Source organism: Lampetra planeri, chromosome 49 (genome assembly GCF_965212315.1).
Source record: "Lampetra planeri chromosome 49, kcLamPlan1.2.h2, whole genome shotgun sequence".
Taxonomy (NCBI): Eukaryota; Metazoa; Chordata; class Hyperoartia; order Petromyzontiformes; family Petromyzontidae; genus Lampetra; species Lampetra planeri.
In genome coordinates this window covers 2,668,411-2,730,170 of record NC_136155.1, presented here as the reverse complement: position 1 = coordinate 2,730,170, position 61,760 = coordinate 2,668,411, and the positions used below count along the sequence as shown (strand labels likewise).

At 48.4% G+C, this 61,760-nt stretch overlaps 3 protein-coding genes across 3 annotated transcripts; 1 reads left to right on the top strand and 2 right to left on the bottom strand.

Annotated features, from left to right (window-relative positions):
- The first annotated feature begins 1,170 nt into the window (after positions 1–1,170).
- Positions 1,171–11,248, top strand: LOC144734033 (uncharacterized). Its single transcript, XM_078616070.1, has 10 exons — positions 1,171–1,305; positions 1,950–1,977; positions 2,612–2,867; positions 3,265–3,415; positions 4,259–4,316; positions 5,398–5,545; positions 5,963–6,059; positions 6,674–6,804; positions 7,600–7,695; positions 8,899–11,248. Exons 1-10 carry the CDS (start codon positions 1,287–1,289, stop codon positions 9,571–9,573), a joined length of 1,659 nt encoding a protein of 552 aa, XP_078472196.1. The 5' UTR covers positions 1,171–1,286; the 3' UTR covers positions 9,574–11,248.
- A 3,700-nt stretch (positions 11,249–14,948) lies between these two features.
- Positions 14,949–26,680, bottom strand: LOC144734031 (uncharacterized). Its single transcript, XM_078616068.1, has 12 exons — positions 26,566–26,680; positions 24,695–24,841; positions 22,572–22,670; positions 22,112–22,145; positions 20,149–20,851; positions 19,171–19,282; positions 18,813–18,858; positions 17,435–17,582; positions 16,981–17,077; positions 16,205–16,335; positions 15,828–15,923; positions 14,949–15,296 (listed from the first exon to the last, which is right to left on the bottom strand). The coding sequence occupies exons 1-12, from the start codon at positions 26,582–26,584 to the stop codon at positions 14,949–14,951; spliced, it is 1,980 nt and encodes a 659-aa protein (XP_078472194.1). The 5' UTR covers positions 26,585–26,680.
- A 5,359-nt stretch (positions 26,681–32,039) lies between these two features.
- Positions 32,040–37,088, bottom strand: LOC144733919 (transmembrane emp24 domain-containing protein 1-like). Its single transcript, XM_078615932.1, has 4 exons — positions 36,761–37,088; positions 35,959–36,056; positions 33,806–33,989; positions 32,040–32,479 (listed from the first exon to the last, which is right to left on the bottom strand). The coding sequence occupies exons 1-4, from the start codon at positions 36,959–36,961 to the stop codon at positions 32,261–32,263; spliced, it is 702 nt and encodes a 233-aa protein (XP_078472058.1). The 5' UTR covers positions 36,962–37,088; the 3' UTR covers positions 32,040–32,260.
- Positions 37,089–61,760: the final 24,672 nt, after the last annotated feature.

Here is a 61,760-nt window from a genome sequence, read left to right as displayed (position 1 = left end):
TTGCAGCAGCACCATTGAAGAGCTGTCTTTAAAGGATGCGTTGTTGTTGTTGTTGATGGTGGTGAGCTCAACTTGAATAACAAGTGATCACTAAATTTCGATTTAAAGCTTTCGTGACTGCAGAGATTCATCTTCTTGGTTCTTTCGGTAAAGTCACGTAGAAGGGAAGTAATAAAATAATAAAAATAAGACAGACCTGGTTTTCACCTGAGGACGGCTGCTTGCGTTGTGGCCGAAACGTCGTGAGAATTATTTTATTATGTTTATTTTTATTATTTTATTACTTCCCTTCTACGTGACTTTACCGAAAGAACTAAGAAGAAGTGATCACTACACTTAGGTATACCTACGTGACTTTACCGAAAGAACCAAAGAGTATGGATTCATGCAGTCACGAAAGCTTCAAATCTAGTGATCACTCTCATCCGTCCACAGCGGGATGAAGACCACCCAAATGTAGCAGTCCACTTGGCACGGACCTGCAACGTAACCACGCAGACGCAGGCAGCTCTCGCGATACGAATTCGGGTTTGTGCCGCGTTTCGTTCGGCAGGACCAATACTTCTGCCGTGGCTGATCATTATTTTAATGCGGCTGGCTCACACGAAATGTACAGGGTGTTTAAAAAAGATGGACCCGATTTCAAAGCAGTATATTTCACGATGGCAACATGTCACAATTACACAAAAAGTTACAAACGGTTTAATGAGTTATCAAGTTTTACTAACCATTTTATAAATGCTCTACGTGCCCTCCACCTGCTGTATGGACAACATCGAGACGATAGTTGAATTCGTCCCAAACGCCTCTCAAAGTGTCGTCTTCTTCCACTGAAGTCACCGCTGCCGTGATTCTGTTTTTGAGGTCATCCAGATTAGTGACGTCACGCGCGGGACACACAGACATTTTTGGCTCATTATTGTAGTAAATGGGGGCCGAGGGGGGGGGCGATTGGGGGCGGTTGAGCTGTGGGGGCGGGGGGCGGTGGGGGCGGCGGTGGGGGCTGCGGTAGGGGCGGCGGGGGTGGGGGCGGGGCGTACGGCGGCGGGGGCGGGACGTAGGGCGACGGGGGCGGGGCGTACGGCTGCGGGGGCGGGGCGTACGGCGGCGGGGGGCGGGGCGTACGGCGGCGGGGGGCGGGGCGTACGGCGGCGGGGGGCGGGGCGTGCGGCGCTCCTCCATTTCCTGTTCGTCCGCAGCCATTTGTCTCCTGGTGTGCGGAACTTCGCTATCGACTCGTAGGCGGCAATACTCATCGCGTCGAGAGTCGTGCGCTATCCGGAGCGATGTCTCAGGGCCCACGAGGTGGGTGTTGCAAGTGCCCTGCTGTTTGCAGCGGTTGATTCGCGCGGGACTGCAGAGCGTGGAATCGCCGCTCTACCGGACTGGTGCAAGGCCTGTTTGACTAGGCCGCAAACTACAATTGTATTCCCCATTGAATTGAATGCCGCCCCCACCTCTCCATCGACTGTTCATCGGCATTACTTTTGTATCAATACGTTTGCGCTCACATAGGAATACAGCGCGTGTTCTGTTGTGAGTGCCGCTGTTGACAATATGGTGCTGGGCGGCGTTGCTGTTTGTGATGTCAAGCCATGCCTGCTTAGAACAACACTCATGAATGCATTGTTGGTCAATGATACCCGCGTGGCCTTACACGCAGAGAACAGTCAGCCTGGCGGAAGTTTTCACGGTTCGATGGATGAGAAGTGCTCTTTAAAGCTACTCCTTTTGAGAGGGTCGCTTCCTTCGGCCAAGTAAAACATTGTGCGCGTTACAAATTAGCATTATAGCCGTGGCGAGCGCTGCTAAATCGTTCACAGTACACTGTTGAGTTTGTTGGTACGGTGTTTGAAATGGTTTAATATGCTCTTGTTTGCATGCATTCATGGACTTCGACATGTGTGTAATATTCTCTCGTGTGCGTGCGTGTGCGTTTATTATGCAAGGTAACGCAAGGGGTCGGCCACAGAGAGGGTGAGTAACTTGATGAAGTTACTGATGCACGTCTTACATTGCATGTGTAGTGAGTGAGTGGTGAGTAAGCGTGTGGAGTGAGGGAGTGATTGAGTGAGTGTGGAGTGAGTGTGTGTGTCGGGGCTATGTTTGGGAGTTGGCATTCGGGACCGTTACAGAAGACTGATTGCATTTCCATTGCTTTGCAAGGAGAGTAGTCTTGACCCCGTATTTAATCATGTGCTAGGCTTTGTGAGTCTGTCAGAGCCAAGGAAGTGAGACGCTGAACTACAAATAAAACATTTTTTCAATGTCTACAATGTTTTTTTTTCAAAAACAAAGCACCACGTGCCATCAGCTGGTAAAGCATACTGGGTGCTTCACACGTAACACTATCAGTCTATCCATATCTAGCCCTGGAGTGTGTCAACTGTGTGTGGTTTATCTTCTTGGTTCTTTCGGTAAAGTCACGTAGAATGGAAATAATAAAATAATAAAAATAAAACATAATAAAATAATTCTCACGACGTTTCGGCCACAACGCAAGCAGCCGTCCTCAGGTGAAGAACAGGTCTGTCGAGAAAACCAAGAAGATGAATCCCTGCAGTCACGAAAGCTTTAAATCGAAATGTGTGTGGTTTCTCTTCGTCCTCAGAGGCCCCATGAAGGGTTTTCGGAACCAGTCCGGGGAGCGCTTTCACGGGGGCCCTCTGGACAACCAGGGGGGTGGCCACAGGGGGGCACGGGGAGGCCGAGGCGAACCGTACTTCCAGGGTCGCCAGGGAGATGATCGTGGCTACGGTGGTGGTGGCGTAGGGGGGTACGGGCGGCGGAACGACGGCGATGGAGGACCTCCACGCGGATCGTACGGCAGAGGCCGCGGCGGATACAGCCGTGGTCCTTCTTATCCGGTGAGGGAGATGAAAACATATCCCTGTGATGTTCTGTGGGCCGTGGGCCCCAGACACCTGCGTTGTGTGTGTGTAGGGGGGGGGGGCCTAGCCAGAGGTCGCAACCGGGTACCCGATACCCGTATCCTACCCGATACCCGGCTACCCGTACCCGGCCAGGTACGGGTACGGGTACCTGTTTGCGACCCTGGTGCGGCCGGGTACGGGTAGGCCGTGAGTCACTGGTGAGTAACCGTTTGTCACTCATTTCGGGTAGGGTACGGGTAGGGAACGGGTACCCGTACCCAGCCGGGTACGGGTACCCATTTGCGACCCTGGTGCGGCCGGGTACGGGTAAGGAATCAAAACCCGTTTGCGACCTCTGGGCCTGGCTCCTTCTTACTTACGTTGTGTTTAGTCGGGGCCGCAGGGCGGGCGACGTCCGGATGGCTCTGAGTATCAGCAGGACGAGTGGCAGGAGTGGAAGCGCCCGTACCCCAACAAGCGGCGAGGCGACGAATTCGCAGGAGGTCCGCAGAGCAAGGTGCCTCGCTTTGACTACGGGAAAGGTGAGGAAGGGGCTCGGTCGCCGCCGCCGTCGCCCAACGTCACTGATTGCCGCCGTCTTGTTTGGTGCCCGGCCGATACCTCCTGAAGGCCTCGAGTTAACGGAAGATGCAGCTCAAGAAGTGAAAAGCCCCTATTTTGTTTTGTGTCGAAAAAACATTCACAAGTGGGCATGAATGGGCGCTTATGGATTTTTTAAATCAAATCATCCAGAATGTGCCCAATCTCTTTGACTTGGCTGGTAATGTTGTCACCACTGGCTCAGGAATGACCACGCAGTTATGTATGTATGTTGAACTTCATTGCCACCGTACATAGACAGCCGTGTTAATCGGAGGTGAGCATTAGCCTATGCTCGTTATCTAATTTAACAATTCTATGTTATGCTGCATTTAGGCAAATGTATAACCAAATCTCCCGAAATGTGACCATTTTCATCTGATCTTGGAAGCTAAGCAGTTGAGCCTGGGTAATGCTTGTTAGGTGACTACAATGTATAACACATTTTAGTTTGCTGCAGGGCTACACGATTGTCAGCAGAGGGCAATGCGGAAACATCTATTGTTGCTTTGTACTCCCCGCCTTCACCAACCCACATTGACCATCGTGGTGAAGTATGTTTGGTTAAGTCCCATGACATGCCCGGCACGGGGAGGCCGTCATCCAACAGTGGATTGACAAAAATGGTTGCACGTGTCCGTAGCACAAACCCCCCTCCACCTGACATCTCCATGTGAAACCAAGTCCTTAACTTTGTTTGCTTGAGCTCACACACATTTGTTTTGGCTGTGTATTTCAGAGCTTGAATAGCCACTTTGTCAATGTGTGTTTTCTGCTTAACGCAGGAGCTTGGGCCCAGATGAACAGGGACATCATGCCTCAGTATCAGCACAAAGCGAACCGGTAAGGCTCGTGCTGGATGGTTGAGAGTAGCAAAAAGTGCAAATGGGTGGTGGCAAAGCGTTATTTACGGGGGAGGTGGGGGGACCACGAAAGATGGTGACAACATTTTGATTTAAAGCTTTCGTGACTGCAGGGATTCATATTCTTGGTTCTTTCAGTAAAGTCACGTAGAAGGGAAACAAAAAAATAAAACAATAAAATTCTCACGACATTTCGATTGCAACACAAGCAATCATCAGGTGTGAAAACCACAGCAATAAAATGTAAAATTTTCTTGCTGTGGTTTTCCCTTGACGCTACTGATTACACGGTTTTGGTTTTGTAAGTCAGATCCTTTACACTCTGGGTTGCAGCTCGTCTGCGCACAGCAACGCGTCCATTCACTAGTTTGCACACAGCAATGTAGGTCTGCTCTTCAGTGGTCATCTCTGCTCTTGTCTCTCTCCCAAATGGTTTGTGACCACCCCAATATACTGTTGTGTGCTCTCTTGGTTAGGGTAGCAATTGCTGCTCAAGCCAGAACCAGCTGGAGCCAGTCTTAATTAAAAACATGTGCAGATTGGCCTAGATTTGAAGTTTTCGTGACTGCAATGATCCATACTCTTTGCTTCTTTCGGTAAAGTCACGTAGGTAAAAATAAAAATCAAAAATAATTAAATTAAATCGCGATGTTTCGGAGGTAACACAAGCTTCCGTCATCAGTTGGGACAACCACAGCAAAAAAACTAAATTGCTGTAGTGGTTGTCCCACCTGATGACGGAAGCTTGTGTTGCCTCCGAAACGTCGTGATTTAATTTAGTTATTTTTTAATTTAGTTATTTTTTATTTTCACCTACGTGACTTTGCCGAAAGAACCAAAGAGTGCAGATTGGCCTATCGACCAATGAGAGCACTATCAATGTAAATACCCGTACAAGATGCTGTCTCATGCCCAATCAGAGCCCAGCAGCGTGACTTAGAATTCTGGGAGGCTCTGATTGGTGAGCTGCAAGTGGGCCTTCAATTGTGCACTGGCTGTCTCGGAGTAGGTTCTGGAATCTTATAGGAAATACCGTCTGACGCTCCGTCCACTCCACGCAGGTATCTGCAGTTCTGCTCCCTGTGCACGTTCAACACCAACGACGACAAAGAGATGGACGCGCACATGGAGAGCCGCGAGCACAAGGCGTCGCTCAAGATGATCGACAAGGGCTTCCCGCAGGAGAAGAAGCTCTCACTCTATCTGCACGTGCGGTTCACACGGGAGGGGGGCTGCCCGCTATTAACGCGATCGGTGACATGGAGCGGTAGTGGATACACATTTGTTGGGAGGCGGTTGGCAGAGCTCGGTTGTGATGTTGACATCAGCCGCTGTCGCGTTGGACGTGGCTTGTCGGGAGATTTCCTGCCTTGGGAGGGGGAGGATGTGGGGGTTGGCTGCCATATTTATAGGGAACCGAGTCGTCAATCACTACAAAAGCAGTCGATAGAAGTTCTTACATTTTTATTGACTTCATAGAATAATCATCGCAGCTTTAGTTTGGCGATATTAAGAGTAGCTATTCCGTTTCAGAACGTTGAGAGTTGCTGGGACGTGCTTGGGACGACCGAGCGATCGTGGTGACCGAGTCTGTGCTCTTCTGCTGGGCATGTTGTGCTTCACCAGGAGAAGATTAAGGTGCTGAACAAGAAAATCGTCATGAAAAAGGAGCAATGGGGGAAGGAGGCGGGGCACGCCTACACGCCTATCGATCCTCTCAAAGGTTTGTCCTAATTCAGTGATTTTTCAGGTAATTTTATTTTCGCGTACAGATGCTTGGACAATACCAGCTACCTGTGTATGGGTTATTTTTTTAGCTACGGGAGGAAAATCGGAGAATTCAGGGGGGAGAAACCCTTGCAGAACAGTGATGCGCCCGAGTCGGGGATCATACCCAGGTCCTTCTCTCTGTGAGGCCACAAGCGTTACCACTGCCGCCACCCTGACCTCCCGCTCCGCTTTGTCGCTGACCACCCCCCCCCCCCAGAGGTCGCAATCGGGTACCCGGCTACCCGTACCCGTCCGGGTACGGGTACCCATTTGCGACCCTGGTGCGGCCGGGTACGGGTAGGCCGTGAGTTACTGGTGAGTAACCGTTTGTCACTCATTTCCCAACGTCTCGTCTCTTCTCACTTTTCAAGTTCCTTGAATCAACCCACCCGCGCCTGCAACATGGCTTCATCCCAGAGGTCGCAATCGGGTACCCGTACCCTACCCGATACCCGGCCGGGTACGGGTAGCCGGGTATCGGGTACGGGTACCCATTTGCGACCCTGGTGCGGCCGGGTACGGGTAAGGAATCAAAACCCGTTTGCGACCTCTGCCCCCCCCCCCCAGGCTTCTGGTTTCCGGACTGCATGCTGAGCATGAAAGTGTTGCGCTGCCCGTCGTGCCGCACTTACATCCCTGCCTTCGAGAAGGAGCTGCGCTCTCACCTCGAGTCCGCGCGTCACATCGCCAACGTCAAGGTAAGGGTGGGTGGGGTGGTTGGGGTGGGTGCCATGATAGCGGGTGCAGCGCCTCCCTTCGAGACAAACTACTCGGAGGGCCGTGTTTTATTGGTGACAGAGCTGCTCGGCCGCTTCGAAAGACACCACCGTGGAACCCCACGGTGGCTAGATGTTCACGACCTCGCCTGGTATGCAGGAGGTCGCCTGTATATTTTCAGTTTGCGTGTCTCTCTGCCTATGCTCGCGTGGATTTTTCTCTGGGTCCTGACTAAATTGTGTCGGATCTCGGATGCCAAGCGGTGTTTGAGCCTGGAGAAGTGCCTCGATAGGAAGACGACTGTGTATGACGGGCCCTATAAGGCTGCTGCAGTGCAACGTGGTTGGTAACAGATTGGGTGGGGACAGTAGAGGCCGGTCTCCACTCACTGAATTCCCAAGACGAAATTTCCTGCGAAGGCGCCTGATATCGTCCGATCTCTCAATCTTAAGCATCGTGGGCTGTAACACATTGGTCATAGGCCACAGCGCAACTAGGATGGAATCGGTTTTCACAAGAAACGAAACGTTGATAAGGAAATGCATGACTTACCATCACGTGTAAAGCTCTTGTAATTGAAAATTCAATATATTTACGCACGTTACTCAAATCCTTTGCCACAAAATGCCTGCTCTGTTCTAGTAAGTGCAGTTTTATCTTTAAAGTGTAACTACGGTTTCATTTTAATAAACAAAAAAAGTTGGCACCTGTGTACGTGGCTGATCCACACGTCGTGGGGTTGTGTGTGTCGTTTCCCCTCCAAAACTCACAATCAGGCATCTCTGGAGATGAAACTGAACAAAGTCAAGTACATTGCCAAGTGCGTGCTGACAAAACCCAACGACTTCAAGCGGTACGAAAAGTATTTGAAGGTAAGCGTGCCTCCATCCCCTGACTGCCGCGTGGTGCTTCGAGCCTTACTGCATGGCAGGCACGGTAGAACCATTACATGTTCACATTTATTTTTCATCTTATTTTTTTTTCACTCAGGAAAGCCTAAAGACTCCTTTTTTTCGGGACAGGGTCCTGCTAATATTGCATAAAGGGCGATGTTGTGAGTAATCTGCAGGTAATTTTGTCAGCATTGGGATGTTTGGCCAATAGCGGTTTCACCGCGTGTGTTTATACTTAGCTTATGAGAGGGAAGCAGAGAACCCGGAGGGAGCCCAGCGTAGAACAGGGGGAGAACGTAAACTCCACACAGAAACGCGACCCAGGTTGGTAATCAAACTCAGGTGCAGCGTGCTGTGAGGCACAAGCGTTCCCACTGCGCCACCCTGCAGCCCAAAGCAGTCCTGTCCTCGTTGGTGTCTCCCAGGTTTTAAGAAATCCTTCGATCAATTTGACTTTAATAATAGCGTGTCCCTAATAGACAACTTGAAGCTAACCGTTAATTTATAATTGCATAATCTTTACAAGAGTTAACGCGATGCCCCCGCCATAGACACAGTCGGAAAGAGCTCGTACAGTGACGCTTTCAATGATGTGGAAAAGCGTTACGGAAAGAATCGGTCCGTGATCTCCAAATGGGGGATGGTCCGTTTTCCAAAAGTCTTGAAGCTCAGTGGGACTCCCAAGTCAGAGTTGTACAATGGTCCAGTTGTAGTTTTTCATTTTGACACGCTTTCTATTAAATCACTCTGTTGTTGTTGTCGTCGTATCCTCAAATCTTGTAACTCAGTTTTAACCCACTTCCCAATGTGGTATCGACTGCAAACTTGGTATACTTATGTCATACTGATGACAATATTATATTCTATCATAAAAAGACGTAAAAAATATTTCTAAATCTTTTTTATATGTTATGTTTCGGCTTGGGTCTAATTGTCCACGCTCAACTGACGTTGGCTGTAAATCACCACGGTTCCTTACGTTATGGCAAGCTTCGGGGCCACTTCCTGGAGTCGTGGAGTTCTTCCATTACTAGTAGGGTACATTTCATTAAAGCGTGTTTTTAAAAAAGTAAAAAAAATTATTACTTATTTAATGACCGCACGCTTTTGTTGCGTGGAACTCTGCGCATTCTGACAAGTCTCGCCTCCTCCCCCCCGCCTCTCTCCGCCACTGGGACGCAGGGGGAAGATGCTTTCTTGGATAACGATGATGAGGAGGGACTGGGCAAGGAGGTGGCATCCGAGACATGGGGCGGTGGGGCCAAGTCGGAAGGCATGAAGAAGTCGCAGGGTCCGTCGAAGAAATCGCAGGGCGCGTCCAAAGCGCAGGTCGCGTCCAAGGCGCAGGGTGCTTCCAAAGCGCAGGGTTCGCAGAAGACAGAGGGCAAGTCGGACAAAGAGAGCAGTGCCACTGCCACCTCCTCCTCCGCTACGACCACGACGACGACAAAGAGCAGGCCGCAGGCGGTAAAGAAGGAGGCGGATGTCAAGAGCAGGCCGCAGGCGGTGAAGAAGGAGGCGGATGTCAAGAAGCAGAAGTCGGACGTGGGCGAGCAGGAGAAAGAACAGCACGTGGAGAAAGAGGAGAACGAACAGAAAGACGAGCAGGGGGATGTGGAGGAGCAGCGGGAAGGAGGAGAGGGAGAGGGAGATGAGCACGAGGAAGAAGAGGAGCAGGGGGAGGAAGAAGAGGACGAGGAGGAGGAGGGTGAAGACGAAGAGGAGGGGGATCACGGGGAGAAGGATCAGGAAGATGAACAAGAGGAGGAGCAGATGGAGGAAGAAGCGGAGGGTGAGGAAGACGATTTAGAGGATTTGGAGGAGGTTGAGGAAGATGCAGCACAGGATGAGGCTTAGGGCCGAGAATCCCGTTGCTCGTGAGGCTCACCGTGGCCACGCCTCGTGCCGCTTCCAAGCGTGGAACAAAACACGGAGGCTCTGTTGAGTTGCATGGGCCGGTGATCTGCCGGACCGTTTGGCCACCAAGGACGATGCGGGGTCAGAGGTCAACCGTGGCTGCTGACCCAAGAATCTATTTTTTATTTGACCAGGTAAGGCCCCCACTGAGCTGTGGGGCTCTTTTTCAGAAGCGACCTGGCCACAAATGATGGCTCAAGAAAGGAGCTTATCTTGTGGAAATTTATAGCAGCCCAATGCTCGAAAACACGTGCCTCCTAAACAGCGGCTGTGAACGATTTGGTTTGTGTTTCTCGTTAGTTTGGTCTCAAGTTCGGCTGCCGGCCCGGATATTATCGAGTACTTTGCTGAAGCATCCTAAAGGTGGATTTTTTTTTAGCGAATGTCAATAAATGTATTTTGTTAAATTGTCATGATTGGCGCACCTCGGTATTATATATACATACGTTTTGGTTGCGTTCTTTTAACGCTGAACGAAAAATGAAATGCATTTTCCCGTAATGGCCCGTAATATCACCTAAGAAATTATTTTATGACCTAAAACTTTCTAAACACTTTTGAACACGACTTAAGATTTTCATGCTTAAATATGGATAACCACAACTGGACAGGTATTTAAAAACGAACGGCGTACACTATAATTTACTAAACCAGAAGCTTGGCTCAAGCCGTGCAAGCTGATTGGTGTGGTCAGGGTGGTTACTGGGAGGGTAAGGACGGGGAATTCGGAGCGCACAGTCCAGAGCGTGGTGGAATGAACAGCTTGAAGTACCATGAGGTTTTTTGTTTAGGTTGTGTAAATATAAATGTTAAACCCGCCACCACCCGACAGCCAATTAGTAAGGTTTGTCACGTAAACAGAACGTGACCAATTCGTTACTAGTACAGCACACCGGTGTATTGGAGATTAAACCCACATTTGAAATTGTAGTACGATGTTTCGCCAGTAATTCCGACAAGCATCATCAGGCGACAGAATTGTGGAGAAATCTTGTTTCGTTAAATATTTAAATTATGCTATTGGTCGCGAAAGCCTGCGTGTCCAGCTTGAACTACGCTTGTAAACAAGTGATAATGAAACGTCTTTCGGTAAAGTCACGTAGATAGAAAAAGAATAAAAAAAATCATGACGTTTTATTATTTTTCTACCTCCGTAACTTTACCGAAAGACCCAAAGAGAATAAATTATTGCAGTCACGAAAGCTTTAAGTCAAGATGTAGGTATTGTTCCCCCCCCCCCCCCCCATCAAAAAATATTTAGAAATGTTTACCGTAGATGTTGGGTCCAGCCGCGTACAAGAATAAGTAAATTGAGGACTGAACGCCATCGCCGCCCGCTCGACAATTGACAACCGGACGCCACAGATCGAAAGCAATGGAGGTGTTGGTCTGGCCAATATTTACATTGACCTTGAGAGTCAGTCCCGCTCTCATCCTCGGACATGGTAAGGTGGACAAGCCGAGCACTGGCTATGCCCCGAACAACCTTGTGGCCTGTTCTGCTGTGGTCTGAATTCAAAGGGAGTTGGGAGAATGACATCACATCCCTGAGAGGGCTGTGTGATTGGTGAATCCGGGGTTTCATCACTAAATGCATAATAAACGATGTAAAACATTGGCGTGCAGTGTACGATTTCTGCATGTACGTGTGATGCCAAAATTGCCTTGTTAGTGTAAGGGAATTCTCATGTGTGCCATTGAGGTCTACATACATTTAATCATTCAAACGATGTGATGCGGTAAATTAATGTAGGCATGCTGATAATTTGAGCGTGTGCCTTGGATATATCCCGATTGGTGTGTCCGCAAAAGTGTCTAAAATCATATATAACCGTGTACAATGGATTAACCAATTATGATTACATTTGCGGGTATAACATGTTGCAGCGGGAAAAAACGTGAATTTTACGACGAACGTGATAACGAACGGATCAAAAAGGAATTCATATAGCCCCTTAACCAATAATTAATAATGGTACATGAATGTAATGGGTGGAATCGTAAATTGAATTAACGTATTGGGGTACAGCCTGCAACTTTTATATTGAGCAGTTGGTTATAATCAGCACAAACTTCAAGTTGGCCTTGTTTATAAGAGAGTTCAGCGTGTTAATTCGCAGTGTAAACTGTGGCTTTGGTGCAGATGGAGTTTTACCAAGTTTATTTGACCCGAGAGCCACTGACTCACTATAATGGCGAAGGGAAGTGATTTGGGACTTTGTAACTCGGGGAGGGGGGGGGCCCCTATGACGAGATTTAGGGAAGCCTTTAATCTAAAGGTGGTCATCAAAATAAGAGCATGCACGTTCACAGGCAGAATGAGCAGGTGGGTGGTGCTCACGGAAACAGGGAGGCCCTCTAGTTTGAAGGGATGAGGTCTTCGAGTTGAGGCGCAAATGAATGGGACAGGGTGTGGTGCTTAGGATCAGGTGAAAAGGGCGGACCCGTCTCTCTTATCCTACGCTGACCCCGTCAGAATGACGGACTCTTTACGGCAAATAGCAGGCACAGGCACACTTGGAAGTCGAGTGAGCAAGCGCCTACAGTCGGCTCCCGAGAGAGCTGGGTATGTGGGAGATCACTTGTCCAGATGAGGTCATCTCCATGCTGGGTGGTTCTCTTCAACTTCACAGCTGAAGCGCCGTGGAGTTTCTCATTGGTGTCCATCGCAGCTTCTCCGTGCAGGGTTTAGCGCGCTGCATGGGGACACGACACGGCCCGCACGTTTGACCTGAGCAGCCGTGCGGGGGAAACGAACATTGAGTGCCACCACAAATCAGAGCTTGAAAACTCATCGTATTCCTCCAGTTTTCCATTTTCTGATTTACGGTTGGCTACGTAGAGTGCGAAAGAAGTTAAACATACGTATTGTATGCAGTGCAAGAGCGCCACCTCGTGGCTACTGCTCCAAGTTCAAGGGGAGAGGCACTGCACAGGGCTGACGATGCCAGCACTTCAACCCCACGAGGGCCAACAGCACCACAGGTGTAGCTTGCACCAGTGAGGAGCCCCGCAGAGGATACGCGAGTGTAAGCCCTCAGTCTTCGACTGCCACTCCATTCGTTTCAACCACTGGCCATTAACCCCTTCTACCTTAAATCTTTCGTGACTGCAGGAATTCATATTCTTTGGGTCTTTCGGTAAAGTCACGTAGATGGGTTCAAAGAAAATAACAAAACTACGTTTCAATCGCAACACAAGCGGTCGCCATCAGGAACAGCCTCTTAAGTGGCTGTGTTGGTGTGAGAAATTTAACCGAAAATAACATCAGAAGGTAGCAGGATGGGAACATCACAGCCAGGTATGACTTAAACTGGTTAATGACGAAAATAACAACTAAGGTCGGAAGGTCCTCACCAAGCCTGCTTATTTTGATCGGATCCTGTCTTTAAACTCTTAGTGGAATTCCAAGTGTGCATCAATTCCATGCTTGCGAACTTTTCAGTTTCATATTTAGTTCCTTAAAGTCCACATACATGACCCTTGTCATAGGACTAAGCATTAACTAATCAAGTTCATTAAAGTGGCTGAAAAAGTATACTTCACAGGGATTAGATTTTTCAGTTTTTATTGTTATTTTAACCTTGGGATGGGAAATCTGCAAAAACTAAACACAGTTAATCATCAGACATTTACAAATTCATTTAAAACTACCACGTGACACTTGCAATTAAAACGGCAAATGGGGGGGGGGGGGCAGGGGGGGTAAAGCCAGGTAAATATGGCAGTCTCCGCAAAAACACCAGGCAAATAACGACTGTCGCCTCTCCGCTGTGTATATGAATTACATTTTATTTCGGACAATTCGACCTCCCCCATTTCAGGCTCAGTTGGGAGTGGAAGCATTTGTTTAAGCGTGGTGTGAAAAGCTAAAAAAAATGTACTAATAAAAAAAACTTCATAATTCCCAGCAAACAAAAAATAACCCTTTTGGGCGAAACTTAAAATTGTACAAAGTGACTCGGACCCAGCACACACCGAATGAAAAGTCAAATGGAAAATGGTAAATGCTTTTATATTAAAAAAATGCAATCATATCTATCAAGAGTTGAATGAAAAGTAACAACAGGGGAAAACAGCCCTCGGTTGGAACAGCTGCACAATCAAGGGCGCTTAATTCACACACTTGCGTTTAAAAATGGCTCTCTAAGCAACGGCCTCAGACCAAGTAACAAAAAACCTTGTCCTTTTTAATAAACCTTCCTTTGGGTGGCATTACATCCTCCGTCACTTAAATATTTTAAAAGATGGACTTTACGAACGTCAATCAAAAGGTTTCACTTTCTACGCCTTTTCCCAATTTTCACAAAAAAACTGACGGCGATCACACATCGCCACGGACACGTGCGTTGCGCGTAAATGATGCTGCACAATCTCCCATCACGGGGTCCTTCGGGTTATCACGAGAAACATGAAAAACAAAGAAGCTAGCCGGCCGTACACCTGCAATACACGGCGATAGAAACACCTACGTTTTCTCAGACGAGAGAGCCCCACTGAAAATAGGTGGAATTCAAACAGCCGCCGCTGCTGTTGCCCGAAAGCTTTACTTGCCAAAAACACCAACAACCACATTGTGAGAACTGCACGGGGAGGAAGGACGGGGCGGACGCTTGCGGCCGGAGGGCAGCACACACACACACGGCTGGCACGTGCTGCGGAGGAAACGGCGTCGCCACGGTTGTGACCGTACAACGCTTATTCATGGAGCTCCTCCCCCCCCACCCCCCACGCTTTGAAGCTTAAATACGAGGGGCGAGGGAAGATTCGTCGGCACCACGTGCGCCCACTAAACATCGAGACATAGTTGACAGACTGCCTGACATAACTGCCGCTTTCCGAGGCGATCGCTAAACGAGAAATGGTCCAACGCAACGAACGTACGCACGCACGCCCTCCCCCTCACGACTGCCACAACTGCACTCGGTCACTCGGCCACAGACGTACTCTTTTAAAGTATACAAGCCTTCTGGACAAGGCCACGTGTTGCCCATCTCCTCTCTCGAGCTTTACACCACCGCGCCACTACTGTGGGCATCGCCAGGAGTTGAAGTAACTTCACCACTTTTAACGCCCGCGGCGGCGACGAAAGCTCGCGAGAACAAACGCTCGGCACGCGGCCGACCCCGGGAACGCCACGCCAGTGTTAACAAAGTGGCGAGGCAAAAAAAACCTGCACGCTCGGTTTATTCTTGTAAAGTTTCAACCAACTCTGTGCAACACCCCCCCCCCAACCCCCAACTACTTGTGGGCAGCTCCCAGCACCCCCCCCCCCCGCGAGCGCGCCCCGCCCCCCCCTCCCACTCTCCCCTTACTCATTCCCCTCGTCCTGCCCCTCCATGGCGCTGGCCCCCTCCGCTCCGTTCTCCCCTGGGTCCCCCTCGGTAAAGCCCTCGAGGGCAAAGCCTTCCGCCACCTCCTCGTCGTCGTCGCCGCCGGGCCCCTCCACCTTCTCCCCCGCTTCTTCCTCGTTCGCGCCTCCTTGCTGGTGTTCGCCGGGCTCCCCCGCAGCGGCGCCATCCTCCTCGGTGGCCGCCCCCCCCCTCCTCCTCCTCGCCGCCCTCCTCCATGTGGCTCTCGTCGCCCTCGTCGCCGTGCCCGGCCTCTGCCTCGTCGTCGTCGTCATCCTTGCTCACGTCTTCGTCCACGAAGGGGTCTTCGCCCTGGTCGAGCGGAACGCCGGGAGAAACCGGAGGACGCACGGAATCGAGTTGCGTCAACGAACGGAATATCACACATCTTAAGTTCCCTGCAAGCAGGGCGAACCCCAAACCTTTCCCGCCCACCTTGCTAAAGTAACATGCGACGCTAGAATTTAAACTAATTAAGCACAGCGTCAAATTGTACGCGATCAAATATTATCGCGACGTCAAACTTATGCCGATCAACTCGCTCCCACTACGAGGTTTTAGCTGCAGGTGGGCGAGACCTGGAATCGAACAAAGGATCTCAGCGGCAGCGGCTCAGCAGTGACCCAAGCCACCTGGCAACCTCAAGGCTAATGCTACTTTAAAAGAATCGTTACAATCCTGATAAAAGTGTGGTACAGAACATCTTGTAGTGGGGCGAGCTGAATGTCAAATGCCCCTTGTCGGCTTGCGGGAGGGCCTTTTGCTCATAATGGCCCGTGGGCCGCACACACAGACTGGGGTTTAGAGAGGGGGAGGCAGGTACTGGCGTATTTTGGATCTCACCTTCTTGAAGCGCTCGTAGTAGATGGCGTTCTTCTGGCTCGTGACGACGGAGCGCGCAACGTGCACCATGTGCCGCTCGCTCACCTCGGTGTAGCCCTGCCACGGGGGAGGGACGTGGTTTAAATAAGAGTGGGCCAATGCGTGCTCGCATCTCGGGCCAAATTTTCCGAGTAAAAAAAAATGTACACTGCAAATATTTCTAAACTGGCATCACACGTGGCAACATCACCCCCGAGAGAGTGTGAAACTACTGCAGAAACACAGCACCTTCGCGATCGCCTCGTGCTACAAGAACGGCACGAATAAGAAACGTACCAAATGACGACGACGAAAAGCGTGAGACAAGACGCGTGGATGCGTTCGTGCGCGCCCGTTACCTGCTCCGCCTCGATGTGCATCATGGACTGCATGTGGCTTATGACGGGGCCCCGAGCCAGAGGGATGAACATCTTGCAGGCCAAGCATTGCACCACGGTGGCCTTGCGCATGCAGTCAGTCAGCTCGATCCCTGGGCAGGGGGGAGTAACAGCAAGCAAAGACGTGTACGTTTAGAATAGGGGTGAGGAACACTTTTTCCTTACCGGGGGGGTGGGGCAAACAGCACCTGGCCACGCACAGAGAGCCACCTGGTCACCTCTCATGACCCAACGCTCATTGGAGAAACGCAGGTGGCTGCCGTTAGCGGACTGCACTGCGAGCGGCATCCCGAGTTTGATTTCCAGCCACGGCTAACGTTGGTGACGAGCGATGTCTGAACCAACAGAGACACCCCCCCCTCACCCCTCCTTTCCCTAACCCACACCAATTGTTTGACCATACCTTCTCACGCTGGTGAATATGGGTTGGTGACAGTGGGGATGTTGTTTGACAAAGGTCAGCGTGGCACTGGCCTTCACAACCAGCAGTGGACTGACAAGGGGCCGTACACGTAGAGCGATCGACTTCGCAACCTTGCGGCTGAGAGTTCAAATCCTGGTCGAAGGTTGACTAATCATCAACCCTCGGGGATCGATAAAATGAGCAGCACTTTGTGCGGAGAAGTGAAGGAGAAACTCGCCCTCCAGTCTAGCCACAGGACAATGAGAGGCGTCGCGAAGCCACAGTCTGAAACGAGCGTATGGCAAAGCGTTCCAGTGTGCATGTGCAGTCCTACCATCCAAGGGATCCTTGAAATTGAATGGAGCGCTGTTGGCCTCCTCCCAGGCCTTCCTGCCAGCGGTAGTTTTCTTCACCTTTCTGAACAAATTCGCCTGGGGAGCAGAGCAACGCAGCCGACTTAAAAGCCGCGGGCAGAGCGCACCGACACGACACCGGAATGTTATTATTTTATTATTTATTTATTATTTTATCTTTAGACGTGACTTAACCGAAAGAAACAAATAATAACCGGAATGTTTGTCATCCAGCAATCGGCAGAGAAACGCAGCGCCCCACATCGGGGTTTGCGCTTTACACGTGTTGAACTTCTTTCGCACCGTATGTCGCCAACCGTGCTAATCGGAGGTGCGGGAAACCAGCGAAGCAATCGCGCAGTGGAAGGGCTGCTACCTTTATCTTTAATTTGACACCACCGCACCAATCGAAACTACGCGCGCGGGGAAACTCGCCTGCAGGAACGGCGCCACGAACTTGTCGTCGGGGAAGTGCTTCTGGACGATGGCGAGCACCTTCTCGTGCTCCTCACCCTCCAGATGCTTGGTGATCTCCTCCTCGTTGCTGCTTGAGTACTTGCACAGCGAGCAGTAGTACTTGAGTCTGCAAGGAGATCGTGGCGCCGCACGTTAGCGCTGTCCACATTAGCAGCGGGCGGCGTCTACCCGCACGCGAAATTAAAATTATTTTTATTTTACCAGGTAAGGCCCACAGAGCTTTATAGCTCTTATTCAGAAATGACCTAGCCACAAACGATAGCTCAACCAAGTGGCTTACTCTAAACGCGTGTTTCTAAGTGTGAAGGAAAAAACTAGAGGACTCGCAGAAAAACCCCCGTGACCACACACGGCAAACTCCAAATATACAGGCGTCAGGATTGGGATCGAACCCACGACCTCCTGTATACCAGACAAGGCAGTTAAGATCTCGCCACCACAAATTAACGCAAAAAAGCTCTCGGCAAAACGTTGAACACCGTGCCGAACACCACACACTGCGGGCCGATAAAACATCACGGACCCTGACAGCACGACCACAAAAACCAATGTACTGAAAGCCTCGGTTGTCAGAGGCAATATTATAATACATGATTTATATTTTGTTTAGGCTACGTAGTGGATCTGGCAAATTATTTTGCGCCAGAGTTTGTACGCATCACAAGTTAATCCGTCTGGATAATGCTCAACGCTCTCTTGAGCTTTGAGCATTATCAAGTCCCAAAAACTATCAAGGCACCAAAGTGTCAGGTTCTTTGAATTTTTGCTAACTTTGGTGTGTGTGTATATATATGCACCATGTGCACTAGCCCATTTAGATAACAATCTTGATTTTAAATGTAATTCTGAAACTATAATCACTATTTATGCCCAATGATGCCACTATTTCCATTGCGGTACATTTCTGGTAACATATCCTAGTTAATATAAATGAAACATTTTTATACAGACATAATAGGAACCCAGAAGACTGATGCTCACTTTGTAAAAAAATAATCAAGATACATCTTTAAAATAACTTTAGTGAAATATACTTATTTATTTAACAATTTAGAGTTAACAATGAGGCTAAAGATCAAGACCATCGCCCGTCACATTCCTTTACAACAAACGCCGACTGCAGGTAATGGAGGTAGTCCTTGGAAAAACGCTCAAAAGGCACCACCCACCGAGACGATTTTCTGCACTAAATCTTCGCACACGTTGGGCTTAGCACTAACAAAGCGGCCACCTGAACGGCAAAGCTCTATGCGGTACAGCCACCGCCGATGGAAGCCGTGTGTGTGTGTGTTAGAGCAGGGCACCTGCCTGGCTTTTTAATAAACCGGTGACTCACCTCTTGCTTGTTTTCTCCATCATTTTGACCTTGCTGTCTTTTTTCTCTTCATTAGGAAAGCAAAAAAAACACTATTTAGGACAGTGTACTTACACGAGCTGAGATTGTAAACATTACAAACTATGAACCTCAGGAAACATGAAAAAGTAAAATCTGAAAAATGTTTTTACAATCAATGTGCGTTGGCTATATATATTGTTCACCAGTGTTTAATACACGGTCATATTGAAACTCGCTCTACGTTGATTGATCGCAGATGATGATTGTGGTTAAACAACAACACTGCAGGTGATATTTTATAACCAACTGGAACTCAAGGAATTGAACGTGATAATACAAATCTGGGTGCAGGTCTCACTTGTCTTGTCCTTATCGTGCTTAGCCGCCTTCTTCTTGGTGCCGCCTTGGTTGAAGTTCTTCCTCTTCAATGCTGGATTCATCATCCAGGGCATGCCTCCCCTCTGTGGAAACTAAATTCAGCAACACGTGCCTCAGAACGCGGCGACCAAAATGCACGGCAGCTCCACGCACGAAACACTTCACAAGCGTACCGCGCGCATTTGGTCGGGCGGAAGCCACGCGGGCCTCTAAAAAAACCACGCGGGCCTCTAAAAAAACCACGCAACAAAATGCATACCGTGCATTTTCCATGACTAAACGCAAATATAAAAAATGTTTTAGCAGGTAAGGTCCAATGAGCTCTACAGATCTTTTTCAGAAGTGACCTGGCCACAAATGATGGCTCAACAAAGTGGCTTATCACATGGAAATGTATAGGAACAAATATAGTCCCCAAAAGCATGTTTCTAAATGTGGGGAGAAAAACTGGAGAAAAATCCACGTGATCAAGGGTCATGATCGAACCCATGACTTTCCGTATACCAGGCGAGGTAGTTAGCATCTCGCCACAATGGCCCAGTGGTTTATAATGCATGGTCAAGTGGTTCGAGGGGACAAAGTTGTATACGAATCATCAGGTGATCAATTAAAGTGGCTCTGTACGCTCGTGAAGTGTTTGAATACAGTGTACAATTCTGTACATATTTTCAGTTAAATCCTTTGAACAAAAAACAGTGAAGGCCTGTCGAACTGAAATGCAGGGCCTTTTTACACTCACCACCATTTGCACTCATCGTTTTCCATTTTACACAGTGTGCATGATCGCATTCCTCGTGCATTCACACACGCGCGCACGGATAGGTTATCTGTGTATGTGAAATATGCACAATGGTATAAGTTATCAGAGAGAGCGAGAGTCCCGCAATTAACTCATTAAAAGGCGGCTGAAGCTCAAAGCTGGCAGTGCTGCCAGTGAGCCTGGGCTGGTGGTACTTACGGGACGGCCCGGGAAGGGGTTAAATCCGAACCCTCTCCCCCCGCGGGGGTTTAACATCCCGGGAGGCGGGGGCCACATCCCGCGAGGGCCGCCACGGAAAGGGGGGCCTGGCGGCGTCGGCGGCCCCCCGCGCCTGCCAGGGTGGAACCCCCGGCCGTAGGGACCTTGCCACCCCCCCTGGCAGGGCGGGCCCCCCCACCATCCACCTCCTCCTCCGCCACCCTGGCCCGGCCACTCGGGACCTTCGTTGGCCCAGCCGCCCTGGCCGCCCGGTGGGCCCCACCAGCCAGACTTGCCTCTGCCGGGGCCGCCTCGGCCGCCCGCACCCCGGCCGGACCCCCCTCCTCGACCGCCCACCCCAACGCGGCCTCCTCCACTGCCACCGTTGCCCCCGGTCATCCCGCGGATGGCACCTCGGCCACCTCTGCTGGGGCTCTCGCGATCGCTGGGGCCAGACGAGAAGCTTGAAGCCCCATAATCCTGCTGCTGCTGCACTTGCTGCTGCACCTGCTGCTGAGACTGCTGCGATTGGCCAAAACTGCTCTGCTGCTGGCCATACTGGCCCTGCTGTGTCCCATACTGGCCAGATTGTGTAAACTGCTCCTGTTGTTGCGGCTGTTGCTGCTGCGTTCCGTACTGGCCGTACTGCTCCGTCTGCCCATACTGGCTGGTCTGCCCATACCCGTAGTTAGAGGAATCAGCCCTGTGGAATGAGAGGAAGAAACAAGTGGAATTACACGACTTTTTAGAGCGATTGTGAAAATGCCAATCACAGTGCATTGCCAACAAATCCACTGACGTTCATTTCGATGTACATTTAACACTTGCATTAGGTTTAAAGGTTAGTGAACTGTGAACACATATGACCAAATCATCCAAAAGCAGGTAATTAAAATCCATCTTGAGAATTTAAGATTCCTCAATGTTTTGTTGAGCCATGACATGAATTACGAGGAAATGCATTACACGGCCTAACACACAAAAAACCTATGTGTAAAGTAAAAAATTAATGTTTGTAAAGTACCACGTTGTTTTAATTTTTAAGTCCGCATTGGTGGAGGTATATATGGGTCTTTACTCCTGTACACGTGTTTGCAATAAAATGTCACTGACAATTTTGAAATTACATAACACGGCGCCAAATAAATCATAACAAACATTTTGTCTAGAAAAGCATGCTTAAGTGCCCGAAAAAAAGGCTGCCAGGGTCAATAGCACAAGTAAATTTTGTTTTAGTGCTCAACCTAAATCGCAAACCAATTTACTCATCAGAAAGGGTGCTACATAAATTCGGAATAGAATATTTATACTTGAATCTGATGAGCTATACAGCTCTTTCACAGATGTCCAGTAAAGGCAGGTTAGAACGTTACGACAATAAACATGGCCAAAGGCAAGATAGTAAAGTTATGGACTGTTTCCAAGTGGATGTTTAGTGCCACGATTGAGCCTGTTCTGAACCAAAGTCTAAGGGCGCCGTTAATGTAAAATGTCGGCTGTGGCAAGCATACGTGAATATTGATGCCATCGGTGACCGGGGGGAGGCGAGGGGTGTTGCAATGTAATTTCAGCATGATGGGCATGGTTAAGCAAGGTGCCGAGATTTAGGTATGCTCCCTTATAGGGCAAAAGTGGAGTGATCCAAAATCAGTGTCGTTGAACGGCATGACCAAACGCGCGAGTCTCGAAGGCCTACGTTTTCTTTCCTTATAGCCTCATGTCAATTGACGGCTGGATGAGGCCTCGCCATGTGTTGTCAGTCGGGGAAGTTGTTTGACCGTACTTCAACATGGCGGTTGGTAAGCGTGAGTCCCAGGACCAGGAATTAAACTCAATTTGGCATGTTCAGTGCGACGTGCTAATCACTGCACCACCACTTCACCCCCCCGTTCAAATATACTTGATATTTAATCATTTGTCGACAGACTACAACAGACATGTAGTAGTTATCATGGTCACTTACCCGGTGTGCTGGGTGGGGTAGGCAGAGGTGGCAGCTAGAAAAACAAACAGGTTTGTTAGGCCCCTGCCAATAACTGCAACAACAAAAATGTGTATTTGCAATTGCCAAAGACGCGTTTTAAGACGGAGTTACCATTACGAGTCAAATGATCTGCATGGAAGAACTGCTTCAAAGATGTCAATCAAGTCTTATGAAAAACATTTTAGCCGCTGGTAAAAAAACAATGTAAACAATGCAACTAACAGGCACTGCACATCTGGTGGCATGCATGAGGGGCTGGTAAGAAAGAACACTGCACTAAGCCCATCATGTTATCAAACTGGTCTCTGCAAATACAGCAAGTTCAAAGGTGAGGCGACGGTCTAGAAATTGGTCATTGACATGCAGCCATCCCAAACGCAGCAAAGTAAATCGTTCTGAGGAGTAAATTAGCCCATGGAATGGAAAGGAAATTGCATACACTGATCGGCTGGTGTCCCATCAGACTTCAGCATGTTGACCACCTGCATTAAGAGGTTGGCTGCAGTTGAGCTGTTTTGTGCACCTGAACCTGCAGGGCCTTGAGACCCAAACATGAGAAGGGGGCGAAGAAAGAAGAGAGGCTATACTCATCGTAAATAAAATGCGCTGCCTCGGTGAATTGCTGGTTATATATGAAATGAACAAGTAATTCAGTGGTGTGTTTCACTACGGAGATGAAAACACTAATGCACTGACTGGCTCTTGCCCTGAACATCAGGATGCCAAGTAGAATTTTTAACAGGCCACACTCTGCTATGGAGACTTCGTGACACAAAAGCCAATCCAGTGTTCGCCTGGTTATACGGAATGCCACTGGGATACATTTATTCATAAGGTTCGTTGGGCAATAGATAATCTGAATATGCTAATGAAATTCACCAATAATTGTTTGACTTCTTATATCTGCATTTGTTTTCCCACGGTGCAAATGGAGTTAAAAGGCTTCATGGAAAAACCTGGCCCTGTGATATTGTAATTTTTTTAGATGCAATGAAACCCTCTACAATTAAAGATCTGCACAAAACAGAAGCTGCCAACTTTTACTGGAGTAAAAGATCTCCCCTGTAAAAAAAGAACTCTGATCTCAATGGGCTACATCTGGTCATACATACGCAAACCCTATATCTACAAAATTAACATGCATATTCTACAGTTGCAAGCATGAGACTACACATTAATATGCTATTAAATGGTGCGTATTTAACTGCACTGCCAACATATCCACAACTCCCGCAATATAACACATTACACCCCAGGGCTAGCAATGATGGAAGACAATTCCCAATTCTCTTTGAAAACAAACCTTCACAAAGCTATGTTTGCATCATATTTAATGACAAAAAATACGCAAACTCGAGGTCTTGTTGGGCAAACAGTCGTGTTAATATCTAGAGCATTTATGTATACTCTCGGGTCTTTACAAAGCCATCTCTTGACATAACGCTTGCATGCGTGTTGGCTCGTAATGCTATTGTCGTAGGTATGGATGTCGCTAACAATTGGGTCAGGTTCACATTCCCTGCACCTGCTGGATGTGTCCACATGGCAATGAGCCAGCACTTCTGGGAGCAGCAATCCTTGCATGTTATTGATTCGGATGAATGCATCTCGAGTGCAACCAATGTGACCAACTCCATCCACCGCGTCGGTCAATAAACGGAGTAAAAACAAACTATTCTGAAAATCCACTTTAGCTTTTCCAATGTCAAAATGTGTTCTAAATCTATAGTCAAATGGTTAAACTTAGTTGCAAAAAATAAATGTTTGCCGACCAACTTCTTGTGTTACTTCGTACATCAGTGAAGGCGATAGTTCGGACGTAACTTTGTTCAGAATCGTTAACAAAAAGTGTGTTGCACGTGCAGTATTGCAGTGATTGGCTGAACGTGGCACCACTGGGGACATCATGGCAATGCAATGAACATTCATTCTACATGGAATTTTTTTTTACTTTACGTGTGATGGCATGAGTATGTTTAACAACAGAAAAATGGACATCTACATTTGTAAAGGAAAATGAAACTAACCTTGATTATTTTACTGTTTATTCTATTTGTATCTTATTTAGTGATGTACAACTGCTCAAAGTGTTTGGTTTCTTTGGCAGGCTAAAGGTTCAAGGCCTTGTCTAGATACCTCCTGAGTGAGGCGAGCCGGGCGTCCACGAAAGGGGGTGAATGGGGGAGGGAAGAGAGCCTTCCTAGCCCGTACTCTAAGAATGAATCAAGACGTGCACTGACACTACACCGACTTGGTATTAAAATGTAACTTATGAATCAGATCCAATGGAAGTTGTAGCGTTAAACATGAGCTGTTGCACACAGTGCTGAAAGTTAAAAATGTTAAAACTTCGGCTAGTTTAAATTCTACGGACCAATTTTTCTTCTTCTAATTCAATCCCTTCCAAACCACCTAAGCCACAATTCCGGCAGCTACGACAACTTTAATGTTACTCGATGCATTGCGACCGATGTCGTGAGGATCATTAATATAGAGACGGCTGCAGAGACTGCATCTTACACACGGCGGTGTATTTGCGCTTTTTACATTTACCCATGGCACCTGTGTTTGCAGAGGCGTTATCTGCTTGTCCATAACCGTATCCGGCGGTGTTGTAATTGTAACCATCCGTAGGCCTCTCCGAAGAGTAAGCGGGCGCCGCTTGTCTTGAGTCGCCAGAGAACTGGTTATTACTTGTGTTAAATGAATCTAAGGTAGAGGCCGCACCATACAACGAGAGGAATATGTAAATCGTATATATTAGCCATGCAGATAATACTGAAATACACACCTATAAATACAGATAAGATAGAGAGCCGAAACTACTGTCCCCGCATAATTGTGGCAAGAAAAGCAGTCTTAAGTACTTTTCCTAACCGCTCAACCCTAAGCGTAGACTATATAATTGGCGTTAATACTTTTAACTGAAAACTTGATACAGTAATTTTGCTGTGACGGTTCCACCTGAAGACGGAAGCTTGTGTTGCCTCCGAAAAGTCGTGATATAATGTATTATTTACCTACGTGACTTTACCGAAAAAACCAAAGAGTATGAATCCTTGCAGTTACGAAAACTTCAAATCGAGAATTATGGAAGGTCTTTGGACAAAAATCTGCTTTACGATTGGCCAAAAAAAATCCATGAGCACCGGTAGCGTTCATATTCCGTTGCTTTTCCCGCATTTGCGGGCACAGTAGGCAACTTCCTAAACTCTGCACATTACATAAGTACTAATACAGGATAAATATACACACACACGTTTCTCAGAGGTGTTTTCAATCCTATCTTTCAACACGTTTCCTGCTCTGCCGTGTGGCGCGCCTAGCACTCGCCGCTCTCCTCCGAACATAACCTCAACTAGAATCCCTTTCCAAGCTGTCCAAGATGCGTGTCCCCCCCCTCCCCTTTGTCACACGGTATTCTATTTACCATTTATACATCGTGGCCCGATGGAATTGAAGCTTACCGGTAGACATTTGAAAGCACCGCTTGCGATTTAGCATTTAAAATGCGTTAAATTCACACTTTGGCAAACGTTAGGCCTCGCGCAAGGAGAATGATGCGACTTCAGCAATGAGATGTGAAATAATAAAACAATGGAACAACAGCAGTGTACTGCGTTTGGAAACGAATGATAAAAAAGATATACAGTTCAAGCAATCGCTTCTTAATCGCCCCATCCCAGATGCATTGTTAACGTGACGACCGGATGCTCAAATAACGCGGGCTGGGGGGTATTCAAATTCGGGACCAACATCTTGCTTGTCAACAACAATGAGACGCATCTCATTGGAAAGCTTTTAAACGTCTGGAGCAGATGTATCAAATTACTTCAGAGCTTGTTTTATTGTTTAACACATCTGCGCGGTCAAAAAAAACATTGGTTTCCCATTGATTGTAACCCGGCGGCCTAGGCACCATCTTAAACACACAAGCACCGATGCAATTAATAAACCACCACCACCACACGATCAATGTTGTATTATAATGCACTTTGATCGTGTGATTTTGTACTATTCGGTTCAAAGTCCAAGGTAATCGCCGATACCAAGGGCGGCCCTGCTGTAGGCCATGACCCCGCGCGGCTGTTTAATCGACGTAAAAGTCGCGTTCGTTTCCCTCACAACTCTCTTTACACGCTTCGCTAGCCCGCTCGCAGAGGCAACATTGTCGCTGTAAAGTAGCGAAACGTGCATCATTAACGTCGTTCTAAAATACGCAATTAAAGGGACGCAACGCGCGCAGCCTGAACCAGGCCCAGGCCTCGCATCACCGCGCTCAAACCGACGACATTCACCACGAACGGCGCATAAAAGCGACCAATTTTTTTTTTTACTCTACCGGCATTTAAAAACACTCGTTCTTGCTGAAGGCCGATCGGCTTGAACGACAGTGAATGCGTGGTAGATATATTGTTTGTGTGCGTTTGTACCCTGGTAAGAAAACGACATGATTCGTGCTTTGCCTCGTCCACCCCCGCGAGCAGGAAACGCGCGCGAGACGCCGCTCAAACGCCAGCAAAAGCGAGATCCCGAAACTCAAAACGCCCCCAGGGCAGCGCCGCCACGTGGGCTGGACGATGGTTGCGAGGCGTTGTCCTATGTAAAAGCGCCCCCAATGCGTTTTGCTTTTACATTGAGTCCACGCTCAATCGCCCCTGGTCGGGATCAACGTGCGTGACTGTGAATCCCATGCGCGTGCCAATTCAGAGATGTAACCTCTAGATGTAATTTCGTAGCACGCATAGGTGCCTAATGCTTTAACAAAAAATGAAATTACATAATTAATGCTGTACCTGGAAATGTAACCCCGATTTGCCAGGTGTTGCCTTGCTCACTTAAAGTTATACTTCGATTCATTCCATCCAATAACCGTCAGTGTTTTTGTCATTATAAGACGAATTGATTTTCCGAATCAATGGGGCTCTGAACTTACACGTGGGGGACCTCTATTTGTCAACGCGCTGCCGGGTAGAGAGGGCTCTCAACACGTCTTGACGAGTGGTGGTGACCATACTTCACCGCGCCGGTCACTAGCGAGTTGGTGAAGGCGGGGAGGCAGAGCTGGGGCAGCATGAGAGTGTTGTCAAAATGTAATTGTCGTCGATGCATATGTCTGCATTATATAATGATGAAAATAAATCTAATCACAGAAGCTGTGGTTCGTGTAGACAATCCGAGGCTGCCTTCAATTTCACCGACTCTCATCTGGACGCGGTCCTACTAAACCAATGCCATTGCCTAAACACCTAAAGTAACCATTTGTTTTCCCTCTTAAGATAAATCAATTGTTGGTTTGCACAGTCGCGTTCCCCAGCTTCGGCAACCCACGCTGCCACGGCGTGGTGAAGTATGGTCAAATGTCCACGCGGCGTGGAAAGGGCACCTTGTCCAGCGGTAGATTGACGCGGTGTTTGTGCACTCGGTGGTGAAAGCTCAACGGAGGAAATCTCGGAAGTATGTTGGGAAAGTGGCCAAGTGGCAGTGACTTGCTGCCTTCATTTTACGTTGGGGAGACGGGGCTTAATGCAGTGGCATGATGAAGAAAGTTTAAGATTGGGCAGGATGGAGGAAGTTTAAAACACATTCCTGCGGAGGGAGCTGGTAGGAACGTTGGGTTGCTCGGTCAATGGCCAGGGTCAACGGCGGCGTGGTGTATTCCGCAAATGTGCCCGACAGTGAGGGCGGGTGAGTCGGTTAAACGTTGAGTTTTATAAGGGCACCACGGGGTGACCAGCCCCTTCCCACCCAGCCCCACCCTCCCTACCCAGCCCCTCCCCACCCAGGCCCTCCCCACCCAGCCCCTCCCTGCACGACGGACACAATAATCCCCTGTGGGCTGGTGTAACCAGGAGGTTCCTACCAGTACCAAGGGCCTACCATTTTGGAGTTGGCCAAACCTCCAAATATAGGGCCACAGAGCTCGGGCAATTGTTGGCACTGGTTTTGGCCGACTTTACACTCATCTTTGGTTTTCTACATATTGACTTATTCTGCGCGTTAACGAAAAACTTGCACGCATGAACACGTTCCTTCGGAGTGGGCAGGTAGGAACTTGGTTGGACAGCGCTGCGTTCAGGCGGGGGGGGGGCAGTTTGGATGAGTGGGCGTGTTTACCCTTCCCCCCCACCCTCCCCGACATCGTCAACCAATCGCGGCGTATCTCGGTGTTCGGTGGGGAGGTGCATGGGTGGGCGGAATTCCGGATATGCACGACAGACAAATAATCCCTGGTGGGCAGTGTGGAACCTGTTGTTCCTACCTGTATAACATGTGTGTATTGTGTAGAGGATGAGGGTATAATTTACTGGCTCTCGGCTGCCGAAAATCATCGGGTTCAACGGAACGCTCATGAAACTCAAGTTTAAAGTTGATTTTGTTTAACCAGGTGATTAGCACCTCACATGAGCACGGTTGGCTATGTACGGTGCGAAAGAAGCTCAACTTACAGAACTAAAAAGAGCAATTTATCTGGAAGAGTGAATTGGGTCACCAGAATGACAAACACAATTGTTTTTCTTTAAAGAATAATTGAAAGGGCCACTGGTGACAAATTGGAAATTTTAATACAGCGAAGAAGCACCTCTTTATTCGCCCGATTCCACAGACACACACTTAATTTTGACATGTCTTACCAAGTTATTAGCCTCTGACCAAATTATGCCAAATGCACCCGATCAGGTATCAGATGCTCAGCAGCGCTGAGTCTGGATAGTGCTTGGATAGGCAGCCCACTATGCATAATGGGTGTTACAGGCTGCTGGGCCAAGTGATGGCCACGTTATTAGGTACAGACCCTGTTTTGCACTATTCTAAATGAGCAAGGAATACACTTGGCGTTTTATGCAAGCCCATTTTTTTTTATTTTATTAGGCAACACTTTCAAATGTCATTTTGTCCACGGAATCCACATTAATGTAACAGTTCCGTAACGTGCATACAAAACAGGTTTTGCAATTCAAGACTTGGAAGGCAAACACCTCTTTCAAAAGAGTGCAACGTTTTGTCCAGTAATTTAACCCTAGGTTAACAAAACCTTAAACTGACCTCACAACATGATATCCAATAGTTCCGTACTTGTATAAAATTAAAACAGCACACTAGAATATTTTCGCAAATAAGATAGATCTATCAAAGATCGGTTAAATTAATTCAATGGCTTATCTTAGCTTAATTCCTTAACTAGCAACTTCACATTTTGAGGCAAGTATAATTTATCTCTTGTTCAAGGCGAACCGATTTATACGTGACGTATTGTTTTTATTGGCTATGTGCGGTACTGCAGATCAGTGACAGACAAAACGCACCGCTGATGAGCACGGGTGGCTATGTACGGTACGAAAGAAGTTCAACGGACATACTTAGCAAATGTAGGTTTACACAATGGCTGTGCAGTACATCAACTCCAGATTGTGAATTTAATACGTTTCTAAACATGTAATTTAAACACACACCTTGAGCATTCAAATGACTAAATGTTCCCCATTCACCAAAATAGGCCAAGTAAGCATCATTGCATTGGTAGACCATTTGTGCTTCATCAATGGAACATGTGAACCTTTCTTAATAAAATTTGAGTGACAGATTAGTGCAAGAAAGGCGTTACGTTTGCAAGCAAATATATAAATTGACGGCGGAGTAGCAAATTGCTCGCTGCTCTGTGAATCCAGTGGTCCGAGCCTGTTTCCCAACCAAGGCTAAAATCAGCGGCGGCCGATATCTGAACTGCTCCTGAGCAAACCCCTTCACCCATCCGCACTGACCAGATTGGTGAAGAATGGTCAAATTACCTCTGTGCTAGACATGGTGTGAAAAGGTCATGTTCATCCAGCAGTGCAACGGTAAAAGGGCTGTAATGTTATTATGCTTGTTTACCCAGAAAGCCTAACCGAGCCTCATGACTCCTTTTTCCAGGAGGGTCCTGACAAGTTTCAGAGTAGGGGGTGATGATTGCTATGTAGATTCCAATTTAGTAATTTGTGGGTTATTTTTCATATTTGTGAATTCTGGACTATGACGCCGGCAAACATTGGCCTACTCTTTCAAATGACGTAACGGGATCTTTAAACGTTTACTGTGAAAGAAGACACGTATTTTACGGTTAATGTACCCGCAGTATTATTCAGGGCAAACGTGCTACCGGTTGGCCACTCCCTGTAAATACTGTCCACCTAATGGCATAGCTACATGAAGCATCGTCCGTTGCACAACTTACAATGCAAACACAGTTACCTGGCTTTTTGTGCATCTGTTTAAGCAAAAAAACATTCTGGTGTGAACAATTTACAACTATTGTTCATCCAAACAGTAGCAAATCCCAACTTATCTAGAAGCAGTCCTTCATAAATATACCATTTAACCCTGCAAAACCACAACAGACATGTAAAAACAAGTGGCACACAATCCTACTCCTGCATCAAAAGCACGTGTAATGACGTGCCGTCACCAATTACAAGCGTTGTAGTATTTACACGTTCTTGGAAAATGGTCAGTCGACACTGGTGTATTGCTCGACTCATTTAGCAGCCACGTAGCTCTTACATGGAATTACAAAAAAAACACACGGGGTCTTGCTGTATGACCCTGTGTCGAATGACCCTGTGTCACCGTCACTATCAGACGTGAGCTCTCGTGTTTTGTCTTGTTACTCAAATCTCTCCTTTCAATTGTACCCACTATTTTCGAATAAATAACTTCCCCAACACAACTATGGTTTATGCAGAAGAATCTCCATTGCGAATAAAATGCATTAATCTCAATGGGCTTTTAGTGGATATTCTCATAAGAAAAGTCTGAATTCTACGTGTTGGAATTGAAACTAGACATTATCAGTGTGACATTGAAAGGCTTCCTACCGTTTTTTTAGAGACCAGAAAGAAAGAAAATGTACCAAAACTACGAATAACCCCATCAGCTCTCAATTTGATTTATAACCTGTTATAAAATTCCACAATCCCCTAAATTCTCACACATTTAGACCCATGTTTGGCAATACATGATTAGCGGCAAGTGTTGTAATAATAAGGGAGCCAAGCAAAGTGACTGCACTTAGTGGTGGCAGGCAGAGTAAATTCATGATCGGGAAAATGACCAAGGTTAAGCCGATTATAATGGGTGTTCGTGAAGTCAATCAACACCTAAAAATCATCTGCTACAGCATTACGAACATCCTCTATTTTTCATGTGCGCTGGCAGTGGTAAGCAAGCCCAAATAACAAAAACGAATTAAATTCGTCAATAACCCAGTGCTTAAAGGAAACATTTAATATACAAGCTGACTTTTGAAAGGACTTGAAGAAGGGCCCCTTGCCCAAAACGTCGTTCCTAAACCATATATTTATATTTCCTTTTAGGGCAGTCTTATTAAGAATTGTGTACCTGCATGAACAACAACCGCAGGGATTGGAAACTCCAAGCATTAAGGTCCCAGGCGAAGTCAAACGGCACCCTTGCCGACCACTCAACAGAGCGAGAGAGATAATGGTCCTCTTTCAACTGTACTACTACTGTGTGTAGGCTGCGAGCTCTTGCGATCACTACCAAACGCCAAAACCCATAACGCTGTCACGTACAGTTAACTCTCAATTATCTGTGGGTGGAATATCCGGGATGCGGGTCAAGTGCTTGCAAAAAAACCCATACATGAGATATCTTTACACACGCCGGTTCGATTAATTATGAGTCGTTCCCTCACTCGTCGAGGGTCAGTGACCCGGTGCCCACAAACAGGTTGGCAAGTAAACGGGCAACATGTTCGATATCTTCACCCCCATCCTACGTAGTAAGACAAACCATTTGCATAGCCTCCCTTAGCAATTTTTTTGCATTATTCGTTTTTTAGTTTTATCCTGGGCACCCCTCCAAAAATTAACCTGGATAATCAAACGTTGACTGCAGAGATCAAAGTAAAATGCGGTGATTATTTTAATCAAGCTGCACCAAAGTAAAAGTTGATTTCCTTACCTTTCACAGACCTCGCTCGTTGAACAATAACAATCATCGTATTAAATAGACCTATATAAAAGCGAACGTTGGATGCCGTTACGGGAGCGTTCGAGCGCGGTTATAGCGCAGGACGCGACCGCCGCGAACAGGCAAAACCTGCGCGGGGCGCCCGCTGTTGCCGCGCTACGTGTGCACCCGCTGCCTGGCTTCGAAGAGGCTGCGCACGAGGTAGACCTGCAGCGCCGAGACTCCCATGAGCGCCAGCACGCTGGCCGCCGACCACAGGTTCACGCGCGACAGGTTACTCTCCTGCAGATTGCGGTCGCGCGCCTCGAACGCACGCAGCACCGTCTGGATCTGGTGGCTCCGCGAGAGTCGGGCCTTCACGCTGTTCAGAGATTCCTGCGGAGGGAACGCGGGGCGAGCCGTTAGTGGCGGTGCTGGGCAACACAAGCGACCGTTAGTTTGCCGTCCTTCCCACGCACCTCCAATAAGCACGGTTGGCTACGTACGGCGCAAAATGAGTTCAGCAAACATATGTACATACGTAGTACGTCGATACTGGCATCCAGGTCGTATTATGTGTTTATGGAACGACCATGAAGGATGTCAGTGTAGAGTCGTGGGTCTTGTTGGATGCATTGAAAATACACTCCCCCCCCATGCCCGATGGCGCATGTACCTTCTCCCTAGTTTGGTTATTCTCAGGCTATAGGGAAATGTGAGGTACTGGGTGCAGCTTCATGGTAGGCCTCCCCTTGCATGAACTTTCTTGATAAATCCTACCCCTTTTAAATTGTTTTATTAAATAGATTCCTTGTCGAGGTGTCTGACACCCAAATGGGCTAACAAGTACAATAAAGGTTTCCATGACCCACTCAATGTTACAAAATCTCTCTTTAGCAAGGCGACTTTCCTCCCTGGTCCTCCATGATCACCGCATTTCTTCATAAAGTATGTGTGTTGAGGGTCGAGCCGCTCAGCTGTGAGACTTTTCTGATGCCGATGACCCTAAACCGACGCGATCCCTGCTCTGAGATGAAAAGCGTTCCTGGTGTCGTCGTCGCCTCAATGGGTGGTCGCACTCGAGGATTTTTTTACGTCAAGGTACCGCAACACCACGATGACGTCGCTTAAAGGTATCTCTGTGATATCTGCTTCTGTGGGCCATTCTATATAGCACAATCGGGACAAAATTGGGGAAAAATTACAAAAAAACCAACTCCGAGATGTTGGTTCGTGGATGTCATACTTTCACAGGAACGTAAACGATGGGAGATATTTCGATTCAAAGCTTTCGTGACTGCAGGGATTCGTCTTCTTGGTTCTTTCGGTAAAGTCACGTAGAAGGGAAGTAATAAAATAATAAAACATAATAAAATAATTCTCACGACGTTTCGGCCACAACGCAAGCAGCCGTCCTCAGGTGAAGAACAGGTCTGTCGAGAAGACAGAGTCTGAATGACAACCCCAGGCTTGGAGCGTCTTCACCTGAGGACGGCTGCTTGCGTTGTGGCCGAAACGTCGTGAGAATTATTTTATTATGTTTTATTTTTATTATTTTATTACTTCCCTTCTACGTGACTTTACCGAAAGAACCAATAAGATGGGAGATATTTTTAAGATCTCCAACAGCTCTTGATTTCATCATTATCACCACCATGTCTTCCGCAGCCAGAGTGACTTGTACGTGTACAGAACGTTGAGAGCTGCCCTGCCCGGTCGCACCTGCAGGTCCTCCAGCTTCATGCCGATGAGGTGGTCGGCTGAGATGGCATCCATCCACTCGGGCCGTTCCTCCTCGGGTTGCATGTGGTCGAGCAGGATCTCGAAGAAGATCAGCTTCTCCGAGATGTGGCTGAAGCTGTTGTCGAAGCAAATCTCATAGTCTCCCTCCTCCTTGACGTCTACGCTGTCAACGGGAGAAAAACAAAACAGAATTATCATTCGCGAGCATGGATTCGGTAACGCTTTCCAACATGCGTTTGTCGTCAAGTATTTAATTCGCAGTAGTAACGACAGCTTCCGAGCCGCACAATGAGCTGACGTCACATGCGATCATCGGGAAGGGAGGCAAAGCATTGTGACGTTATCGCCTTGGTCGACCCCTTAAGCGATTGTTTTACTCCCCAAGTCAGGACTAACCTTTTGATAAATTTGGCCGGTTTAATCTTGGGCAGGTTCCTAATAACACAACTTTTTACTGAAATTATATTTTCTACCCAATCATCTTTACAATAATTACTGGTACTCTCTGTTACGAACAGAAAGAGCATATAGATAATGCATTATCGATTTACAGCTTATTTGGAAAGCGTACAAAATGTGGTATTCCCATTTTGTGCACTTGGCTCAGCACAATTTGAGTGACTGGTTGGTTTGAAGTCTGTTTAAACTATAATTCAACCAACTGTGGACTGTGGGTGATAAAAGGTTTAACAACACGAATAAAAAGCGCACGCTGCTCTAGCAACCCAAGTCATCTTGGTAACCCAGCTCACTTACTAAGACAATCCTGTTGCCTTGAATTTTCAACTGGTTAAAAAAAGAAACGTGAAACTTGAAACTAAAAGTCTTCTTGACCAATGTTTTCCAACAGTATTTGTTCAAACAGGCTTAAAATAAACTCCTATTTGTTTAAACAGGCGCTTAAACAAATACTAATGGATTAAAGTAATGTTAATATTAAGCCGTGAAACAGACGCTTGTCCATTTATTACAATGTACAACTTATCATGGGTCTGTAAATCTTCCAATCACTGTCTCTTTGTTTCAATAGCCTCCATGGTATAATTGGATAAGTACTATCAGTGGCTTTCTATGGAATGGCACTCACCACACTGCTTTTGCCCAAGTACTGGAGGCTCACAATGATTAGCCCAATGAGATCCCCAATTAGCATGCACAGATCTATGCAGATTCACTTTAATGAGCCACTCATTATGAGACTGGTTAACATTATCAACTTTAACAGCATACACACCGTGAGCAAAGGCAGGGCAGGGTATTAAGCCTAATATTTGATTTATAAGGCACTAAATGCTAATAAAAACTCTTCCTCCAAGAATAACATTTTTCATGAACACTTTCAGGAGTGAGGTGGAGCGATAATAAATAATAAAAATGCAGTGGCGTAGCTATCGAGTGTGCAGGCTGTGTCACTGCACTGGGGCCCTTACATCAGAAGGGCCCAAGTTCCAAGTTTTCCTTCAAATTTAGAATCAACGTGCGTTTACAGTATTCGGCCACTTCGCTGAGCTATCATTTGTGGCCAGGTCGCTTCTGAAAAAGAGCTACGTAGCGCAGTGGGCCTTATCCGGTAAGAAAAACTATCAGGGAGAAAATTGGGACGGGTTGATCTCATTTAAAACACATTCCTGCGGAGGGAGCTGGTAGGAACGTTGGGTTGCTCGGTCAATGGCCAGGGTCAACGGCGGCGTGGTGTATTCCGCAAATATGCCCGACTGTGAGGGCGGGCACAAGCCGTCGTGAGTAGGTTAAACGTTGAGTTTTATAAGGGCACCTCGGGGTGACCAGCACCTCCCCACCCAGCCCCTCCCCACCCAGCCCCCCCCCACCCAGCCCCACCCTCCCCACCCAGCCCCTCCCCACCCTCCTCTCTGACCCAGCCCCTCCCTCCCCACCCAGCCCCTCCCTGCACGACGGACACAATAATCCCCTGTGGGCTGGTGTAACCAGGAGGTTACTACCAGTATAATTATCCTGGGGCCCATGGCCAACGACGCGAACAACCGCTGAGAAAAAAAAACAACGCTCTTCGTGTAGCCTTTAGAAATGTTGACCGTGTTCAATGACCTCTTAAGAAGAGATGGACGCAGAATATACAACTTGATCAAAAGCAAACATTTTAAAAAGGACACCTGTGGACCCCGTCTCCCTGCCGGTGGTCGGCCAAGAGAACGGTCCCGGAGGGCGCCGTGACCGTGAAGTCCACGTCAAGCTCCCCGCCATCGATCACCTGTTCATACCACGGCAGCGAGAACATCGCCAGAGGGGACAGGGTGGGGGGGGGGTCATCAGCATGGCAGGTGTCCAATGTGAAGACGAAAGGTGGACAGAAATTTAACAAAGTTAAGTCACGATTGGAAGAAATTGATGCATTATTCAAAGAATGTACTGTATAAGGAACTTCCTTCGCACCGTACGTAGCCAACATTCTGACTCAATGTTGACGATGTTCAAGCGACCTTTTAAACCTGGGCCAGTGTTCAAAATATGTATCAAAGTTGAGACCAAAGTTGTTCAAAGTCATCCTAAATCTGGCCCAACCTCCATAACATGAGCAAAACACCAAAGCTGATGACAATTTGAACCTCCACCTGGGGGCCAATGTTCGAAATACAGTCCACAAGTTGAGACCAAAGTTATCCTCAATCTTACCCCCCAAATTGGGACCAATATTCAAACATGAAACAGACCACAATCTAGCCCAATGTTAATTTTTTTTTACCAAAGGTTGATCCGAAAACTGTTTAACAATGTTCAAAACTTCAGAAAGAGACCAAAGTTGCACAGAATTTCACTCCAACATTGAATTCCCACGTAAGCACAAAATATCTCGCCAAAAGTTGCCCTCAATTTGGTTCGTTGAGTTGGCCCATGACTTGACCGTGGTGTGACCCAAAGGTGCCCTCATGCCACGCCGCGTCCCCTCGGGGTCACCTGGTACTCAATCTCCACCACGGCCCCGGGTTTCACGGGCTGGTAGAAGCACTCTCGATGCCCGGGGGCCAGCGAGAAAGTGAGGTCCGACTCGGGCGCTTGCGGAATCGCTTGGGCTGCCGACAACAGCACCACCACCACCGCTACCAGCAGCAGCGGCGGCGACAGCTGCCAGTGAGCCTGCCATGACCCCACCGCCATGGCGAGCCACAATCAACGTCGGCTCCCCTCTCTCTCGATCGTGGGACGGAGCCGACGAAAGAGACGGACGAATCCGCGAAACGCCACGGGTTTTAATTCTCTAGCGCGCTTAAGCCGCCGCGCCTATGCTTGTCCGTTGAAGGAAATTCAACCGAGCGATGTGAGGAGTCACGTGGCGGTTTGGATGATTGCGCAACCGGCACCCCCCCCCACCCATACACACCCCTACAACGTGGATTGGTTGAGTTGATCGGTGTGACGTAAATGACCCCCCCATCGCCTCTGCATCCCCCCCCCCCCATTCATTATTATCAGTTACATGACGTCATATCAACTGTCACGAGGCGCGCGCGCGACACGTGGGAGGAAAGGGATTTGTGGCTTGACCAATCGCGGTTGCGCGCCTATTTCTAGTCACATGACGTCGACAGAAGACGCGCAACAGAGACGTTAAATGACGTCACGGTACAGTATTTAAATATGGCCTCAGCCAATCAAATGTGAGGTCGGGCGCATCACGTGATCGCAACGGACCTATAAAAGGAGGCAGCAACAAGGCGCCCATTGTTAAAATTGGCGGCAGGTGAGTTGATTGGTGTTGTTACAGGGCAGCGACATTACATTTTCTTTGTTTAAAAAACAATTACAACCGCGTACTAGAGTTTTTCTTACAACTACGATCCTCGCGAAGTAGTTTTTTTTTTAAAGCCGTATAAATAACTGCATGCGTAACATTGTGGACCGCATGTGTTACGGTGGTGCACGTTACATTTGGTACAGCGGATCGGTGCAGGCCTTTTACACCGACGGCCTGGCCATGTGTTCGCTGTGAGCCGTGGTCAATCCACTGCTGGATGAAGGCCTTTCCCACACCCATCCACCCCCGTCCGCCGTGTAATCTCCGAGCGCAGCTGCGGCTCCATAGCCGCATGCGGATCTATGGCTTCCCCCCCCTCCTCCTTGCGGGGCAGACGCTTAAATATAAATTAACTTTAATGTAATTGATTAAATGTCGGGGAATAGGTCACTACGGAATGTCTTGGTGACACTGTGTTTGTCATCTTCTGTGTTTCTGCTGCTGTGTACGTATACCCAGTAGCTCAGCGCGCGTGCGTGTCTGTGATGCGGCTCTTTAACTATTTTGATCAAAAGATGGAAATAAACTTAAAAGTTTTATAAAAGCAACGGTTTTATAAACAACTTCGTTTAACTCGCGGTCCAAAAGTTCGTCAATGGCGCCTGAGACACGCGGTGCCTGCGTTCTGTGCGAGCCGATTCCACAGTTTAGGGACCGCGGCGTTTTTGACCTACACACAAATATATGATTAATAAGGCGTCCATACAAAAATTGTACTTGCTTGAAAGGAGGCAATTACAGTAATTGATGAATTGATTCCGATTTTTATACAGGCATGCATTGTAAACGGATCTGAGTACGTGTGCAATTTTTTTTAATTGACATCAGGAAGTAGACTACATTTTTTATTACAAGATTTTACCACTACAAATACGTGAAGTTGAATAAACTCCTTTAAATTTTTTTTAAAGCAACGGTTCTATTTAAAAGTGTTGTAAAAAGTAAATAACTCGATTGGAGAACGGGAAGTGGACAACTTAATTACAAGAGACACGCGGTGCCTGCTTTCTGTGCGAGCCGATTCCACAGTTTAGGGACCGCGGCGTTTTTGACCTACACACAAATATAATATGCCGTCCATGAAAATATTGTAATTGCTTGAAAGGAGGCAATTAATTGATTATTTGATGTCGACTTTAATACAGGCATGCCTTGTCACCGGATCTGAGTACGTGTGCAAAATTAGGGATTAATTGGACAACGCCAAGTGGACGAAATGTAGATTACAAGATTTGACCACAACACTAGTCAAGTTAAGTTAAACCTTTGAATAAAAACCGTTTAATTTTTTTTTGGAATTGACTGGTCAACAGGAAGTAGACTAACTTTTGATTACAAGATTAGACCACGACAAACACGAATGAAGTTAAATAAAACCATTGGAACCTCATTTTCCAGTAAAAAATATGAAAATTTATTTTTTACCCTTCTATCTGGCAACAAAACTGACACCTTTTTTTTTACAAGGGGTCATGTTTGCATAGACCACAATACCTGCAGCCATAATGCAAACAAAAAACATAACTCTAATATATGCACTGTCCTTGAAATTGATTGTTCCACACCCGAGACAGCTTTCCTTAGAGACTAGTCTCACATGGGTTGGACCAGATGACGCCAAAAGGCGCACAACTAGAGACTAGGCTGTAAGGAAAGCTGTCTCGGGTGTGGACCAATCAACTTGAAGGACAGTGCATACATTATCAGAGTTATGTTTTTTGTTTGCATTATGACTGCAGGTATTGTGGTCTATGCAAACATGACTCCTTGTAAAAAAGTGTCAGTTTTGTTGCCAGATAGAAGGGTAAAAAACCAATTATCTTAACCGTTGAAAAAAACCCAACGAAGTGGGTCTCTGCTCTCTTCTTGGAAAGGTTGCCAAGGCCCTGGTGTCAACTAGCGACCACAAGCGACCTTCCTCCCCCACCATTGCTCCATCTCCGCGGCCGAAGTGCCCTGCATTTGTCCCTTAAGAGCCCACATTAGACAACCAAGGAGGGCCTCCCACGCGTCAACATCGTGCACCATTCCTTTCTCTCACAGATTAGTTTACGGCCCATGTTGACGGCGTTCCCCTCTCTCTTCCTTTGGCTTGCCCGATCGATCCATGGTTGTCAGTCTCGACCCATCTTGACGCGGCCCGCACAAGCCCCCCGACTCTCAACATGTGATGGTGCCATCAAAGCCAATGTCAAGCGGAGCCGTCTCTGTGAGCGTTTTTTTGGCAACGCTGGTTTTCTATTTTTCCTCGAGTGCCCATTGTAGTGACCCTCACGATGTCTCTGCTGGTTAGTCTCGTTCGTGCAGAACGTCTGATACATTACTTTGTTCTAGATTTGAAGCGTTTGTGACTGCAATGATCATACTGTTTTTTTCGGTAAAGTCACGTAGGTTAAAAAAAAACACAGAGCTCTCTTCACTTGATATAGTAATTTTGCTGTGACGGTTCCATCTTAAGACGGATACTTGTGTTGCCTCAAACGTCGTGATTTAATTAATTTGTTTTCTTTTTTAACCTACGTGACTTTACCGAAAACACCAAAGAGTACGTTACTTTGTATTGTTTGTTGCACTGATTAAAACGTGCCCGGAGATATTCGCTAGGTGGCGTTCGTGTACCGCATTTTGTCGGAGCCGTTCTAGTTCAATCCAAGATGAGCACTCACGTCAGAGGTCGCAACCGGGTACCCGATACCCTACCCGGTACAGGTACCCGTTTGCGACCCTGGTGCGGCCGGGTACGGGTAGACCGTGAGACACTGGTGAGTAACCGTTTGTCACTCATTTCCCAACGTCTTGTCTCTTCTCACAATTCAAGTTCCTAGAATCAACTCACCCGCGCCTGCAACATGGCTTCATCCCAGAGGTCGCAATCAGGTACCCGATATCCGTACCCTACCCGTACCCTGCCGGGTACGGGCAGGGTACGGGTACGGCCAGGTACGGGTACCCGTTTGCGACCCTGGTGCGGCCGGGTACGGAATCAAAACCCGTTTGCGACCTCTGACCCACATACGACCACGTGCGCGCACACAAAGTATATTTTACACATCCCATCAGCCTTGCATCTTCCTGGGAAGTGCTTCTTAGTAGCCGTGTTGGATTCAATGCAAGGTCACTTCTTGGTGACCCTGATCACTTGCCATTGAGATTTTCCCGGCTTATTGGGTCCTCGCTTGGTTAAACAAAATTAACTTAAACTCATGCCCGGGTTTTTACTTTCAATGTCTAATGTGCAGTTAGGGTTGTTAAACAAATGAGGCTGGATGCTGTTAAATTAAAAAGCCATCCTTAAAAAGGGGTCGTACTTTTTCCCCCTCCATCCAATTTTTTAGATTATTTTGGTGAACCAGATCGCATTTGCAAGCGTGACCTGGATCCGTGTGATTGTGAGCTTAAATCGATGTGAATTTGTGAATCTGAACTCCCTTGATGCGTGTGATTTATCCCTATCGGATCTTTTTACTGCACGTCTTTAGGCGGTCTCGTTTGCTCCGTTAGTTTAAAAACTAAGCATATAATTTGCACGATTAAACGTGTTTCTCTTGAGCGTAGAGAATGGATTTGGATGAAGAAATCAATTGCACGTCTCTTGCTAATTATTGAGGGAGCCTCGCTTTGCACTATTGAAATGAATTGATGTTATGCGAGCTTATTGTGTTAGTAACGTGCTCGTGGTGATTAATTTAACATGCTTATTATTTGGTTCTTTCGGTTAAGTCACGTCTAAAGATAAAATAATAAATTAAATTAAATAATAGAATACGACGTTTCGATTGCAACACAAGCAATCATCATCAGGTATAATTGTGTTGCTTGTGTTGCAATCGAAACGTCGTATTCTATTATTTAATTTAATTTATTATTTTATCTTTAGACGTGACTTAACCGAAAGAACCAAATAATAATTCCTGCAGTCACGAAAGTTCTAAAATTAAAATTTAACATGCTTTTTTTGGATTTAATAAAGTGCCAAACGATGTCGCGTCTTGTTTCAATGCGTGTAATTTTAACATTGTATGATGGTTTAAGCAATGTCTGTAATGTTCTTGGGTATGAACAACGAGGGCGCAAACGTGTTCTTTTCTAGGCGAATACGTTTATACGTTTTAATTAACAGTACTTGACATCAGCTACTCAGAAAGTCAACTCGTTTATTAAGGCTTAATTACAAACAACACTGTTATGCAGTAGTTGCGACTTTTTATACAAAAAATCCTCTACGGTTCCTTGATAATAATGCCAATTATTTACCAAAGAAATCTTCACTGAGACTTGAAGGGTCCATGACATTAATTAGTGTTTGGTCTCTTGCGTTTGAAGAACAGGAGAACGCGGATAAAACCCACACGTGTGAGGGGTTAATGGTCCTGTCATCTGGCGGGTTTGTATTAAAACGCCTACAGTACCAAGCCTCGTGGTCACCCATCAAAGTAGTAAATAACCCAAGCTGAAGCCTGATTTGCTTCAGGGGGAACAAAACTGACCAGTGATTTTTTTGTCACGGGCAAAAATGAAACTATAAAGATCCTAAAACCACCAAAGATGGAATCAGGAAATTGCACAACCGTAATTGTAAGTGTGGTTATTTGCCTTGCTTGGGCCAGGCATTTTGTTGTTTGGCTACATTTTCCTTGTCCACTGAGCAAATAAGGTTCCCCGTAATAGCGAGTCAAATTGTATTTCCAATACACTGCTGGTGTGTTTGCCGACGTACAGCATGAATTGGAGGTCTGTTATGGCGACAACTTAGAGCAAACCAGAATTGCAAAGGGAGAAAACACGCGATGAATCATAAATTGCATATGCGCATCATTGTTGGCCGCATCAACACTGATCAGTGGATTTTGACGCGACATTGCAAGCAGCTGGGACTGGACGACGCTTGAAAGAGACTGCAGATCGTGAATGGTGGAGAGTGTCGCGCGTGCACATCAACCCTCCGATATTTTGGGATGGGGCCCCTTCTGATTGCGATGATTGTGGGGGTGCCCGCTATTGGGAGTTACCGCTTCTGCACAGAGAATTGGCCGGCGCTCTTCTCCCATGAGCCGGACCGCACTGCGTGCAGATAGAGCAGCTCCGCTTTGTGCGGGGGAGAATGGGCCGAGGCTTGGCTGCCAGAGTATGGCAGATAGGTGCAATACCCTTCTCACAACGTTCACCTTGGCAGCCAGCAGAATATTCTTCGGAAGCAGAAACCGGCCCAGATGTATAACACAAAGCGCACTTGTTTTTTTTATTCGGGGAGTTCATAATTCGGCTTGTTTAAGGTGAGATGTTGGCGCACGGGTTTCCATTGTTGGTTTATCTGTAAGCGAGTTTAATCGTGAGCGTGTGGCTGTAGTTTGTGCTTCCGCAGATTTCTTGCGGCCGCTTGAACTCCTGCCCAGACGGGAGCCAGGGTTGGTGACCCGCGGATGAATGCCGTGCGTGTGCACCGTTTGTACCCTGAGCTTATCAGAGCGCAGGACACAGCAACGTTACAGGGGGTGTATATTGTGTGGAGAAACACAGTTTTGTTCTCCCAGATACTGACCCCATACAAGCCAGTGCTGTTACAATCCACATGGAGCCTCACATGGTCGCTTTATTTTCGAACATTTGTGCACTCTTAGATTTATTTATGGACCGAGTTATGTAGATAACTCGTTCCACAATTCGGCGGGTCAAAGTTGTGCACCAGGATATAAGAGACTTGTGAATGTGATGATGGTGCATTCCGAGTGGTTGGGTCCTGGGATTTCCCAAAGAGGCTATAGTGCACGCTCTGTTTTTCATGCAATTTCTGTCATTGGTGAGACCCAACACACATGTTACCAGTGTAGTGCTGCTCAACAGTGGCACGGAACCATGAAGGGGCAATTCACATGAATGTGGACAATGGAATAAATCTTCCCCTAACACTGCCTCAATGGTTTAGTGTTGCGAGATGGCGAAACGACGCCGCTCACAAGCGCCGTATTGTTTCTGCGCATGGCGATGTCGCGTATCCGTTGAGAGTTCACTCGAGACGCTGCGATTTTATGCCCATCGTGCGTATCCCGGGGCATGTGTTTGGTCCAATAACCGATTTATTACGATAACACTGGTCAACACACTTTTTCTGGCATAAGGTATTCCAACGGTTTTAATGTAATTTTGGGGTGCTGATTCCAAATCTGGCATCAGTTTTTGTCTATCACATCAGGTTTTTGAGATATCAAATATTGCATTTTCAATAAAAACTGCAGAAGAAAAATATTAAATAAATGTGGATATCTACATAAAATGATATAAACACACTATCATAAAAATACAGCACCATATTTTAACACTAAAGCAGTCACTGACTCGCAACAATTTGCAATCATAAATGACCGAGTTAATTTCGGGTAAAATCAATGAAAATGGGGTATGCCGATAGCATAAAAATGAGATGTGATAGAGCAAATCTGAGATCAGATTTGGAATCGGCACCCTGAAATTAGTCTAACACAGCTGCAAAAGTCCAGGCCAGAATTTTTTTTTGTTGACCAGTGTAATGGCTGTTTGCGTGCTTGGTACACAACGCATGCTGTGTATCGGCACAGAAGGCCACTTAATGTTTCATACAAATGAAAGAGTTTCTCTATTTTATACAAAGTCGAACTGCAGTGTGGGCCTTCACGAGGGTGCCCCTATAAATAAGTCCAGGAGTAAGCTTAACAGATGCACTGTCAGGTTAACAAAATCCAAACCATGCAATGCAATTTATGCAGGAACTTCGTTTATTTATGCAGGAGAGTAAAGTCTAATGTAAAATAAACTTTAGATGAAAGTAATAGTGTGTTTGTCTGAACATCATTCTTTATTAAGCTTTTTTTTTGGTGAGCAAAGCTGACTCTCCCCCCTTCTCTCCCCGCTATCTCGCAACCCTACGGCAATAAAACATTTAACCGTGTAATGTGCACACGGACAACTCCAGTTTGCCAAGCCACTGCTGGATGGGGGCCCGCTGCAGACTTTCTCGGTGGCGGCGGTGTTTTGACCATACCTCACTGGTTCGGTGCAGAGTAGCGAATGCACGGACAAGAAGTGAGGGCGTGGAAGTGCAATGCAGCGATAGATTGTGCCGCTACATGCCGCGCCTGCCACGTAGCCCGATCGCAACCTGTTAGCGCACAGCGATCGCCCACCCCAAGCGCTGCATACTTGAAGCCTGCGGTCCGGTGTTGGGTGCGTTGTACGTACTTTGGACAATCCGCGATTCAACGGAATGCATGTACAAAATAGTTTGTGACATGAGCTAAGGAGCATAGGCTACTGCGTCTCTCCGTCGTCCTCCGATTAGCACGGTTGGCAAAGTGTTCGGTGCAAAAGAAGTTACAACAGTGTCGCTCCTGATTCCGGTGGTGATGACATTACCAGGGCAACAACCCAGTCTAAAAAAAAATTAACCCGTAAAATCAAAGTTTTTCACTATAAATCCTTTATATGCGTGGCATCGGTTTTATTTTATTATTCATTTCTGTTTTTCTTGAGTAAGGGTTTCATTTTTATCACATTGGTATTTTAAATTAAATATGAAAAAAAATGTTCCCTAAAAAGTGGAAATTTTTTTTCACGAAAATAAATTGTCACGCACAACGAGTGTGTGTGCAAAATGTCAGCTCGATTGGATCACGGGAAGTGGGTTAAAAAACGACCGAAAGATTTGGACGGTTGTAAGCGCGCAAGCAAGCAAGCGAACTTAATATAAAGGATGTAAAAATACAGCAACTGTTGACTTTGCGCTTCGGGTGAGTTGAGCAAGCGACACGTTTCTGTCGAGCTTGGTGGGCGAGAGCAGTGGACGGCTTCACGAGTAGCTTCGTGAATACCTGAATGATCTACTTGATTTTTATTTAAAGCTTTCGTGACTGCAGGGATTCATCTTCTTGGTTCTTTCGGTAAAGTCACGTAGAAGGGAAGTAATAAAATAATAAAAATAAAACAATAAAATAATTCTCACGACGTTTCGGCCACAACGCAAACAGCCGTCCTCAGGTGAAAACCAGGTCCGTCGAGGCGACAGAGTCAGACTCTATCGCCTCGGCCGAAACGTCGTGAGAATTATTTTATTGTTATATTTTTATTATTTTATTACTTCCCTTCTACGTGACTTTACCGAAAGAACCAAGAAGATCTACTTGAGTGCAGTGGCGTTTCGTCGTCGTCCATGCGTTGACATGTATTGAGTCATGCGGGGGGGGGGGGCTTCAGACTCGTGTGCACTCTGGGCTCTTGTCTAGCGCTGTACCAGATGGTCAGCCGCATCTGCCGTGCGATGTTCCTCTCGTGCGACTCGGTACAGACCATTGTTTACGGTGTCACTCAGTTTGACTGACATACCCCCTCCCTCTCTCCCTCCACCTTCCATAAAGAAACAATGAGCTGAATTGACAGGCATTTGAAACTCGCTCATCGCGTGTGCTCGCCTATTCTGGCTGTTGAATTTTAAATAAACAAGATCCTCGTGACCATCCCGACAACGATCGAGGAGGAGGGGTCCCTTTGTGGACCACTTGAGGCCATGCAGTTGTTTGCACATTCACTGTGGAAAACGCCCTTCAAGACTCTACTCACGATAATTGTTTTTTTACCCTTCTAGCTGGCAACAAAACTGACACCTTTTTTTACAAGGAGTCATGTTTGCATAGACCACAATACCTGCAGTCATAATGCAAACAAAAAAGGTGTCAGTTTTGTTGCCAGCTAGAAGGGTAAAAAAACCAATTATATTTTTTACTGGCAAATGAGGTTCCAATGGTGATTCTACTCGCGTTGCGCAGCTGGGTTCACAGAGGTGTGGGGACTGAGACGCCCACGGTTTCAATTTCCATGCCGGGACGATCGACTAAAATCAAACCAGCGATCAACCGAGATTTCAAGACACAGGCGTGCGTGTCGTTCATGACAGTGGTGCGCGGTACGAGGTTTGAAAAGCACAGCTCGGGAGACAAGGCGGCGGGGTTGACACGTGGCGACAACGTTCAAATACATATGTAATGAATTAACCAAACATTACTCGGTGCAGATAACGTGGCATTTGAGTGCACTGCTAATGTTGCATTATCACACCGGGTAGACGTGCGTTGCAGAGACACTGGGCAGATAAGTGGAAATGTCACGGGGTGTTTTGACAGATGGGGCCCAGTCCCACTGAACGTCGCTTTGTCTGGCAGTGCTTTATTTAATGTTTAAAAAGTCAAGAAATTGATATTAGATGTGTTTCTTTTTTTTACAGATGAAAATAAATAAATTCAGATTTCACAAAGTTGTTTTTCTTTCAAGACTTGCGTGTCATGCTTAATGGTGGTTTTGGAATGCAATAATTTACATTTATTGTTCTTTATTACAGAGTGGGTGGATGTCAAATCCAATTTGTGTTACTTCCTACAGCGAAGATGTAAAGATAATAGTCCCTGCTTTATTATTCCTGTTCAAAAGTTTGCTTTGTCAAATGGGGTATCTATTTTACAAAAATACACGGGGAATGTCAACTCGTTTCCTGCCTCGTTGAACAAAGTCCGTCATTGTCTGCTCGAGTCAAATGAGCGCAGAGCACGTGGTGGCCACTCCACATTCCCATGGTGAGTTCTGGTCTACATTGTGCAACCTAGTGCAATTGTGGGATGGTGTCGGGTAGGCATCTTAGATAAGTCCCCTCCCATATTAATCCGCATCGAGTGTTAATGTTGACGTTAAGCATGGCTGCTGGAGGTATGAATGTTGAACTTCTTTTGCACCGTGATAATCACGTGCGGGGGTGGAGGGACGACAAGCTAAACACACAAAGCAGTTCCAAAGAAATGCGTTTTCAGTCCAGATGTAGAAATGCATCATAGCTCCAATGGCTTCCTAATATCGGGAGGAAGAGCGTTCCAGACGGCCGCAGGAGCGCATCTGAAAGCGCCGTGCGATGCGGGGGCCACCGCCTTTGTTCGAAGTCTGCAGCCAAAAGCCGCCGCCGCTGTTTCCGCTGTTGCTGCTGCTGCTTCGAGGATGAGTGATGCTCGAGAGAGAACCACTCATGAGCAGCGGGGAACCGCGGAGGACGGACAACAACACGCTTCTGTAACCGTGTGGACCGAGAGGCAGAGTGCGACGCATCTTGTGCAGATGTTTTTTGAGAATAAAACGGAACCCCATGGCGGTGTGCGTGGCCGCTCCCCGGGTTCACTGCATGGCTCACGATCTTTTGAAACGATGTGAACGTGCAGCGGCCAATCTTGACGTGAGCTCTGCAGTTTGTCAGTGCTACACGACCGCTTTTGCCTTTCTATGATGTGGCGGTACACTCGTATTCTTGGGTCTTTCGGTAAAGCTCATAGGTGAACCTATCTACGGGAAATTTCGATTTAAAGCTTTCGTGACTGCAGGGATTCATCTTCTTGGTTATTTCGGTAAAGTCACGTAGAAGGGAAATAATAAAAATATAACAAAATACAATTCTCACGACGTTTCGGCCACAACGCAAGCAGCCGTCCTCAGGTGAAGAACAGGTCTGTCGGAAAGACAGCCATTCGGACGCTGTCTTTCCGACAGCCCTGTTCTTCACCTGAGGACGGCCGAAACGTCGTGAGAATTGTATTTTATCATGTTTTATTTTTATTATTTCCTATCTACGTGACTTTACCGAAAGACCCAAGAATATGAATTCCTGTAGTCACGAAAGCTTTTGAGTCAAGTGGTAGACGCATTTGATCACAATGGTCATTGTAGCAATGCAATGAAGGGTATCATACAAATGAAAATAGCTATTTTAACAAATAAATCAATGTGCATGGCCGATCTAAAGTGCAAACTCGGGAGTTGTCTTCGGAAGTCAATAGCCAGTATAGAAGCCGACGGGAAAGCCTTCGGGGCTAAGCGAATTCGCAAGTCTTCATCTTTGCTCTGGTTTGTGTCTCCCAAGTTTTCGCCAATGCAGTACTTGAATCAATTTGGCCAGTTTTCAAGAGGACAAGTGCCTCGTAACAACACCGCTTTGTAATTTACTTTTGTTCGCATCAAATCGTCTTTACAATAATTACCGAGCATTAAGGAGGTGCTTATCTGCTTACAGCCATGAGCAAGTGGTGAACATTCTGCAATCCTCTGGCAGGGGCGAGTCGGCCAATGCTGACTGCCAAATGCATAAACGCTGTTGGCCTTGGCTGTAAATCGTTTGAGATTTAACAATGAGGGGCATGAAGACCAAGAGTGTTGGGTTGTTGGGATAGAAGCCGCATGGTGCGTGCGAGTGGCAGTGGGATAGGTGCTGGTGGTGGTAGTTATAGCGGTTAGCGCGTTGTGTTAGGAACCCGGCGTCCCGAGTTCGATTCATGCTCACGGCCAACACCAGTGACGATTGTATGAACCGGTCCTGGGCCTCCCCTAGGTTGACTCAGCCTCAAATCAGTACCTAGATCGGTGTGTAAACGTCGCCACTAGGGAGACAAAGGCGGCCGGGCGTGGTACTCGCTACCCACGTGTGCAGTTCGGCCTTCATAGGTACTCGCTAACAGCACTTGCCGCAACAGTATGTTAAGCCTATACGGGGGGGGGGATCTTTGTCTTTGTAGGATATTTTTGTTGGTGTAATCGACGAGTATCAAGAGGCGGCAGTGACGGCCTTCACTGCTTCACCTCCCCTTGTCCCCCCCCCCTACACGGCCAACACGCTCTAAAGGGAAGCAGATGGCTCCGAGCTTGTTTTGTGGCAAAGTGCAGCCATCTGGAGATGATGATAATCACATTCCGGCGTACAAATCCTGTACCGCGCGACGTGGCCAATTAGCCCGTTTGTTGCACTCCGCTCCAAATTGGATAATGGAGTCATAATGGGTTGGTGGGGGGAGTTACCCGTAAGCGAAAATGTCACAGCAGCAGCAAGCAGCAAGAGTATTGAGCGGCGTTAATTTTGAAACGTGAAAGGGCATCAAAAACAACAATAACAACGAAACGCCGCTCCACCCAATGAACTTGGACGAGGACGTGTGGCTTTAACGACGGGGGTATTAGTGCGGCGCGCGCCCTCTCGATCTCCCGGCGTGCCACCCACCCACTCCACCACCCACCCCCCACTCCACCACCCACCCCCCACTCCACCACCCACCCCCCACTCCACCACCCACTCCACCCACCCTCCCACCCCCCACTCCATCACCCACCCCACCCCCCATCAAAGCTCTCGGCCGCCGCAGTTTTTGGAACCCATTCAGCGCGCCGGTGTAATTACGCGCTAAAGTCTCGGCTGCGGTCGCAAGATCGGCGCTTTTTATTCAATTACCCGTCCCGCTTTTCAATTAGACGCGCGGCCGCGGGATGTTCGCGCTTTTCCGACGAAAAAAAAAGTTTAAAAGATTGAGATTTTACTAAAAAGTGTTGAAATATGGAAAGCCCCTTTTTAGAAAAAATAACTTAAAACGTAATAGTAGCGATGCAGTGCAAATAATTAAAAGTCTGCGCTCGTTAAGAATGACGGGAGACGCAACGCCGCCAAGTTGACGCGTCGCGTAAGAAAGACAAGGAGGGAGAAGCATTTTAATTGTGCTGGGGATGAGGTCGCCGTTGCGGATTTGCGGCCGCGTTCAACGGAGCGAGAAACGTAAAAAGCGTCTGCCGGATTAGAATTTGCGGCGGCAGCAGCGGGGGGAGAAGGGCGATTAGCGCACCTGTGTTATCGCGCGATTCGTGATCGCATCGCCGGCGAGCTGTGGATGCGTTCCACAGCGTTGCCACGTGCTCGCTCTTGGCGTACGCATCGCTGGATCGGTCCCCAGGTGACGAGCGAGCTGGCGAGCGAGCGAGCGAGCGAGCGACACGAATCGTATCTGCGGCAGATTGCCAGGGCGTGCGGCAATGCCTACGCCACCATCAACGTTTTATGTTCCCCGGGTGAACCATCGGGAGCGCGTGGAGGGTTCCTTTTTTTTGCCCGATTTGGGTTTCGCAAAACTGTAACGCTTGCGTGCCAGCAAATTCAGCAATTTCAACGTGTTTTTTTCTGGGTACGGTGGAGTGTCATGTTTACAATCGCGAGTAGTACGTTGTAAATATTGTAGCGTGTGAGTGTAACATCGCGTGTCTAGTCTGGTGGATTGTGCAGTGTGTGGTGTATAGTGCAGTGTGTGGTGTATAGTGCAGTGTGTGGTGTATAGTGCAGTGTGTGGTGTATTGTGCAGTGTGTGGTGTATAGTGCAGTGTGTGGTGTATTGTGCAGTGTGTGGTGTATAGTGCAGTGTGTGAGTGTGATTCGTGGTGTCGTGTGACTGTGACCGCAGCGAGGTTGACCTGAGTGAGTCAGTAGGGGGTGAGTGTGGTGAGGCTGGAGTAAGTGTGAGCTGTAGGTGTGTCTATCTTCTTGGCTTTGTCTCGTAGCAAGATGAGTGTGTGCGTGGGGGCTGGTAACCCCTCCACTCGGCACTCATTTGACCAAATACCACGGTGGTTGATGATGCCTTCTGGTCAAACTCCATTTGACAGAGCCAGACTGACCCCCTTCCCCCCCGGAGTTCATTCAGAAACAATAAACCACTGTGGTTGGCCATGCGGAATGCCGGAACGCTCACTGTAGGAGAGGCTGCCATTCCTCTGTCGGGAGCTGGACGGGTACCGCCTGAACCCGTCTGATCCAGTGGACTGGTTGTCGCCCCAGTCACCATGAGGGGTGGACAGTCCTCGACTCGGGGGCAGGAAACTGGCAAACGACAGGGAGTGGCTCTGCTTCTGAACAAGAGAATGAAGGGGAGGGGGGGTTATGGGAGCGTGGAGGCGAGATGTGGGAAGCCCTGAGTCCCAGGCTACTGTGGGCTCGTCACTCTATCAACAAGAGGCGAGGAGGAACGGTGGTGGTGTTAGCTTACGCCCAACCGAAGATGAACATCAGTGGAATGATGCTTTCTATAACCTGTCACAGGTGCTAGCTGAAGTGGCCCCTCGGGATAAAGTCGTCTTGTTGGGTGAGTTTAACGCCGGAGTGAGTCATGACGCTGGCACCTGGGCCAGACGGAGTGATCGGAAGGCATGATCTATCCACTGCTGGACGAAGGCCCTCCCTGAGTGAGCCGCCACCGTCTCTCACGCTCCTGCGATGCAACAGTCCACCCAGCGCCTGCACACCACTCCGCTTCACCGCTCCGTCATCTCGGAGGAGGCCCTCTCTGGTGCGTTTCATCATTCCTTGGCTCCCACGCCGTCATTTGTTGTCAAACTGTTGCCCAACTCTCCCCCCACCCCCCGTGGCCACTTCGTCGCGAGGTTTCTCCACCAGGCGAGGAGGAACGGTGGTGGTGTTAGCTTACGCCCAACCGAAGATGAACATCAGTGGAATGATGCTTTCTATAACCTGTCACAGGTGCTAGCTGAAGTGGCCCCTCGGGATAAAGTCGTCTTGTTGGGTGAGTTTAACGCCGGAGTGAGTCATGACGCTGGCACCTGGGCCAGACGGAGTGATCGGAAGGCATGATCTATCCACTGCTGGACGAAGGCCCTCCCTGAGTGAGCCGCCACCGTCTCTCACGCTCCTGCGATGCAACAGTCCACCCAGCGCCTGCACACCACTCCGCTTCACCGCTCCGTCATCTCGGAGGAGGCCCTCTCTGGTGCGTTTCATCATTCCTTGGCTCCCACGCCGTCATTTGTTGTCAAACTGTTGCCCAACTCTCCCCCCACCCCCCGTGGCCACTTCGTCGCGAGGTTTCTCCACCAGCGGCCAACGTCGCCGCGAACATCGCGAAGCTGCCACGTGGCCGCCCTGCGGTGCTCCGCGGGTCTTTGTCTCTTCTCTTTCATCTGCTTTGGTCGGGCGCCATGAAGCGCCGCTGTACCGTGGCGCTGTGTTCACGTGATTAATAATGAGCTTTGTAATGAAGCTGCAGCGGAGATCGTGCGATCAGATACCCTCCTTATCAGCTGTGCGCAGCGGAGGATCGGCGCGGCCCGGCGCGGCCCGGGTGTAATAACAAACGCTGATGTCTCATTTCTCTCTGCCCTTGAGTTAAGAGCGCCAAGTGCAATTTAGTGCCTTCGGTTAGACTTCGCCGCGAGATCATTATGCGGGAGATAACGATCGGGCTGAGAAATAATATTCAAAGCGCTGCCAAAAAATTATTTTACGAAAAAAAAAGATTCAGGCCCGCGCGTGATTGTTCGAGGCGAGAGTTTTGAAATTAAACCCGGTGAATGGGCTTGGCTCCATGTGTCTTGAGAGCCATTGTACGTGTCCGTATGTGTGCCAGTCCACTGCTGAACGAGGGCATCCCCGTGCCATTCGGAACAGTGCGGACGAGTTGACCGCACGTGACCACGCAGGTGAGCGTGGCTCAATGGAGGCGTGGAGTATAGCGGTGAGAGTTTAGAAGTAGAGTACGACAATGGGGTGCTGCTTCATTGCTTCCTGCAGCCCGCAGCGTAACGCAGTTGCAGCCTGTAGCTACGGCTGTAAGTGGCGGTCACCCATCAGGATCAGCCCTGCCCAGCTGCAGATATCTCATGAGATCGGTTACATTGCAGGCTGCTTGCTATCATGATTCGAGAAACGTTGGTGAACGTCCAGTCAAAGTGTCCACCTTAAAAGGTAAGGTAATGCTCGTCTCTGCAGCTTTCTTGGTCTGGAACAGTCTTCCAACTGGAGTCCGCTAATCCGTGGCGAACATTGCTTTTAGGACCGGACTAAAAACGTTTAAACTTGTTCTTCTGTTTAGTTTCAAGTTAAGAATTTTCCTGTGCCAACCGCGCTTTCTTCGGCGATGTTTGCCGAACACGGGCGCGTTACAAACCTCGGGCTGACTGATGATTCATCTCCGTTCGTGGTCCTGAGCCTGTGGGGGAAAAACAAATGTCCACCTTCCTTTGGCATGGCTCAGTCACACCCATTAGACAACCGCTTTGATTTTTTTTCACAAAGTTCGACTGGGGTTGGTTTTGTTGTTGTTGTCAAACCGGAGGGGATGTTGGGCCAAATCGACCGCGAGGCAGGGTTTGAACTCTTGACCCCATCCAGTCGATTCAAGTGATGTAATCACAGTGCTCTTCTGTTGTGGTGGCTGCTTGAAAGAGATGGTGGTGGTGGTGGGGGGGTCACGATGTTGACACCAATTAGAACAACAACAAAAATAACGAGCAGTTCCTGAATTTATGGAAATGCCAAGTGGGTTACGGCACCCCCAATTGACACGCTCGTCAAATGACATCTGCTCGCTCTCCACGTCATCGCCGTATCCTCGATTAAAATGCCCCCTTTCGCTGGTGCATTTGCCACGGAGGCTCGGTCCAAGTTTGTCTCTCTCCACATTTAATGGAACTTTGCGACGTGAAAACATAGAGATGCAAGGAGAATGAATTCTTTAACCTCCCCCCTCCCCTCTTTTGAGAAGTGCACAATGAAGAAAATGAACAAGTTCACATTGTGACTTGTGCCGGGGGCTTTGCGTTGTGAAGTTTCATCTCATTGTGTGATGGGGCACAGGGAAGGCTCGTGTCCTTTACAGAATAGGCTCACGTGCCTGGGCAGGTGAGCTGCGTGGTGGTGGTGGTGGTGCAAGCCAGTGGTCGGAAACTTTGGATGAATACCCCGTTGGATCGCACATTTCAGTGAGACTCTCAAAACTTAACTGGGCTTTGAGGTGGCGGTACAGTAAGTGGATTCACGAGGGACTGCTATTTGCGAAACAATCACTAAAAGGGAATTGGCCAAAGATTCCAATGCAGGACACCCCGGAAACAGTTTAGAGACTCACTGGGACTTTTCTTCATAAATAAATTGCATTATTACGATGAATATTATTACGTAACCTTTTGTTCGCATGGGAGATTGGAGCGGTATCTTAGTGGTTGGCGCACTGCGCTCTGAACACAGAAATCCAAGTTCGATTCCCAGTCACGGCTCACATAAAGTGGCGAGTGATATCTGAACTGATCCTGGCTCGCACTCCCTTCACCAACCCACGCACTGACCTGCATGGCGAAGTATGGTCAACATGATCGATGCGGAATGGGGAGGCATTCATCCAACATTGAATTTAAACACATTCCTGCGGAGGGAGCTGGTAGGAACGTTGGGTTTCTCGGTCAATGGTCAGGGTCAACGGCGGCGTGGTGTATTCCGCAAATATGCCCGACTGTGAGGGCGGGCACAAGCCGGCGTGAGTAGGTTAAATGTTGAGTTTTATAAGGGCACCACGGGGTGACCAGCCCCTCCCCACTCAGCCCCACCCCTCCCACCCCCCACCCAGCCCCACCCTCCCCACCCATCCCTTCTCCACCCTCCCCACCCAGCCCCTCCCCACCCTCCCCACCCAGCCCCTCCCCACCCTCCCCTCCCCTCCCAACTCAGCCCCTCCCCACCCTCCCCTCTCCACCCAGCCCCTCCCTGCACGACGGACGGACGGACACAATAATCCCCTGTGGGCTGGTGTAACCAGGAGGTTCCTACCACTATCAAAATTTATTACATTTGGTATTCACTCCATTCTGATCGTGCAAAGATTTCGCGAGAGGCGCTACATTTCACAGACGCGTGTAGTCAACCAGCAAGAGAGCGATGTGCGCTATGTGGTGCCCCCCCACCCCCACCCCGAAGATACGTAATTATGATATTATTATCATCGCATTTTGCCGAGAGCACTCGCTGCTGGATTTCAAATGCAAAACCATTCCACGTGCGCAGGAAGCGCCGCTCCGCTGAGCCATCCTTTCAAATCATTTCGAAACTCATTCGCGGACATGCGCCGCGTGGTGTGTCCCGCATGTGATTGTCCGCCCCGTCAACAGTGACCGGGCCGAGGCTATCAGCCTCGGCGCACGCTCCCACGTCGAGGGAATGCCGAGGGCTTGAGCCCCCGGATCTCGGAGGAGCCGGCGTTGGGAATAAGCGCCGACACACGCGCTCACCCCTGAGCTGCCGATATCGGCACACGGCTAACCCCCAGCGGGGGGGGGGGGGGGGGTGACTCCGCGTGCGTGTTTCTGTGCCCTCTGCGCGGCCCCTATTTGACGGGGGCTCTCCCCGGCCCTCTCTGTGAATGTTTCAACTGATGGCAGGATTAACACCCCCCCCCCCGTCTTGAAGGGGTGATGGCTGAGAATGCAGCGTTTGTATTGCCGTCCCTTCGTGGCAGGACGGTGGGAGGCTGGGTTTGTAATTTGGAAGCGAGGCTATCGTAAGCACGTGTGTGTGTGTGCGCGCGCATTGTGGCGTGCAGGCGTTCGTGACAATTGGGGGAACAACACGGCCGTTCCTCAGGCCCCCTGTGTCTCTCCGCTGTGTCAGCCGCTCGCGACCTTTAACCCCATCGCAGGGGGCCGTCACGCGCGCACGTTTTACTCGGGGCTTAATTTCAGCCGGAACCACGATCGCCTCCTCTTTACACCGCAGCCCAAAGCCTCGTGCAGCTCAGGTCCACCACATCCCTCGCCTCTCCTCTCCCTTGTTGAGTTACCCGCAGTGGAACTCAGCACGACAGCGGTGGCTGGCCTCGGTACAAATCAATTCCTGCCACTCGATCACATATGTCACTTCCCGGACTGTCTGGGTCAAACCCGCACTCTTGATAGGCCCTTGCTGGAAGGAGTTCTGAACGTGCTGACGATAGCCTCGCTTCCAAATAACAAACCCAGCCTCCCTCCCTCCTGCCACGAAGGGACGGCGATACAAACGTTGCATTCTCAGCCATCACCCCCCTTCAAGACGGGGGGGGGGGGGGGTGTTAATTCTGCCATCAGTTGAAATATTCGTGAAAGGCCCTTGCTGGAAGGAGTTCGGAACGCCGTGCCCGAAATTATTTTGGCAATGCTACAAAGATATTTATTTATTTTAGTGGCTTGTTTACCTTTTACAAAAAAAATTGCGCTCCAATCGTTTTTAAATCCTTTATATTAAGTTCACTTGCTTGCTTGCTTGCGTGCTTGCGTGCTTGCTTGCTTACGACCGTGCAAATCTTTCGGTCGTTTTTTAACCCACTTCCCGTGATCCAATCGAGCTGACATTTTGCACACATACTCGTTGTGCGAGACAATTAATGTTCGTGAAAAAAATGTAATTTTTTTTACACTTCTTAGGCAAAAAAAAATATTTTGCATTTATTCAAATAGAACTCATTCATGGCTTTGGCTGAACGTCACAGTGTAGGAGCCCAGAGCGTAACCCCTCCACAGGTCCTGGCGGAGTAGCGCAGTTGGTAGCGCCCTCGCTTCCCATGCCAAAGGTCGCGGGATCGATCCCCGCGTCCTCCACAGGCGAATATATTTTTAAATCTTTTATATTAAGTTCGCTTGCTTGCTTAGGACCGTGCAAATCTTTCGCTCGTTTTTTAACCCACTTCCCGTGATCCAATCGAGCTGACATTTTCCACACAGACTCGTTGTGTGTGACAATTAATTTTCGTGAAAAATAATTTCCAAAATTTTACACTGTTTAGGGAAAACAAATTAAATATTTAATTACCAATTGCTTAATACTGGCAGACAATCATCTGACCCATAGGTGGCAGCCATCTCAAGCCAGAGGACGAGAGGACTCTAGCCGCCACGCATATAAAGGATTTAGAGTGAAAAACTTTGTTTTTACGGGTTTACTTGTTTTGTTTTGCTTAGTCGTTGTCATTTTCTGACCCACCCCCACCGAACAAAATAGCTTCATAGCTCATAGGATTGCTCCTCCAGTCCAAATCGGATTCTGCTTCATCTGGCCAATGTTAGATTATTATGGATAGGTGTACCTTGTACAGTTGTACTCCTATTGTCTGGTAGTCTCGAATCAAAGCCAGCCTGGCGGCGTTCCGAACATGACCGAGTAAGAAACTAAGCTCTCGTTTTACGCTCTCAGTCGGCGTGTCCAGCACGGATTTTATTCTCTCGCTGAATTATAATTCTCCGGGTTGCTAAGTTTCCGGGAATGGTCCCCACACGATCGGTGAGCCGCAGCCGTGGCGACAAAGCATACTGGATGTGGTGTTCCGGGTGTGGATATTTAAATTATTTATATTAAGTTCACTTGCTTGCTTGCTTGCGCGCTTACGACCGTGCAAATCTTTCGGTCGTTTTTTAACACACTTCCCGTGATCCAATCGAGCTGACATTTTGCACACAGACTCGTTGTGCGTGGCAATTTATTTTCGTGAAATAAAAATTCAAAAATGTTACACTTTTTAGGAAAAAAATAATTATATTTAATTACCAATTGCTTAATGGTGGCAGGCAATCATCTGACCCATAGGTGGCAGCCACGCATATAAAGGATTTATAGTGAAAAACTTTGTTTTTACGGGTTAATTTTTTTGTGGCCGGCCCACCGACCCCATTCGCGGCTTGCCTTAAGCGCTTGAGGCCGCTGTGAGCTCTCCGGCGTGGCGAGCCGCCAAGCGGAGCGCCGTGAGGCGCCAGGAGGTGACCGAAGTGGCGCCCTGTTGGGACTCCACGCGGCCGCTGGATGCGCGTCGGCTTTCCCAGGGCGAATGCGTGGGGGGATCGCGATCCGCGCGGGCGTGGTGGTGGTGGTGCTGCTGGTGGTGGTGGTGCTGGTGGTGGTGCTGGTGGTGGTGCTGGTGGTGATGGTGGTGGTGCTGGTGGTGGTGCTGGTACTGGTGGTGCTGGTAGTGGTGGTGCTGGTGGTGGTGCTGGTGGTGGTGCTGGTGGTGGTGCTGGTGGTGGTGCTGGTGGTGGTGGTGGTGCTGGTGCTGGTGCTGGTGCTGGTGGTGGTGGTGCTGGTGGTGGTGGTGCTGCTGGTGCTGGTGGTGCTGGTGGTGCTGGTGGTGGGGGGGGGCAGTCTGCAGGTCTGCCGCGTGAGACGCGTGGAACGCCTGACGCTGACTGCGACGTTTCGTCAGCAGCTGCAGCCATGATGTATCCACTGCTGGATAAAGCCCTCTTTCTTTCTCTCTCTCTCAAGCTGTCGACATCCCTCGCCGTCTCGCGATGCGGCGATCGCGTCTGGCTCAGGGGTGGGCAACCCAAATTACGAGAAGAGTGATTTTTGTTGTTGAATTCATTAACAAAAAATTAAAAAGGCCTCTTTCAAGAGCCACCATTCACTGTGGTGGTGAATACGAAACGGTGGTTCCTTAACAAATAACGCGTCACGCAGCAGCGGTTCCTTAAAGAGCCACATCCGGCTCCGGAGCCACAGGTTGCCGCTCCTGCACATCGCTCCGTCTCCGCAATGGACGTCTCTCTCTATCGTTCATTCGCCAAACGCTCCGGGGAATGGAGCCCGCAGCGGCTTTTCCAGTTGCGTAAATCTTCACCCGTGTGCCCGCTCCCACCAGCCGGGCCACCTTGACCGTGGAGACGGAGCGACGAACTCCGCTCGAGTCTAGCGGCGGCCGCTGGGTGAATTAACACATTCCTGTGGAGGGAGCTGGTAGGAGCGTTGGGTTGCTCGGTCAATGGACAGGGTCAACGGCGGCGTGGTGTATTCCGCAAATATGCCCGACTGTGAGGGCGGGCACAAGCCGGCGTGAGTAGGTTAAACGTTGAGTTTTATAAGGGCACCACGGGGTGACCAGCCCCTCCCCACCCAGCCCCACCCCTCCCTTCCTCCCCCCACCCAGCCCCACCCTCCCCACCCAGCCCCACCCTCCCCACCCAGCCCCTCCCCACCCTTCCCTCTCTACGCAGCCCCTCCCTCCCAGCCCCTCCCTGCACGACGGACGGACAGACACAATAATCCCCTGTGGGCTGGTGTAACCAGGAGGTTCCTACCGGTATTATAATGATCATTACATCGCTGGATCGCGAGAGGCGTCGGTGGATTGGTGGAGGCATTCATCCAGCAGCGGACTGACCATGGCCAGTGACGACGATGACGATGATTGCTGCCCTAACATCCCCGGCGCGTGCGGGTAATGAGATGAATATCTTCTCGTGCACGGATGGAAATTACCGGTATTTAAATTGAAAATTTGACCCCTGCTGACAGTGAATATAATTGCCCATTGATTTTGGACTTTTTTTTTAATCTGCCAGCAGTAACCGTTTTGTGGGCTGCATGAAACTGATAAAAGTGCGTAAAGAGCTTTTTGATGTATTAACATTTTTCATAGCTGATAATGCATAAGGCGAACCACGTGGCGGGGAGTTTGCCCTCGCGCTTTGCGCAGCGGGTGGCCGAGGTCGACCGTCAAGCAACTCCACTTCCATTGAAGAGCTCTCCCTCCTTGCCCTCCCTCCCTCCCTCTCTCTCACTGTCACGCCTTTCAGTGTTTTTGTTTGTTTCCATTAATCCATTAGACGTAACCGTAATCTCACGATTATAAGCTGTGCTTGAACACAAGATGCAGAAAACCGTAGACTCACACAGAGACCCACAGACTTATACAGACGCAGATATCCGTAGACTCACACAGAGACCCACTGACTTATACAGACGCAGAGATCCATAGACTCACACAGAGACCCGTAGACTCACACAGAGATCCACAGACTTATACAGACGCAGATATCCATAGACTCACACAGAGACCCGAAGACTCACACAGAGACCCACAGACTTATACAGACGCAGAGATCCATAGACTCACACAGACATCCACAGATTTATACAGACGCAGAGATCCATAGACTCACACAGAGATCCACAGACTTATACAAACGCAGAGACCCGTAGACTCACACAGAGATCCACAGACTTATACAGACGCAGATATCCGTAGACTCACACAGAGATCCACAGACTTATACAGACGCAGATATCCGTAGACTCACACAGAGATCCACAGACTTATACAGACGCAGAGACATGTAGACTCACATAGAGATCCACAGACTTATACAGACGCAGAGATCCATAGACTCATACAGAGATCCACAGACTTATACAGACGCAGAGACATGTAGACTCACACAGAGATCCACAGACTTATACAGACGCAGAGATCCATAGACTCACACAGAGATCCACAGACTTATACAGACGCAGAGACCTGTAGACTCACACAGAGATCCACAGACTTATACAGACGCAGAGATCCATAGACTCACACAGAGATCCACAGACTTATACAGACGCAGAGATCCATAGACTCACACAGAGATCCACAGACTTATACAGACGCAGAGACCCGTAGACTCACACAGAGACCCACAGACTTATACAGACGCAGAGATCCATAAACTCACACAGAGATCCATAGATTCACACAGAGACCCATAGACTCGGACAAACATCCATAGACTCACGCGTAGACTCTTAGACTCGCACAGATACCAATCGATTCACCCAGGGATCCCATAGACTCACACAACAACCCATAGGTTAGAAGGGCAATGTAGATGACCCCGATGCAGGGCAGGAGGAGTAGGGGGAGACCGAGGCTGAGACGAACCGATGCGGTGGAGCGAGAGGCGAGGGCGATCGGTGCGACGAGAGGAGAGACCGCAGAACAGAAGCGCACGGAGGGAGAAAGTTTGAGCGGCCGACCCCGATGCAGCCACGGGAATTGTGGCTCACAGCAGAACAAACGTAACGGTGGTTGTCACGCTTTATTTTGGTGATTACCGAAACGTTTTTTGGTTTGGCCATGTTTGTTTGTTGTAGTACAGAGTTAGACTGATGGCCTTAATCTAAGTTGTCGTGTGGTTGTTGTTGTTTGACTTGCATCCCACTGGGATTTTTGCGCACAGTCTTGGTGTACGGTGCTTTTTCTGCAATATTTTGCTGTCTTTCTTGGATTTTCTGTTTGCACTTAGTCACATTTTCACTTTAAGATGTTTTCTTGTTCATGTTTTTGTTTTTTGTTTGTTGCGGTTGCACCCGATTCAAGAGCCGAATGGCTCACAGGGCTACACCTAATAAATGAACTTTGAACTTTGATGTGGAATTCCCTCTCTTAAGGCCACCGATGGAGACGGCCCTCCCCAACACTCGTCTCTGCGTCACGCGGCGTTGGCATTTGCCCGCCCGTGTTTTGTTTGAGCTTCGACACGAGGGCTGGGGAATCCGTTTCGCGCCTGAAAATGTGAAACGCGTTAGCGAGTGATGGATGTCCCGAGGCGGCTCGAGGGGGGGGGGGTGGGTGGGGGGGTGGATGGGGGGGTAGGTGGGTGGGTGGATGGGAGGGTGGGTGGGTGGGTGGGTGGATGGGGGGGTGGGTGGGTGGGTGGGGGGGTGGGTGGGTGGGTGGGGGGTGGATGGGTGGGTGGGGGGGGTGGGTGGGTGGGTGGGTGGGGGGGTGGGTGGGT

What these genes read in the sequence shown, in the direction of transcription:
- LOC144734033 (XM_078616070.1), top strand. An exon ending in TATCAGCACAAAGCGAACCG is followed by an intron (nt 4,317 to 5,397) that starts GTAAGGCTCGTG and finishes CACTCCACGCAG; the next exon opens with GTATCTGCAGTTCTGCTCCC. An exon ending in GCCTATCGATCCTCTCAAAG is followed by an intron (nt 6,060 to 6,673) that starts GTTTGTCCTAAT and finishes CCCCCCCCCCAG; the next exon opens with GCTTCTGGTTTCCGGACTGC.
- LOC144734031 (XM_078616068.1), bottom strand. An exon ending in TGGGACACCAGCCGATCAGT is followed by an intron (nt 22,146 to 22,571) that starts GTATGCAATTTC and finishes TTGTTTTTCTAG; the next exon opens with CTGCCACCTCTGCCTACCCC. An exon ending in TGCACATCGAGGCGGAGCAG is followed by an intron (nt 15,924 to 16,204) that starts GTAACGGGCGCG and finishes CCCCCGTGGCAG; the next exon opens with GGCTACACCGAGGTGAGCGA.
- LOC144733919 (XM_078615932.1), bottom strand. Translation starts at nt 36,961, where the DNA reads ATGGCGGTGGGGTCATGGCAGGCTCACTGGCAGCTGTCGCCGCCGCTG. An exon ending in TGGTGGAGATTGAGTACCAG is followed by an intron (nt 36,057 to 36,760) that starts GTGACCCCGAGG and finishes TGGTATGAACAG; the next exon opens with GTGATCGATGGCGGGGAGCT. An exon ending in TGAAGCTGGAGGACCTGCAG is followed by an intron (nt 32,480 to 33,805) that starts GTGCGACCGGGC and finishes TTCCCTCCGCAG; the next exon opens with GAATCTCTGAACAGCGTGAA.